The sequence below is a fragment of the Marmota marmota genome, unplaced genomic scaffold, assembly GCF_001458135.2.
Source record: "Marmota marmota marmota unplaced genomic scaffold, marMar, whole genome shotgun sequence".
In the NCBI taxonomy this organism is placed as follows: Eukaryota; Metazoa; Chordata; class Mammalia; order Rodentia; family Sciuridae; genus Marmota; species Marmota marmota.
In genome coordinates this window covers 299,866-368,897 of record NW_026000241.1, presented here as the reverse complement: position 1 = coordinate 368,897, position 69,032 = coordinate 299,866, and the positions used below count along the sequence as shown (strand labels likewise).

Here is a 69,032-nt window from a genome sequence, read left to right as displayed (position 1 = left end):
ACAGGCAGGTGGATGTGAGTGGACGTAGAGAGTTATACATGGAAGGACACAGGTGTTCTTAAATAGAACCAGATATATAACATATTTATGGCTCCTGGGTGGACTTACACACGTGTTCCTGGTTGTCCAGAAGAACATACAGACGGCCATGGAATTTACAAGGAGGTGTTGACCTGTGTGATGGGCATGACCCAGCGTGGCACACTTCTGGGTATGGGCAACATGCATGTGTGTACATGGCTGTAGAGCGTCACGTGGACGTGACTGACCAAGGATGGAGGAAAACAGACACACACATACCAGGTACACTGGGTTCTCACACTGACCCGTGAGCTCTCAGTTGTACATAGAGTACAGATGATCCCTGAATTACGGTGTTTTTTGACTTACGATTGTTCAGCTTTCGGATGGAGCAAAAAGCAATACACATTCAGTTTGATTTTTGACCGTTTCCCAGATTGGCACTGTGCAGTATGACAGTGCCATTGGCCACGCCATCAAAGGTGCACATAACAGACGTTCCACATGTGCTGCGCGGCTCAGCTGTGATATTTGGAAGGTGAGGTGTGTCCAGCGCATTTTCGACTTCTGGGTTTATTAGGATGTAACTCCATTGTAAGTCGAGGAGCCTTCATACAGGAGAACAGGATGCTGCAAACCACTAACAAGGGAGGGATCGTGGCCGTGGGTGCCCTCGTCCACTGATGCACACGGTCATTTGCCTGGATTTACATTGATGTACGCTAGGTACATGGCCACCCACCCCCTGACCCCCTGACCCCCAGGACTAATTACAGGGGCTGATGCACCAACAGGCGCCTGGCACAAGCAAGGGCCAGGTGCACGCAAGGGATCACGGTTCGCATTTTGAGGAATCACTGTTACCATCAATCGTGACGAGCTTCTGCGTGAGAGAGGTCCTGGTCCTTCACATCTGGTTTGCCTCCTGTCCCTCAGCCCTGCCTGTTCCCAGCTCTGGCCTTGTCCAGCTCTGGCCTCATAGTCTTCTCCTCCCTCCTGCTCCAGCCGGAGAGGCTCCTTCAGCCATCACCCTCTGCCCCTCTCACCGGCTGGCTCTTCCCTGACGTCTCTTTCCATTTTCAATTGCCTCCTGTTGGCCTGGGTGGGGGTGGGGGGCGGTGTCCCTAACTGGCCCAGGGACACAGGAGCTGTCAGGGAGTCTCTCAAAACCCAGTAGGTGGTGCTCCAGGGGCCCAAAGGGCCATCTTTCATTCATTCAGTTACTCCTTTATCAATTCATTTAACAAATATTTATACCACACTCTGCGTGAGACAGACACAGCACTCGCTCTTGCAAGCTGACATTTAGTAGGAAGAGACCAATTGGAAACAAACAAGAAATTACTGTCTGGTTCCAAGTGCAGGGCAAAGAATGGTGGTGGCAAGGGACGGTGTTCGTCAGCTTTCTGTTACTGTAACAAATACCTGAGACAATCAACTTATAAAGCAAAAATGCTTATTTTGGCTCCTAGTTTCAGAGGTTTCAGTCCATGGTCGGTTGGTGCTGTTGCTTTTGGGCCTGTGACAAGGGAGCACATCGTGGCAGGGAGTGGCAAAACCACCCATCCCATGACCAGGGTGTGAAAGAAAGGGCGAGGGGAGGGACTGGGGCCCCACTGTGCCCTTCAAGGTCATGTGCACATGGCCTAAGACCTCCCATGGGACCCTATCTATTAACATGTCCACCAGCGCCCACTGTGCCAAGCTGGGAACCAAGCTTTCACATGTAGGCTTTGGGGAATGTTCCAGATCTCAGCAACGGCAGGGAGTTACTTCGAATCCAAGGGCCTAGAGAATCCCCTCTGGAAGCTGGTGCAGCGTCAGCTCTTGGGTCCCTCCCCTGGCATGACCCCCCCCAGGCCTCTTGTTTCTGCACCCCTCATGTCACCTACCCACAGCTCCGGGTTTTTCAGCCCCCGATCTTCATGGACCTTCAAGTCCATGGCCCTACACCTGCCAATCACCCTGGCCTCCGTGTTCCAAGTCCATCGCCCCAGGCTGGGGAGGGGAGGTTGAGGTTTCAACTTGTACCAGGAGTGCACTCATTGTCCAGTTAGCCGAGATGGGACCCCTGGGCATTTGGAACCCCTGATTCTGGAGGTCTCTCACTCGGCAGGGGTGGACGGGTAGGAGCATTTCTTGGAAGGAGAGCTGGGAGTGGAGGTCATACAGACGCGGCCACTCATTCGTTCATTCACGCGACACAGCGATTGCCTGGAGCTGCAGGCTGTGTCGTAGGTGGCAGGACACAGATGTGACTATAATAAGCCCGCCTGAGTCCTGGGTGATATCATACTAGAGACATAACAGACGTCACAAATAAATGAGCGTGTGTGAGGGGAGCCTCGTGAGGCAGGGTCACTGGGTCAGGCTCTCTGGCCCTGGGAAGAGCTGGGAAAAGTGCAAAGGCCCTGAGGTGGGGAAGAGCCCCTTGCACTGTGGCAAGAGCTAGCCAGAGACAGGCGGGCACGAGGACGCAGGTTGGCAGGGGGCTGCAGTCAGGGCCTCACAGGCTACAGGGGGGGCTTTTGAGTGTATTCTCAATGTGGCGCGGAGCTGCGGGACGAGTTGCAGTGGGAAGGAGAGTCCGATCTGATTCCCGAGGCTTAAGACCTCTGTCAGTTACTGGGTTGGGGAATGGGACCAGCTAGGAGGTGACTGCGACAGTCCACGCGGGACCCAGCGCCGTCCAGGCCAAGAGGGAGGCAGCCAGACAGGAGGTGCGGGGCAGGTGGGAGCAAGTCTTGGAGAAGAGCCCTCGGGACTTGCCCACGGGTCTGGTCTGAGGAACTGGGAAAGAGCAGCAGGACGGGGACACAGGGACACAGGTGGCAGCTGGCAGATGGGCGGAGCCTGGGGGATGGGTAAAAGATGGGGAGCCGAGCCCCAGCAGACACAACAGGTCACCAGTCTCTAACAGCCAGGAGGAGACAGTGGCTCAGTCCCCTGTGCAGCATGGATGCCAGCTTGGGGGCTCCTCGTCGTGGGGGGGGGGGCGTGTTCTCTTGCTCACCCTGGCTTCTGACTTCCTGCCTCTGATGAACTATTATTCTCCACCTGGCACCTGTGCCCGTCTGTCTTTGCTCGGACCTTTACCAAGCCTGGGAGCTGGGCTCCTGAGGTCCCGGAGAACCTCCACTGCTGGACTGGGTCACTCAAAGTTGGTCCCGAGAGCAGCAGTGCCTCCATGCTCGTGATGGGAGGAGACGGGGTGAGCCCAGCAGACTCGGGCAGATGGGGATTCCTGTCAAATGGAGGCAAGTAGTGATCACAGATTCCCCAATAAATATGAATGGCCGCTGTAATAACAGCTTGGAAGAAAAGATCTTGGTGCCGTAGGAACTTATGATATGGAGATTTGATCTCATTTGGAAAGGCCAAGGGAGCAAGAGCTGAGATCTGATGCCAAGAGGGAAGAGTGCTCTGGGCAGAGGGAATGGCTTATGCAAAGGCCCTGGGGTGAGAGGAAGTATGAAAAGAATGACAGTCCAGAGAAGGCCCTGGAGTAAGAAGTCAGTACAGGACAACAGCAGAGGGTAAGTAAGGGCAGACCCACAGGGTCCTGTGGCTGTTAAGGAGGTTTATCTGTATCCAGAGAGTGAAAAGAGCCCTCCATGGGGCTTGGCTTGCAGGATAATGGTCACATGTACATTGTAAAAGTTCCCTGAGGTGTGCAAAAAAAGAGAGTCTGTTGAGGTAGACCAGATGGACTTTCCAAGTTTTGAAGATGGATTAGACCACTGAATGGTGATGGAGGCGTAGAACCATCTGTGACGTCTCATATCTAGGAATTGGAGTCAGCCAGGCTTGGTGAGCGAGTAGAAATAGGGCCTGAGTGTCTGACCCACTTACCTGGAAGGGATGGAGATGGAGACTCAGGAGCCACTGAATGAAACCAAGGTTCGAGAGCAGAGGTCTTGCCTTCAGAGTTGAGCCTGTTAGGATTCAGGGCTTTAGAGACGTCTGGGGGCAGGGTGCAGCTGAGGGGCCAGATGGACATGTGGACAGGGGTGGGGGGTTCTGAGAACGTGTGCAGCAGGGGGCCATGGGAGCCTCAGTGTGGGAGGAACCTTTAGAGAGAGGTGCAGGGGAGGGAGGGCCACGGCTGAGACTAGAGCAACGGTTTCCAACCAGAGGGCCGCTATTCCCCCAGGGGACCCCTGGCCCTGCCCAGAGAGCTTGCTGTCGGTGTGGAGAGGGGGATACCGCGCGCATCTAGCAGGTAGAAGTCAGAGATGCTGCTCACATCGATTGCACAGAATGGGGTTATCTGTGCTGAGACGGAGAAACCTTAGTCCATTTAATCTTTGGTAGAGGAGGACGAGTCTGCGATAGGAGGGAGCCGTGCAGGATGTGTCTCAGTCTGTTTTCTGTGGCTATAACTGAATACCTCAAGCTGGGTAATTTATAAAGAACAGATATTCATTTACTCGCGGCTCTGGGGGCTGGGAAGTCTAGAGCATGGTGCCAGCGGGGGGCCTTCCTCTGCATCCGGACGAGGTGGAGGGCACCACACGGTGGGCCAGAGCCGGCTACCCAGAGAGAGACCACCCTTATCACAAGGCCACTCTCCGTGACCCATTGATCCATGGCGGATTGATGAATCCATTAGGGCAGAGCTTCCAGGACCTAAGCACCTCTTGAAGCCACCACTTCCAAATAACACGGGCCCAGGAACTTTGGGGATGAAGTTTCCAACTCTCGGATTCCAGGAGAGGTGCCCAAACCACATGTGTCATGGTGGCCAAGGAAATGTACAGAGAAAGAGACGTCAGCGGAGCCAGGGTTCAGAAAGATGGTGAGCCACGGGCATCTCCTGGGTGTGGAAACATGGAGGCCCCTGGTGGGCTTGGCAGGAGCTGTGGGATCAGAAACCAGGGGAAGGGGTGGAGAAGCCGGTGCAGGAAGCGGGGAGATGGAGGCAGCTTAGAAAGAAGGGGAGAAGTAGAGGGTGGAAGAGGGGGTCAAGCGAGGCGGCTTGGTCTGTCTTCTTTCCTAGGAAGCACTCGAGTGACAAAGTTCCGCTTGCCAGGGGTTGAATAAGCAGGATAGAGACGAGTCGTTTGTTGGGAGTCCCAAGAAGGTGGAGGGATCCAACTAGAACTGCAGAATGAGAAAGAGCTTCTCACCCTGGAAGAAGGAGAGGACAGAATGAGACAGAAGTTGGCCACTTGTCACTAGGGAGAAGGGGGACTTCATTGTGTGGTTCTTATTTCCTCTGGGAGGTTTGGAGTGAAGCCAGGGACGGTTGGAGGAGATGGAAGGTTCTGAGCCTTTCTGTTGAGCGTGTGCTGGCCTGTGACGGTGCACGAACACACACACACACACACACACACACACACCACCCGTCACACCCATGAAGAAAGCTCCCTGCAACGCTCTGCCAGAGCGCTAAGTGTGCGGCGTGGCGACTGAGCCTGGGGACAGCCCAGATGGAGGGGTTCCAACTCCAGCATCTATGAGTAAGACCCCATGATGGGTTCTCATGAAGTCCCCAACTCCTGAAGATCAATGCCATTTAGCATAGCAAATCAAGAACCCCTTATAGTAAAGACCCATAAAATCCAACTTAATGAACTTCAGATAATGACTTTGGAAAAATAAAATCCCCTTACCCTCGTTAATCCTGGGACACACCAGTCATTTGCAACGGACACTTATCCACGAGTTCCTGAGTGTTCCGTGAGCAACGGGTGCTGTGGACGTGACCCCTTGGCTGTGAATTTCTCACTCACCTGGGAAAGTTCAGCCAGGGCCAGGTGGCCCCTGAGATAGACCAGGCTCAGCTCGGGTCCAAGGTGGTGGTACATTCGAGGCCCCGGACAATCTGAGGGCTACGATACTCCCTGGTTGGCTCTTGTCTCCTAGGGTCAAGCTGAAGCCCTGGATAGACACGGGCTGAACTTGGGTCTAGGGCTAGACCGAAAGAAGCCTGGTGCTAGGAGACCAGCCCCAAATCCAAATCCTGGGTAGATCAGGGCTACTCGGTGGACTTGAGATGGACAAGAACGAACCCAGACCCTGGGACAGACCAAAGCCGAACCCTGAGCTAGATCAGAGCAGCACAGACGTGGACAGGACAGGAAATGATTTACCTTGGGGGAGCGGAAGGGTTTGCCCTCCCCACTAGTTGAACCACTTTGCCCAAACTGTTGAGTACCTCTGGGACTAAGAACCACTGCAAATGACTTGAAATGTCCCAAGACCCAGGAGGGGAAGAGAATTTCATCTTCCCATGCCAGGTCATCCTAGGGTCGGAATTTGATCCAGCGCAACCCAGGAGCCTGGAAACAGGCTTAGCTGAGGGGGGTGGGGTGGGGGTGGGGGCGCCGTCCCTCCTCCCGTGTCCCGGTGACTACTCTGACAGGCCTGGGCTCATCACACGCAGAGATTCACACGTTCACGCTGTAGCAGATACGTGTGCAAACGTGTCCACACAGACCCATGCGCACGCCTCAAACACAAGCATTGCACACTGACATACATGCCCTCACACACATGTGCACAGACCACAAGGTGGCCCTGTAGGCACACCACCCTCAAGTCCCTGGCACACTGACAGCCTCCCACACTGGCCACTTTCACGTCTACAATGTGTGCAACTCTGGGGACACGGTGTGGCTCCAGGGCAGTGGCCCTGGGGTTGTGCGGTACAGGGCCCTGCCCTTCACGCTCAGCTGCACATCTACACGCGCAGGCTTGCACACTCAAGTTTGTACACCCATACTCAGCCCCTTTCTGCCATCGTACACTGGTTTCATGCACTCGCTGAGGCTCACGCATGTGAGCATACACATAACTGCACACTGGTGCCCGTCCTTGGTCTCTGGACACAGATGTGCTACACCTCAGTCTCACCCACTCACAGGCTCTGTGCTGGTCAGTATAGGCCACGCTCCGCTGTGTAACAAAACCATTCCCAAGTCTCTGTACCATGGAGCAGACAAATGAGATCTGACTCCTGCTGCCTGAGGGTCGTTAGGGGTCTCTACCTTGTCTGGTCACTTGGGAACCCTGCTGGTGGGGACTTTGCAATAACCCAGATGACTTCAATTATTGATGCAAGAACAGGGCAAATCACATGCCACCTCTTAAAGCTTTCTCCTGGAAGTAATTTCCACTCCTGAGGCGGCAGTCACGTGGCCACACTGGTGAAGTACAGTCCTATCATCTGCCCAGGAGAAAAGAGCTGCGAAACACCAACAGTTCCACGACTGCACTTCCACGCGCTCAAGAAAGTCACACACTCCTAGATGCACGTACACACGTGTGCACGCACACACAGTTTCTTCCCCTGCCGTCCCTCCCTGCTGACCCACACCATCCGTGAGATGAGCCACGCACACCTTCCTCCAGGGCCCCCTTGCCCTGGGAACATCAGAGGGTCCCCTGGCCTCTGCGGAGGGGGGCCCAGGGTAATTAGCTTTCCCACCTGGAGCTGGAGACAGCAGCACAAACACCTCCCCTGGCCCGGGAGTGGGCGGTGTTTTTCCACAGACGCTGGGAAGAATCATAGTGGGCGTTGGAAGGTCTCTGCGTTGGCTGAGAACCTTCCTCATCCCGCCAGCTGCAGCCTGGGAGGGAAGCCCAGCGGGGAGCAAACCCAGAGAGACCCTGGCCTCCTCCCGCGCACCCGCCCAGCACCACCAGGGACCCTCTCCGCCCCTCTCCCGGCCAGCCCTGCTCCCCCTGTGACTACTCAAATATTCCAAGGCAGGAAACTCATGAATATTTATAGGGGCCTGGCAGTGAGGGAGACGAAAAAAAAAAAAAAACATTTGGAATTTATGAACCAGGATCCATCTATAAATAACAGGCCTGTGGCTGATGGGGTTCTTCCCTCACCCACTGATTCCTTCAAGTTCAGCTGCGACCCCAACCGAGCCTCCAGAGCTACCCTTGCACACGTGCGTGCACTCACACCCAGCTAGGCACATAGACACGTGCTCACTTTTGCCTGGGCCGGCCACCGCCTCCCTTCCCCCCCCCCCACACACGGCACCCTACAAAGTGGACCTGAGCATGTGCAGGCAGCCTCCCCCTGTCTAGCCTCCCCCGTCTACCCTCCAGCAGCGACAGCCACTCTTGCTCAGAGCAGCACACACAGCGCCCAGCCGCACACGATCACACGCACCACCGTAGAGAAGCCCACGGTCCCAGCCCATGCGGCCACCTCCTGACCCATGATCTCAGCAGGACACCTTTTATGGCCTCAGTCCCATCTACATAAGAGGCACGTTGAGAGTCCTTACCTTGCAGAGCTGTAGTGCAGAGTTTTAAAAATAGCAAACGTGCTGGGTGCAGTGGCGCACACTTGTAACCCCAGCCACTCGGGAGGCTGAGGCGGGAGGATCTCAAGTTCAAGGTCAGTCTCAGAAATTTAGTGAGGCCCTAAGCACTTTAGCAAGATCTTGTCTCAATTTTTTTAAAAAAATGTGGCTCAGTGATTGAATGCCCTGGTTCCATCTCCCAAAGAAAACAAAACAAATAAGAATGTGCTGGGTAGAACATTTGCCCAGCCTGTGTGAGGGCCTGGGTTTGATCCCCAGTACCCACCCCCCACACACAGTTAAAGTAACAAGCAGCCACCAAGCACCTGCTGTGTGCAAGGTGCTCTGTTCTAGGTGAAGGTGACACACCACTCAGTAAAAACGGGTTTAAAACACCTGCCTGACATTTGAAGAGAGGAAAGACAGTTTGCAAAATGAGTGCATCAGCGATATGGCATGTGGGGAGCAGAGAAGGTGCAGGGCTTGCTGGGACCCCCGGAGTTCCGACCAGCCAGACCTGGCCTCTTGAAACAATGACATTTGAGTAAAGACTTGAAGGAACTGGAAGGACATTTCAGGTAGAGGGATCAGCCAGTGCAGAGACCTGAGGAGGAAGGTGCGTGCTTGGAGTGTGGAGGCAGGAGACAGGGAGCAGGGCTCGCGGCTCCCTTCCCCTTCTTTAGATCCTGACACGACTTCATCAGACCCACTGCCTCCCCGGAGCTCCACCTCCAGCTACCATCAACAAATGCATGTGGGAATTATGTTTCTGACATGTGAGCTTTGGGGGACATGTTCAAGCCACTTACCCCAAGTAAGGTGGGAGCCGTGGAGGGTTCTGAGCAGAGGGTGGGGCCATGATGCAGGTATTCAGGTGCCCTCTGGTGGCTGTGGGGAGAACAGCGAGGTGAGGGTGGGAACTGAGGACCAGGGCAGAGCTGGCTACTGCACCCATCCAGGTGAGAGACCACAGGGTCAGACCCTGGAGATGGCAGTTGAGAGGGGGGAGAAATGGGTATATGCTCATAGAGTAGAGGTAAGAGATATAACTGATGGATTAGTGTGAGATGAAGTATGTCTCCAAGTGACTTCACTGAAAAGGATTCACTGATTGTACAAATGTTTCTTGAGCACCTATTATGTGCCTGGCACGATTCTGATTTGAGCTCACAGTTCATGAACAGAGCAAAAAAAAAATCCCCTCCCTTGAGGAGCGGACCTATCATGGCAGAGAAAACCAAGAAGCAAAATAAGTTTCCTGTAGGCAGGAGGCGGAGCAGTTCTATGCAGAACCGTGCACATCAGGGCCAGCCCAGCCCAGAGAAGCACAGGGCTGCACCTGCGGGTGGGTGGACTGGGCAGCGTTGGGGATGCATGTCAAAGTAGGAGCTGCTCGGGTTTGCTTGATGGATTACCTATTTAGATGGAAATGACAGAACGGGTGCCCAGTGTGCATGTGAGCTTGAAGGAGCACCTGCAGAAATACCCTCTTACTGTGGTGTTCATCATTTCCCCTCTTAGGTTGAGTTCCTGAGTGGGAGACAGGGTCTGGAGCTGATGATTAATAGGGGTGAGGGAAGCGGTCCTGGAAGGGAAGGGGTGGAGCGAAGACCAGGTCCCAGGTACAGCCCAAGCTTGGCCTGGTCCCCAGGGCTGGGAACACTCTAGAACAGACATTGCATTGCCGATTTTGTTCCCATGTATCAGTAGTGGCTGCCTCTGGCAGTGGGGGACACCTCCCAAGGGTACAATGGTTCCCAAAAGCCCAGGGAAGGTCTCCAGAGGTCACAGCTGCTAGCAATGAGCCTCCGTGGTCAGCAGCTGTGGAGTGAGCGCCTCTCGGTAGCAGGGGATCCAGGCAGAACCCCAAGAGCAGCTCCAACATCCCCGGCCCCCAAAGAGAAGGGTCACGGGAGCACCAAACATTAGTGCCAATCACAGTGCGGATGTCTGACACCAGAGCCTGTTCTCAGTTCTCCCGGGATGAAAATCAGGCCAACTTGGCACTAGGACTCCCCTGACACAGCTGAGATCCTTTCCGGATTCATTAGCTGCCAGAGACTCAGCCCTTCACTTCCCAGATTTGCCCGGGAATTGCCAAAAGGGGGCCATGAGGAGGAGACGCTGCCCTCAGAGAGGTCAGGGTGACTTAATTTTCCCCGGTGCTAAAAGAAAGCACTGCTGCCACCCCCATCTTCAAGAAAATCAAGACCCAGAGAGGTTAAATCACTTGCCCAAGGTCTCACAGCCAGAAAGTGGAAAAGCCAGAACTCATCAGGCTCTGGGGTCTGTGTGCTTCAAAACCACACTCAACTGCCTTAGACCCTGTGAAACCTTCAAAACCCAGAGACCCCATGTCCACTCTGGAGGGGAGAGGAAGAAGGAAGGGCTGAGAGAACAGGACAGAAGGCACGGGGGAGGGAGGTCACATGAGACACGTGGAGAGTGCAGAGCATTCATTCGTTCATGCTCTGACGCAGGCCTGCTCTGTCCAGCATGTCCTGACACTGGGCACACCAAGGAAGATGTCTCAGCCCTGCCTTGGAGCTCAAGGTCCCTGGGCCACACAGATGCCCAGCTAGCCAAGGAGAAGAAAAGTGAAGGACTTTGTAAGGGGGGGTGGGCCGGCAACAGTGGACAACCACCCAGGAGGGGAACGGTGCTCCCGCCTGGCTTCAGAGATGGAAGGTCTTCCTCCAGGTAGCTTTGAAGGGAGCACAGAATTGGGGGAGTCCTCCTGGGGTCATGGCAGTGGGGCACCTAGAAACACCAGCATCTGTACAGCCCCGTGGCCCGGCTCTAACCCACTCTGCCTCTGAATGCAGGCAGAGAGCAGCACCGCCTCCGAGCTTTATGGAAAAAAAATGTGCGAACATTCGCTGAGCATCTGCCCTGTGCTTGGTGTTGTATTGGGCACTGGGAACATGGGAGTGACAGAGGGTGAGGCCCCTGTCCTTGTCTACTTTCCTCTAGTCATTGCATTAGTGTATTTTCATTATAACTTACCTGAGGCTGGGGAGCTTTATAAAGAAAAGAGGTTTGTGTAGCTCACGGTGCTCGAGGTTCAAGGGCGTTGTGCTGGCATTGGCTCTGTTCTAATGAGGACCTCAGAATGCACAGTGTCACAGTGGCAGGAACACATGTGAGGGGGAAAGAGCAAATCAAGAGACAGGAAATCAAGGAGAGGGACCAGCCTTTTTTTTTTTTTTTTTAAGTAACAACCCTCTGGAGAGAACTAACCAGTCTCCCTCCCTCCCCCTCCTGACACACCGGATTACCTTACTCCCTTCCGGGGCAGTGCCCCAATCACCTCTCACTAGCCCCACATCTTAGAGGTCCCACCACTTCCTAATACTGTCACTCTGGGGGCCGGGCTTCTGACAAATGAACCCTTGAGGGACAAATGACATCCATTGCCTAAGTCACACACTACACTAACCAACAAATGGTTTCTCTCATAACAAGTTCCATGCAGGGAGAGGAAGACTCAGAAGGAGACAATCAAGGAAGGCTTCCCTGAGGAGGTGACCGTTTAGCTAGACTCTTAACTATGACTAAGAATCCAGTCCTGTCACCGATCAGAGGCTTCTTATGGGGACAAAATGGGAGAGTGGACCTGACGAAATGTCTCATAAGTGGATAGGCTGATGGTCGAGACAACTTTAGAGAGAGGCAACCAGAGTTCGAGTCTTGCATGCGGGTCATTTCCTTGGAGTCCCTCCCCTGTCCTTCCTGGTTCTCCCTGTGGTGGAGGAGGTGACTTTTGGAAAACTACATTTCCCAGGCTCCTATGCGCACTGGCTCCCTGCTCTGTTCAGCCAATGAGAAGCTGCGGTGGGAGTTTGGGGGCGGAGTCGGAGAGGAGCCGGGGGATTTCTCCCGCAGTCTCTGCTCCAGGCAGTGACCTCGCCTGGGTGGCTTGCCTGCCGGGTGGCTCCAGCTTCCGGGCTCTAGTGACACCGCTCTAGTGACCCTGTCCCCTCCCTTTCCTCTGCCACCCTGGGTGGTGACAGCTGTTGCTATTGTCTGAATGGCCTCACCGTCCCGGGCTCTCTTTCAGCCTCTCCCCCTCCGAGGGACCATCTAGCGTGGCCTCGGTTCCCCTCTCAGCCTGTGGGGACACGCCGGCCTCTGTCCCTTGGCCCTTCCTCCCTGCCCTTCCCTTGGTGTCCCCGACGCCACACGGCTGTGGGAAGGCCCACTCTCTGAGCTCGTGCCCGGACCTTCACGACGGCCGGGGAGTGAGCGCTAGGTCGGCTCGGCTCGGGACGGGAACCGAGGCCACCCGTGAGGTTCCGTCACACGACTGGGACGCGGAGCCGCGAGGCCCTTCCTGCAGGCGCATGGCGTGGCCGGGCCGGGCCGGGGACGGCTGCGGAGGCTGGAGGCCCAGGCTGAATGAGCCTCCCTTGAGGGGGTGGACGCAGGTGCCCGCAGCACAATGCCGCTGATTGAAGGCCCGTCCGCGGCCGCCACCTGCCAGAACAATCCTCGGGCTCTGGCTCGGCTCGGCCCTGAGGGGAGGGGCCCGGCCTCCCCAGGGGAGCGCTGGCTGGGAACAGCTGCTCCGCGCTCAGCCGGGATCGATTTCCCTTCAAGTGGCCCATTCTCACTAACAAAGGGCTCGGTGACCCAGGTGGCTGTCCCTGCCCCCTCCCCTCCAAGCTGAGGATGTCTCTCCGCTGGAGCTGATTTTTCTCTTTGAGATTCATTTCTTTGAAAGACCTGGAAAACTCGAAAGATGGACTGAGCCGGCCCCTGGTGTGCTTGCCCGGACTCCCCCAGCAGATCTCTGCCTCCCCCGCCCACGCACAGTTATCGCCTCCACTGTGTCCATCCCCCTGTCCCCGCCAGAAAAATTCACACGATGAAGTCTTGAACCCCAGCATCCCAGAATGTGTCTATATTTAGAGATGGGGCTTTAAAGAGGTACAGCTCCCCCTCTGGACCCCAGGTTCTGTATCACAGACTCCATCAACTGCAGATCAAAAAAAAAAAAAAAATCTAGAAAGTTCCAAAAAAACAAAACTGGAATATGCTATCAGCTGGGCACTACACTGAACCCACGGACATGTAGACACACCGTGCTGTGCTGTTGGCCATTTCTTAGGTCCCCAGTCCCCTCCAGCCCTCAGTTGAGCATTGCTCAGGCCCCGACTGGTGGGAGTTCTGTCTGTAGCCAGCAATTGTGAGTCTGTAGTGAACGTGCTCACACACGCTGCTTGTCTTGTTCCCTAGACAATAGAATATAATGACTATTTTCATTGCACCTCCATTGTGTTAGGTACTATAAATTATCTAGAGATGATTTACAGGAGGAGATGTGTAGGTTTTTTTTGCAAACTCTTCCCATCCAGGACTTGAGCACCCATGGATTTTGGTATCCCAGGGGTGCCCTGGAACCAATTCCCTGTAGATACCAACAGAGGCCTGTAATCAATTTAAATGAGGTCCTTAGGGTGGCCCTGAGCCAATCCAACTGGGGTCCTTACAAGAAGAGGAGATTAGGCAGAGACACACACTGGGCGGAGACCCGGTGAAGACACAGAGAGAGGCAGCTGTCTGCGAACCCGGGAGAGGCCTCAGGAGGAACCCGGAGGCTGACATCTTGATTTCAAACTCTCCAGAACCAGGAGGCGTCCATGTAAAGCAGTGCAGCCTGCGGCCCCTCATCCTGCAGCCAAGCAGACTCTTGCACCTGCCCGTGGTGGTCTCCCGAAGACCTGGACTCCTGCCCGGGTCTCCTCATCACGGTGTGGGCAGAGTCCCCTGGGAAGCAGCTCCCTCACAGGGCGCAGTGAAGAGGATCCAGAGAAGCGGCCAGGCTCAGAGGACCTGCAGCTGGAGACTCCCCAAGCCACAGAAGCCACACTGAGGGCGATGTGCTCATCTGTTAGGTCTGTCACCATGAGGCACAGCTGTCTCTCGGTACCTGTGGGGAGGGATGGTCCCAGGACCCCCAGGACACCAAAGTCCACAGCCGCTCAAGTCCCTTATATAAAACCGTGTGGAGTTCGCACAGCGCCTATGTGTCCTCCCATGGACTTAAGTCACCTTCGGTCAGCTTCTCATACCCAAGACCGTATCTCGGACCATATCTCAGACTCAGTGGCTTAAACAACTTCACTTCTCATAACTGTGGACCCTCCGAGTCTGAAGTCAGGGTGTCGGCAGGTGGCTCCTTCCCTGGCTTGCTGACAGCTGTCTTCTCCCGTGTCTTCCCTGGACCTGCCCTTGGCAAACATCGGGGTCCTGATCACCTGTTCTTATGAGGACCCCGTTCTACTGGGTGAGGGCCCACCTTAAGGACCTCATTTTAACCCAGTGGCCTCTTTAAAGACCTTATTTCCCAATGCAGTCACATTCTGGGATTGGGACTTCAACATGTGAGTTTGGGAGGGACACAATTCAGCTCCGATCAGAGGGAGAGAAACGCAGCCACTGCCTGCCACCTGCCTGGAAGGAATGAGGGGTAAAAGTACCCCCGGGCTCGCTCTCTTCTGCCCTCCTGCTTCCTGTGGCTGTCCCCTTGGGCCACACTTTGCTGGGAGCTGGAGGGCAGGGGAGTCTGGGGGGCGTGGGGGGCGGGGGTGCTGTGGTCCTAGGCAGTGTGTGGTTTGTCTGTCCCACAAGCAAAGTTTCACGCATTGGAAGCTTGGTTCCCAGTGTGGCTGTGGGAGAAGGAGGAACCTTAAGAGGTGGTGGCTGGTGGGAGGTCCTTGGGTCATGGAGAGGGCTGCCCTTGGGACCAAGTGAAGGGAATATTGGTCTCCTGGCGTAAGTTCTTGGAGAGCAAGATATTATAGTCTGAAGATGACCCCCGGGTCTCCCCACCTACTTTCTGCCTTCCTATATAATCTCTTTCTTCTGCACCGGTTCCCATATTGTGATCTGCCATGAGGTCATCACCAGAGGCCAAAGCAATGAGGCACTTGATCTTGGACTTTCATGTTCCAAAACTCTGAGCTAAATAAACCTTTTTTCTTGATAAAGTATCAAGCCTCAGGTATTTCATTATAATACCAAAAAAGATGGAATCCTACACAGGGGTCAGGCTTCTGGAGCCCAGAGCAGATGCAGCAGTACAGAGATTGGATCTGGGATGGGGTGGGTGGAGGACAAACAGAGAATTTCAACTCACCTCCCAGCCTCCCAGTTTGACCTTTGACTCTTCACTGGACAATTCTCAGGAACCTCTGTGCCCCCTGTCTCCTCCTACTAGGGTGGAGCCTTGATGAGAACAGGGATCTCTCTCTGTCTCACCAGCAGCAGTGTTCCCAGAGCCCAGAACAGTGCCTGGTGCAGAGCAGGTGCTCAACAAACACCCATGGGAGCAGCAGATGTTCTCTGTCCGCCAGGCCTTTGCCTGTGCCATCCCCGCTGCCTGGAACCCTTTCCTCCCCACCCACAGTCTCCTGTCTGTCCATCCAGACTGTTAGCTAGCTGTTGCTTCTCCCAGGAGTTTGTCCTCACACTCTTGATATGGGCTCTCACCGGGCCCATATCTGCCCGCCGCACACCCATCACACTCTGTTCTAATTGCCTCTTCGCCGAGTCTCTGCCTGGCTCATCTGTGAACTTGGGGAGCTCACGGTCCTGTCTGCCTTGCAAGGAAAACAGCCGCAGGCGTTTCTGGAGCTCTCACTTTGAACCACGGCTTTAAACACTTGGAATATATTCGCTCACTGCATCCTCAAAACGCCAATGTCACCGTCACCTACCGCCTGTTTGAGAAATAAGGAACCCGAAGCTCAGAGACAGTAAATAACTTGCCCGATGTAACACAGCGCCAAGATGGAAATTCAGGCGATCCGGCCCGTCTTTCTGTGCTCCCAGGCAGCACACGTTTATCATTCTAATTCCACAAGCAGCCACATCACATTACAGTGCACAGTGAAGCCATTTTAATGTCTGAACATCATGACGTCGGCACTAAGTGTGCTCTTCCAGCTGGGACACGGGATAGTTCAATTACTAGCCAAAGGTCACACAGCAGAGCTGGGATTTGAACCCAGAGTCGGCTGAGCCTTTGAGACTCTGGAGTGTGTGTGCAGAGGTACAGCCAAGTGATAAAAGGTTTGGGTAACCAAATTAACCCACCTCCCCAGGGGCGCACGTGGTACCTAGCAGGAAGGAGCCCTTGGGAAGTTGGTGGCAGGCAGTGCTGGCACCTGTGCCCCATTGAGTTATTAGCTGGCGGCCTGATGCCCAGCCCCCCACCTCGGCCTCGCCATCCAGCCTCTGAGCCTCCCTGCCTCTTCCCTCCCCACACTCCCTGCCTGGGATCCTCAGAGCAAACACCTCCATTTTGTGCAGGGTGTCCCTGGCTGTCGGCACAAAATGCCTCAGCCAGCCACGGAAGATAAATTTCCCCCATGACGACCTTTTCCACGCGCCGCCGGATTGATTTCAGAAATCCATCCCCAGCCCACAGGCCCAGCCCGGGCCCCGCTGCAGGCACTGATCGCTGCAGATTTATGCCCTGGCCAGAAATTGAATTCCTGTAAGTCGAGGGAAGTGTCTGAAAAAGCTCAGCCTGCCTCATTTTTACCTCTGACAAACTTGAGGCGAGAGATTAAACCCCGGCCAGTGTCTTCCAGCTGCAGAGACCTCGGGGGCAGTGGCGGTGGCGGAGAAATGACCCCGCCGCGGGCATTTTTTCTACCATTTCCTGCCTTTGGTTGGGCTTCCCAGGGCTGAGAAATAAAAAGCCTTCAGACCTTGAGGGCTGTGTGGTTGAAGGAAATTCCCGTTTCTGACCGGGCTCATGGTAGAAAGGTGACCTGTTCTGTGCACCCAAAGACAGGATTCTGGGTCCCTGTGGCAGATAAGGAGCTGGTCAGAAGGATGGGAAATAAAGCCACTAATTTACGCCGGGGACAGCGGGGACACACCTGCAATCCCAGCTACCCGGGAGGCTGAGGCAGGAGGATCACAAGTTCCAGGCCAGCCTGAGCCATTTAGCAAGACCCTGTCTCCAGACAAAGAAGAAGGGCAGGGGGTGCAGCCTAGTGGACCCCTGAGTTCAATCCACTCATTTATCTGCATCACCAGCCACCCCCTGCCCCAGCTCCTGAGCCCAATTCAGCCCCGGTGACTTGGTCCGTGCTTATTAAGCGTCCTGGGGCTGTGACAGGGAGAACTCAGAGAGTCTGCAGAGGATTCCAGAACCCTCACTCCCACCCCCTGTCAGAGCCCCGAAAGCCAGGGAGGGAGAGACAGAGAAATCAGTGACAAGTGCAGGAAGGAAGAAACCGAGTCTTTCTGGAAGTTCTCTCGGCGGCCTTGAAAAATGAGCCGTCTGATGCAAATGTGCTGCTTGTCTTTGGTTCCAAAGCCCCTAAATATTAAAGAAATGAATCCTTGATGTCTACAAAGAAAGGATCAAAAGTGAATCTTTCTGAAAGGAGAAGAGCTTTTATGTCCCTGTGAACTTTTCTAGATCTCGCCTCTGGCAGGGATGCCCACAGAACATGGGGTGCAGCAGGATGCAGAGCTAAATGATGGCGATTCACGGATTCATTCATTGGGGAAATCTCTCTGCATTCTGGGCACTGGGCTTCCGGCTGAGGGAATGGCTGGGGGACATGGGGACCTAGTTTTTGCCCCCCTTTTCTTTTCTATGAATGGAACTGAGGACCTCATGCATACTAAGTGCCCGCTCTACCACTGAGTCACACCCCCAGTCCAGTTCCTGACCTTAAAAGCTACTGGGGAGCCGGGCGCCATGGTGCCTGCCTGTAATTGCAGCTACTCTGGAGGCTGAGGCAGGAGGAATGAACGTTGAAGGCCAGTCTGGGCAACTTAGTGAGACTCTGTCTCAAGATAAATAAAAAGGGCTGGGGGTGTAGCTCCGCGGTAAGGCATCCCTGAGTTCAGTCCTTGGTACCATTTTTAAGAAGCATTGGAGATGGGGGCTGGGGTGTGGCTCAGTGGTACTACTTGTCTAGACCACATGAGGCCCTGGGCTTAATCAGCACTGAACGAAAAAACAAAACAAAACATGTGGAGCATTCTACAAAATTCCTCAGTAGTCCTCAAAGCTGTCAAGGTCATGAAAAATAAGACTGAGAAACTGTCACCGACCGCAGGAGACTAAGGCGATACCATAACTCAAAACAGCATGGTATCCTGGATTGGATTCCAGACCAGAAAAAGGAGATGAGTGGGAAAATTCAAATGGAGTCTGCATTTAGTTAGTAGTAATGCTGCCGTCTCGGTTGTGAGGGATGTGCTGAGGTTACGTAAGATTGCCACCACAAGGGGTGGGCACGCGGGCGCTCCTGGCACCTTGTGTAATTTTCTTGTACATCTAAAGTTATTCGAAATAAAAAGTTTATTAGCCAAAAAAGAAAGAAAGGAAAAATCAGCAGAGGATCTGCAACAATTCAGGAACTGTGCCGGTTCAAAAGCTCCAAAGACCAGGTGCATCCTGTGTGCCAGGCACTGTCCCCGCTGATGTATACTAATTCATGTCACCCTTACAGCACTCTGGGAGGCCTAACCTCCCAGGATCTGGACTTTGAGATGAGGCTGTGATTTAAACACTGTTCTAGAGTGTCTGCCCAGGGTTCCTGTGCTGTATGCTTGGACCCCAGAGTTGAGGAGGTGGAGCCTTTAAGAGGAGGAGCTTAGCAGGAGGTAATTAGGTTCTGGGGGCATCACCTCCAGAAGAGACTGAGGGCAGTATCTCAGGACCCCAGTTGGTTCCTGGGAGATTGAGTTGTCTAAGAAGAGCAAGCCTGGCCCCTGAGTCCCTCTTGCCTCCCGTCTCACGGGGGATCTCACAGTTCACATGCACACCCACTGTGGGGATGCCATCTGCCAGAAGGCCCTCCCCATGGCCATGCTTAGAACTGTGAGACAGGCTGGGTGCGGTGGCACCCGCCTATAATCCCAGCGGAGGCTGGGGCAGGAGGATCCTGAGTTCAAAGCCAGCCTCAGCAACAGAGAGGCACTAAGCAACTCAGTGAGACCCTGTCTCTAAATAAAATACAGAACAGGGCTGGGGAGGTGGCTCTGTGGTTGAGTGCCCTGAGTTCAGTTCCCAGTACCCACCATCTCCCCAAACAAAAAAGAACTGCAAGAGAAATACCTCTCTTTTCTTTACGAAGAACCCAGCCTGAGGTGTTTTTTATGGCAGCAGAAAATGGACTGATACGGATAAGGAATCGGAGGCTAAGGAAGCCACAGAGAGGGGCTGGGAAGGTTGCTCAGCAGTAGAGCATGTGCTTGGCATGCGTGAGGTCCTGTGTTCAGTCCTCACCCCTCCCAAAAAGTCACAGGGAGGTTAAACCTATTGTTCAGGGTCGCACAGAAAGGAGCAGATCAAAATTTGGACCCGAGCAGCCTGTTCTGTTGGACTCTTTAACAGCCGCCTATAAATTCACAGATATTTATTGAGCAACTACTATCCCCCTTCAGGTGCTAGAGAAACTGAACTCTTACAGGCCTCTCAAGGGTTTTAATTCAGGAAATTAGTTATACAGACGGTGGAGGAAATAAGAAACTAAACCAAGGATGGAAAAGAAAATCAGAATGGCAATAACAAAGGAGAACGTCTGTACCCCTAGGAAGAAAGAAGAGGTCAAATACACAGAGCCCAACATTGGGACTCAGGTGGGACTTGAAGCCCCAGCAGAGACGCAGCCACAGTCAGAGCGCAGGAGGCACAGGAAGCAGAAAATACACAGGCTTCTCCTTTGTCCCACCCTCCGCCCTCCACGAGCGCCCCCCATTGGCTGATCCTTCCTGGAAGGCAGAGAGCACGGGACTGTGGGTAATGTAGTTTCCAGCCTTGTAGGACAGGGGTGGGAAAAGGAAAGAGCAGGTGGTAGATGGGCAGCCCTCCTCCTATGTCCTGTGCTGGATCCTTTTTTTCTATAGCAGCAGATAGAGCAGGAGAAAATTCCACCGTCAAGCAGCTTGCACTTACTTGAGTGTGTGCTTGCATGTGTGTATGTGTGTGCATGTAGGTGGCTAGAAGGGAAACAGTTTTTTATTTCCATTTTATAACTGACAGAAGTAAAGTGATCTTCTTGGGAACCTACAAAGAGGAAGGAGCAGATCCAGGACTTGAACATTCATCATGGCTCAATCTTGTCGAGTTCTTATGAGGATTCGTGAGAAATTGGCTGCAAAGCATTTAGAACAGGACATAGCTCAGGGAATGTGTGCAATAAATGGTAGCTGATATTTACTGTTGTTGTTGTTGCCACCACTGTTGTGATGCTAAAGGAGATTTTCACATCGCATAGTCACAGTACTCTGTATATGTTGGGGGCAGCAGCATTTTAGGGGAGAGCTGTTTTAGACCTTTGCCTATTGCTGTAACAAAATACCTGAGGCTGGATAATGTATGAAGAAGAGAGGCTCATTGAGCTCACAGGTCTGGAGGCTGGAAGTGCAAGATTGAGTCAGTCTGTTGGCTTGGCCTCTGGTGAGAGCCTCGTGGTGAGGCATCACAGAGTGGAAAGACAGCAGAAGAGGGTCACCATGGTGAGACAGGAAGTCTGAGCCGCCCAGGGGTTAGGCTGCTATTTTTATAACAACCCATTCTCATGGGAACTAATTCAGTCCACGAGACATGATGGCCTCAATGACCTGGTACCTCCCCCAGGCCTCACATTTAAAGGTTCCACCACCTCCCACCAGCACCAGACCAGGGACCAAGCTTCCAGCCCCACAGGCAACACTTTCCCATCATACTCAGGCTGCTGCAGGGCCCAGCCCAAGTCTAGGAGCTCCTGCCTGCTGAGGCCCTAGCAGGTTCCTCCATGATGGGGGAGAGGCAGGTGTCCTGGACAGTACAGCATGGACAGGATATGCCATCTGGGGACAGGAGAGGGGAGGCCACGGGGCAGGACTAGCGTCTGAGCTTTGTACTGGCAGCGCTGAGGGCCGCAGGGGGGTCTGAGATGGGGGAGACACATCAGAAGGCAGTTCTGGGGCTGGGGGGGGCTCAGTGGTGGGGCGCTTGCCTTGCATGCATGACCCAAAAGATGGAGTCATTCTCATTTCCCCTGTGTTCCTTCCACCTCCCACCCTCCTTCTGCAAACCTCTGGCCTCTGCCTTCATATCCACCACACGTCTGTCTCAATATGTTCATCATACAAGTCCTCGTCATTGTTCAACCCTTTGATGAGGGGAGGGCAGAGGACAGCACGTTCAGAAGACCTGGGGTGATGAAGAGCTTGGGGGAGCTGGGCACTGTAATCCCAGCTGCCCAGAAGGTGAAGCAGGAGGATTGCAAAAAAAAAAAAAAAATGGGCATTTCATGAGACTCTGTCTCAAAATAAAATCAAAAGGACTGGGGATGCCGCTCGGTGGTAGAGCATCCTTGGTTCAGTCCTTAATATCATGGAAAAGCAAAGTGTGAGGGTTTGCTGAAGAACTGAAAGGAGGCGCGTGAGACCTGGGGGCCCTGGTGTGTGTCTGTTTCCTCCCAGAAGGGTCTCCCCAAAAGAGGGGCACTTGATTGCTGGGGTGCAGGTGGATTGTGTACTTCCTCAAAGCAAGCTTGTTTGATGACTGATGGTGTCAGGATTTGCAGTCCTAATGCAGATCTCTTAAGCTGTCTTATAAACCAGGCCACACACACTGGGCGACACGCACACCCGGTGGCTTGTCTTTGTCAATTCTCTGACTCTCTCTCCACCCTGCCCCCTCTCTGCGGTGCTGGGGGTAGAACCCAGGGTCTTGTACGTACTGGACAAGTGCTCTACCACTGGGCCACACCAGCCCCAGCCCTGCCTTTATAAACTCTTGAACAGGGCAACCGTCTGTGTGCTGAGGACTCCAGGCGGGAGAGTCAGGCAAACGCAGAGTTGTGTCTCTTTCCATTTTTCCCCAGAAAACCTATTTCATTTATTTTATTTTTCATTTATATGATGCCACAGCCTTGAAGCATCTTTGAATATAAGGAGTGGCCTCAATTAGGGCTGGTGGCCGGGGAGCATATTAGAGTCTTCTGCTTGGGTGGCTTGGAGGGTGTATTGTCCAAGTTCTTTTTTTTTTTTTAAATATATTTTTTAGTTGCTGATGGACCTTTATTTTATTTATTTGTATGTGGTGCTGAGAATCAAACCCAGTTCCTCACCCAGGCTAGGTGAGCGCTCTGCCCCTGAGCCCCAGTCCAGGTTCTCTAGGGGACAGAACCGACACGTTGCACATATAGTTATGAAAGGGGCTTCACTAGATCCACTCGCAGAGCCGAGGCTGGCTGGACCCACGGTGGCCGCCGCAGGCTGGAGGGCCAGAGGAACCCTGTCCAAGGAACCCTGTCCAAGAACTCTGTCCAAGGAGCTCAGAACAAGAGGGGCCACCGAGGCAGCCCTGTCCAGAGCTGAAGGCCTGGGAGGCCCCTGGAGAGGCACAGGTGTGAGCCCACATTCACAGAGGCCGGAGTCAGTGTTCACTGACTGTGACATCCCGGAAAGGAGACGGCCCCAGTTCAAGAGGAGCGCAGCCAGCTCCTTCCTCCCCGTTCCCTCCGGGCCGGCTGAGTGGACGGTGTCACCCACATTCAGGGCGGGTCACTCAGTTCACTGACCCGAATGCCAATGGCCTCTGACCCTCCTTCCCAGACACGTCCAGAGTGGGCTTTTAGTGTTTTCCTAGGCAGCTCTCGATCCAGCCAAGGGGACAATCAAGATTAGCCATCGCGGTCTGGGGCTGTGGCTCCGTGGTGGAAGCTTGCCCAGCATGTGGGAGGCCCTAGGTTCCATCCTCAGCACCACCTAAAAAGAATTCAGTAAAATAAAGGCATCTGTCTGTCCCCAACTAAAAAAAAAAAAAAAAAAAAAAATTATAAAAAAGATTGGCCTTCGCAGAGGGTTAGCGGTTGTCTTGTGCTGCTGCCCTGGAGGCCTCTCAAGATGGGTTAATTAGGATAAATGAATGAATGAACAAATGGCTGGGCGTGTGTGTGTGTGTGTGTGTGTGTGTGCGCGCAAATAGATGAATGCATGAATTAATGAATTCGTGCCCGCACAGGTCCCCTGCCCCTGCCACCGGGTTCTCGCAGGCAAAGCCCCGGCAGCTCAGGCCCAGGGAGGCCGTGACTCTCGGCCTCCAGCCTGGCGCAGGAGAGCTGATATCTTCTTTAAGGCCTGTCAAGCTTATCACTCAGGAGGGATTTGCCCAACACCTTGAGGCTTGACAAGGGCAGCCTGCTATTATCTCAAGCCCTCCAAAGGGACGTGGCCCCGTCACGGCTCAGTCGCAGCAGACAGGCATGTCCCTGATCATTCATCACGGCCCTCTGCCATCCTGCCAGGCAGGGAGCAGCCAGGGCTGCTGCTGAGCTTGCCTGGCGCCTGTCTGCCGCCTCATCTCAGATGGTTCTTCCCTGTGAGGGACGGAGGCCAGTTTGGTGGCAGAAGGAGAAATTCGTGGTGGATCCGAGAAGATATTTGCTCTCTGTGTCCTTCCCCCCCCCCCCCCCCCCCCCCCGCCATTGTGACTCGGGCTTACAGGAGAATTGGAGGGAGGAGGTGCAGCAAGTGGGGGGACTGACTGTGAAGTCAGACCTGGGCCTGAATCCTGGCCCAAGACTGATGAATTTGACCTCTCTCTACCCTAGTTTCTTCACCCTTAAGGAGGGAAAATAACAGCAACTGCTTCACAATGTCCTTGTGAGGATTAAATCAGTCCATTCACACAAGGCGCTGGAGGAAACGTCTGATTCACAGCGAGGGCTATGGCTTAGATACTGTTTGTGCGCCCAAAGGTTCCTGTGTGGGGGCTGGGCCTTCAGTGTGGGAGGTGTTTGGAGAGCGTGGACCTTTAAGAGGCGGGGTCTAGTGGGAGGAGCTTAGGTCCGTCGGGGGTCTTGTGGGACCTCAGGCTCTCTCCCTCCTCCTGCACCTGCCCACAGCGCTGTGATGGATACCAGCTGCCTGGAGGCCCTCAACAGAGCAGGGCTGATGCGGTCACCGTGCCCTTGACCCTTCAGAACTGGAAGCTAAATAAACATCTCTCTTCAAAAGTCGTCTGCTTCAGGTATTTTGTTAAGTGAACAAATACAATAAGAAACAGGGGCATTAGGAAGTGGGCACAGGCTGCCTCGAGAGATGGTAACCCATGGCAGGAAGAGCGGAGAACTTGGCAGAAACCTTGATGCTTGAGCCCCAGGGGTGGAGAAGGGTTATTTTGGCCATGAGACGGGGCACAAGGGTCGGTGGAAGGGGGTCAGACTGCGCAGAGGCCGGAGAGGAGAAAAGCGCCGTCCATTCCAGGCAGGAACCGCAACTAGGAAGAGGGGGCGGGGCGGGTAAGCCGTCAAGATGCCTGTCAAGATGGACCGGCCCCCTCCCCCGCCCCCTGCCGGGTTGCAGCACATGTTCTGGGTCGGGACATCGGCGGGACCACCCGGGTTCGGGATGGAGCCGTGTCTCCTCTCTCCCACCACCTTGATTCCATAAAGTTACTGAAATCAGCCTTTGGAGACTTACAAGGGTAGCAATAAAAATAATAGCAGTGGCCAGGCGCGGTGGCACACGCCTGTCATCCCAGCGGCTCTGGAGGCTGAGGCAGGAGGATCGTGAGTTCAAAGCCAGCCCCAGCAAAGGCAAGGAGCTAAGCAACTCAGTGAGACCTTGTCTCTAAATAAAAAAAATCTTAAAAAAGGGCCGGGGATGTGGCTCAGTGGTTAAGTGCTCCTGAGTTCCATCCCTGGTACCTAAATAAATAAATAGCAGAGGGTCTAGGAGTGGAGCTCAGTGATAGAGCACTTGCCTACCAGGCACCAGGCCCTGGGCTTGATCCCCAGCACTGCAAAAAAATAATAATACTAGTTACAAACACTTATGTAGCACTTCCTATATGATGATGTTTGTTCTAATTGTTTGTGTATTATTAACTCATGGCATCCTCCAGCAGCCTTGTGAGGTAGGGATAACTAACACGTCCATTTCACAGATGAGGGAACTGAGGCACAGAGAGGAGAGCGTGGACCTTTAAGAGGCGGGGTCTAGTGGGAGGAGCTTATCCACATTACAGAGCCCAGGAATGGTCAAGCCACGACCCCAGGACCCTGGCTATCTTCCATCATTCAAGTAGGAGTAATAAACATCTAGGGGAAACAATGGTTTCTATCGTAAGGATGTTGTCTGGAAAGATTACGGGTGACATCACACAGAATCCTTTTTGGGAGGACCGTGGGAGAAATCCCTGCCTGTTCTCAGTACCAAAAATAGTTGAGCCTTCTCCTGAGCATCTGGTGTACTTTTGTTTCAGGACACTGGGAACCGCAGAAATGACCAGCGTTCTCTTTTCTAGTTGGCTGCTAAGGAGCTTGGAGCCAAATTTATGGCCCAACCATATGCTGATGGGTTGGGTTCTTCAGGGATGAGTTTTTCTTAGTCTCATTTCTGGCTCTGTCTTATGTCCCTACTTTTGTTTTCCTCCCCTTACTCCCCTGGAAAAAAATTAAAAAAAAAAAAAAAAAAAAAAACGGGCTTTAAAAGAATCCTAACAAGAACCATGGGTTGGCGGTGTAGTTCAGTGGCAGGGTCCGCACCCTGCAGGCCCTGGGCTCCACCCCCTTCCAAGATACATGTTCACTTTGAAGATTTGGGAAAGGAGATAGAGATGATGATAAAAATTCCTGTGAATCCCAATTTTTAAGGACTGCATAATATTCCATCCTGTGGATGCATCTTAAAATTTTAAATCCTTCCTCCTGTTGTCAGGTAATTGGAGGAAACAATTCTAGTCCTCCAGATCCAAAGAAGCACTTTAGTTAGCATCCTCAGAGCGGTCCAGTACGTGCCCCTGTGATTTCCATGGGCTGGATTCCTGGCCTTGGATTGGCTGAATAAAAGGCAAGTACAGACATCTCAAAGCCTGAGCTGTGGGTTGGCGAACGGCCTTCCAGGAGTGCCTAATCCCTGCTCTCTCGCATTTAATTGGAGCTATCGTGTGGTATTTTACAGATCCTTGTAACCCACTTAGATGCTTTTCTGGAACAAGGCAGGATACAAATAAATATATAAGCCCCAAGCCACATCTGCTTCCTGATTAAATTATCCAGTCTCAAACACCATGATATCTTCATTTTATTAAACCCTTGCTCTCTTCCTGTTGGCTAATCCCTAGCAGCCAGTGCTCAGTGAGGGTCTGTCCCCGGGATGCTGGAGTAATCCCTTCACCCTGGCAAACACTTAAAATTTTTTTTTTTAGTGCTGGGAATTGAACCTGGGGCCTCATGCAGGAGGGGCGAGCACACTCCCGCTGAGCCACACCCCAGCCCACGGGGGAGGTTTCGGAGCTCAGATACAGACAGCAGAGCTGCAGACATGATGACCCCCGGCCCAGCCAGCCTTGAGGAAAACTTCCCTGTGTGTCTCCTGCTCAGTTCACTCTGGACCAGTGACGGAGCCTGGTGCTTAATTGGGGCGGCAGCCTCAGTGAAGTATTTGAAAAATCCCAGCCAGAAGAGACGATTTGAGGAATTGCTACTTGAGTGCATAGCGTACCCTCTCAGAGCCCATTAGCAGGAATATTAGGCTGGAGGCAGAGCTCGGCAAGAGAGCAGTTGGCTTCTCCTGAGCATTTGCCAATCCGAGGTGAGGCGGCCACCCCACTGGAGAGTTCTGTACCCAGAGAACTCACGGATTCTCACACCCGCCATCGTGAGCATCTCCCCCAGGATAGACCACTTTATCCCTCCGGCTGTGACCTCTAGGAGTTCATGACTTTGGTTCTAAGCTAGACCCAGTCTAGGAGAAATGGCATTTGGACTTTCAAACACTGAGCCCTCCAGGACATTCCCATGGCTCCTAGGGACATGAACTCGACTGCATATTTGAACTTAAACCTGCCGGGCAAAACTCGGGATCTTAGCATGCTGAGACTTGGCAGCCAAACCCCAGGCATTTAATTATACTGCTGCAGAGAACACTCCTGCGAAGTGCGTCCAACGCAGACAATTATTTTAGGAAAGCCACGGAGGCCTTCTCTTCGTGCCACTTAAATCTCGCTTCTCTTTTACAATTCAATATTTCATATGTTGAGAGAAAATGCCTTGTTTGCTTCAAAGGACATGTTAGGAAATGTAGGAAGGAGATGTTAATTATGTTGAGCTGGGCTGCTTTGTTTCTGCACAAATGAGAATCTTTGGCGGGGTTCTGACTTAATTGCTTGGGGATTGGAGCCAGGGGAGGATGTGCAGGGATGCTTGGGCTCCTGTTCATTGTTTTGCTTTGTGTTGTCTTTAAAGAACTGGATTTGTCTTGAAAAGAGATGAAACTAATGCTGCATTCTTCTAGAACAAAGGGAAAGCCTTGCTGGGGTCATCCTTCTTGTCTTGGGCTTCGCAGGGGAGGACTGGGTACAGACGCAGTCAGCCCTCTCTATCCCTGGGTTCTCCCTCCGCCAATTCAATCATCCGCAGATTGAAAATATTGGAGAGGAACTGCTATGTACCGGACATGCACAAACTTTTCCTTCTTATTGTCCCCTAAACAGTACCGTGTAACAACTATTTCAAAGCATTTATGTTGTATTAGGTATTATAAGTCATCTAGAGAGGATTTAAAGTTTACAGGAGGATGTGCAGAGCTTCTGTGTAAATACTGTGACCTTTAAAATGAGGGACTTGAGAATCCTCAGCTCTTGGTATCTGCGGGGGTCCTGGAACCATCCCTCGCGGATCCCAAGGGATGACTGTGTTTGCCTAGGCGGAGATCCCGGGAGGAACCAGTGGGGACGCAGGGAAGGGAGGGAGGAGATGAGGGAGATTCACGCAGAGCCAGTTAATGAGCAGGTCGCACCCCGGGCCACTGGAGCACAGTGCCTGTGGCTCTCCTGGGAGACTTCGTAGGACCTCAAAGTTCTCCCAAGGAAGAGGCAAGAGGATTGAATTATCACTAGCACCTTTGAGTCATTGTTGACAATGCTGGGGGGAGGCCCTGCCTGTCTGTCCAGTGCAAAGGCTGAATGCACACTGACCACCAAAGGAGGCCCTTGGCGGTGGGGAAACCTGGGCACTTCCACACTGAGCCAGTGTAGACTCCACCCAGCTCAGACCTGGCGCAAAGAAGGCTGGGAAGAAGAGTTACCCCAATGGAGGGCATGTGGTCACCTAAAGGAGGGGTTCCCAGCCGGGCATGTTGGCACACATCTGTAATCCCAGAGGCTTGGGAGGCTGAGGCAGGAGGATCACTAGTTCAAAGCCAGCCTCCGCAAAAGTGAGGCCTAAGCAACTCAGTGAGCCCCTGTCTCTAAATCAAATACAAAATAGGGCTGGGGATGGGGCTCAGTGGCCGAGTACCCCTGAGTTCAATCCCTAGTACCCCAGCAAAAAAGAAGGGGTTCTCCTAATTTCAGCAGAGTATATGTAAGATACAAATAATGACTCATTACAATCGTTTTGGATGGTGTTTATGAATGGTTTGTTTTCCTTATAAATTAGTGGAGGAGTCAAGCTCATCTGTACAATTATATCATTAGCTCACATTCCAATAAGCTTTTTAAAAAAAGACTTTATTGAGCGGGGGAGGACAAGGTGGGGCAATGTTGGAGTCTCGGCGATTATTCCTGACTCCCAGGCGGGCTTGATCTAGCTCGTGGGATGGCCTCAGCTGGGGGATCAGAACGCGGTGGAAATGATCCATTTTTGTGGCGCTTTGTTTCTCTGTAAAACATTTGCAGTTTTATCAGAATTCTCTCGCGCTCATAAGAATGCATTCCAGAGAGGACTGGAATTTTCTATTTGCCATCTCTATGGCCACTACTCATCATCACTTGCCTGGACACATGCAGTCACCTCTGCTGAGCCTCCCTCCTTTGTATCCCCCAACCCCAGCAACAGCTGGAGGTCACTGTGAGCACCCAAGTCAGGGCGCACCCCTCCTTGACTCAGAACCCTCCATGGCTCCCGCATCATCCAGAGAAGCCAAAATCCTTGCTGCAGGCTGTGGGGCTGCGCTGTCCCCAGCCCTCCTCTCCTGGACGACCCCGAGGACCCCCTTGCTCCTGCCTCAGGTCCTGCCTCAGGCCTTCCTCCTTACTCTCCCCCCTGCCTGGAACACCCCTCCCTACACAGCCCTGTGCTCCTCTCTCTCCTCCTTCAGGTCTTAACTCCAAGGACACCCAACTTCGCAACCTGGGGCCTCCCCTGCGTCTCCCTATCCATCATCCTTGGATCCCTCCTCTCTGATACTCATCATTTAAAAATAGTTGATGTTTACTTATTTATGTCCATCCCCCCTTTAATAAAAGCACCCAGATCAGCTCCTGTGTGTGTGTGTGTGCACACGAGCGCACGTGTTTTGTTCACTGCTGCGTGTGTCTTCGGCATCTGAGGTAGAGATGTCACAGTAGGAACATGCTGATGATTTGTTGAACAAATGAGATCACTGTACCCTATTAAAAAGAAAGGGATCTGCTTGGGACCAAATCCACTATGTCTGAGGATGTTCCGGGGACCTGACTTGGGGTCTCGGCTCCATCCAGTGAGTTCAGCTGACCCTTGGTGTCTGCTGCACCTTGTGGGTCCACTGAATTGACCAAACACGGACTGAAAATATTTTTTAAAAATTATTTATGGGGACTGGGGTTGTGGCTCAGTGGTAGAGCACTTGCCCAGCGTGCATGAGGCCCTGGGTTCAAGCTCCAGCACCACATAAAAAAACTAAATAAACAAAATAAAGGTACTGTGTCCATCTACAACTAAAAATATTTTAAAATATATTATTTATGTCCTGAGCATGCATAGACATTTTTCTTGCCATTGTTCCCTAGACAATACCATATAACAACTATGTACATAGCCTTTGCGTTATATTCGGTGTTATAAGGCATCTGGAGGTGATTGGAAGTCCACAGGGCGATGTTCTAGGTTCTGTTCTATGCAAGTACTCCACCGGTTTCTATGGGCACGTGAGTCCCTGCAGATGCTGGTGTCTACAAGGCATCCCGGAACAAGTCTTCAGAGATACCAAGCAGAGACAGTACTCACTGCCTTTTAACAGCGTTCCTTAGGCTCCTTCAGATATTATTCAGGATTTGGGGGTGTCCAAAATGTCCCTTTCTCTCTCCGCTTCTTCTAGTTTCCTCAATCCTGAAATTCATTTCAAATGTTTGTTCCTGGGGACGCTTCCTCTAAGACCCCAACCCTGAGGAAGAAAGACCCCTTGCTACTCCTTGCTACTCATTTCTTCAAAACATTCTCTTCAAAGCATCACACGGGTTCTAGAAGCATCATTAGGATTCCACGTCTGATGTCTGTCCTCGCTGCTGGCTCTGTGGGCAATGATGGGTGCTCCCTCCTCCCCTCTCCTCCTTGCTCCTTTCCCAGACCCCATGCCTGGCACAGAAGAAGCTCTTACTAGATATTTCCTAATAAGTTTGGAAATTTTGGCTTGAGTTCCCTGATGGACCTTAGCACGGCCAAGACTCTGATAAACCTTACAATAAAAACTTATTTCGCCCAGCAATGCATGAAATTAACCTCAGAGCGCCCTTTCCCGGCGCACCTGGTAAGATTGCCAGTGTTCCAAGGAGCATGGTTTGGAAAACAGTCATAATTGATCTCCAACATAAACGGATCCTTCATTTAAGAGACAGCTGAAGGTGATGGCTTTCATCCAAGAACCTGAAATGTCTCTGTGAGCATTTTATCTCACTTTGGCTATGATTTTGCCTGGATTTCTCCAGGTGCGGTGGGGTGGGACAGCAAGGTTCATGTGTCCAGAGCCCACGCATCACCAAGGGCTGGAGGAGCAGAGAGGGAGGCCCACACCTAGCAGGTCTATGTTCTAATGGAGGTTATGGAGGTGGCGTGTGTGTGAGGGAATGCGTTCCCGGCTTGGGGAGGAGCTCAAATTCCACAATTCCTTGCTTTGTTCCTTAATCCTGCCCTACGTGGGTCTTGTCATCTATAAGTGGGGCTCCTTGAGGAATGACTGCGGTCACACTACAGCCCACACTCAATACATGGTCCCGCCCATTCCAGGCATCCAGCAAAGGGCATCTGTCATTTCCAGGGACCCCTCTTTCTCTCCCAGCAAGATCGAGGGGGGTCCCCCATTGGGCTCCGGCTCTGACCTCAACCTCTGGTAGACTCTCTTCCAGAGTCCAGAAGAGGGCTGGCAACTGTACACCTCGGCCCAGGCCCCTGACGGCAAATGCATCTGCACAGCTGTGATCCCGGCTCAGAGCACCTGCTCCCGTGATGGCCGGAGCCAGGAGCTGCGGCAGCTTATGGAGAAGGTAGGAAACTCCAGGTGCCACTGGGGAAGACGGTGGTGCTAGGGACCGAATCCAGGACCTCACACACGCTAGGCAAATGCTTTACCACCAAGCCACATCCCTAGTCCCGATGGATATTTTAATTCAACATCTGCTACCGCTTCCTGGGGAGAGAAGCCAAGAGCCTGTAGTCAGGGAGAGGAAAATCTCAGGGGCAGGACCTGAGTCTTGTCCGCGAGCCCAGGCCCCACTGCACACGCTCCGTACAGCCTTTAGTGCACCTGCTGATGGCGTTCTGGGCCTCTCGGGGACCTCCCCCCACTCCTAGAAGAAATCTCCTGTAAAGACTTCTTCTCCCTCTGATCGTGGTTGATGTAAAGAGGTCCCATCAATCCATCCCCGAGGTATTTCAGTGCCCTTTGGAGACTGACGGCCATTACCCACCTGAACTGCCCGTTGGTCACTTGATGCCAGTGATGGAAAGGACCAGGGCTCTCCCAATGCTCCTTCGATAGAGGAAGCTGAGGCTTGGCAGAGAGCAGTGTCCAGGGTGTCCTCCACCTGTTGCTCTTCCTACCCCGACACCGGTCTGCCTTCCCCACCTGTTTGAGACGTCCATGTGGTGCCCTCTGATTGTTGATAATGGCTGTAAAAATGTCTGTGGCCCCCAGGGGGCTGGTGTGCTGCTGAGTTTCTGAGAACTTCCAGGGGCCCTGTGAGCGGTCACACAGGACAGTCTGCATTCCTCCAAGGGACCAGTGGTGTCTGAGTTTACCTTAGCCAGTGGGGTTCAGTTTGGCCGTGGGGTTCAGTTTAAGAAGGTGGAATTTACTTTAGGCAGGTGGGGCTCACCTTAAGCAGGTGGGGTTCACTTCAGCCAGGTGGAGGGGGAGCTGGAGGACCCTCAGGCTGAATCAGAAGAGGCCAAGGCAAGGGAATTTTAATTTAATCATCCAGCCAAAAGTTTTTATTTAGCATCTACTTTGGGGCCAGAACTGGTCACTGGGGATTTAGTTAGCCAAGGACAAGCTAGACACTGACTCTACCTCTGAGGATCCCATCTGAGGAGGCAGATGTATAAGAATGTTCCAGATAGCTGGGAAGAAAATCCCTGGGCAAGGGGAGTGTGAGCAAGCCAAGAAGGTCAGGGAGACTGCTGGGAAGTGATGCTGAAGTTCACACCTGAGGGATGAGCAGGAGCCAGTCTTGGGAAGATGAGGGGAACAGTGGTGGGATCAGCATGTGCAAAGGCCCTGAGGTGGGGAGGAACTTAGAGCCTCTGACAACGGGAGGTTAGAATGGAATCATCCAGGAGGGAAAGCAGGTAAGGGAGCAGGACCAGCCTTCACAGGATCTGTAGGGGAGGAAGTTCACCTGATTTCTTTTTGGAAAGCTCTCTCTGGCCGCTATGGGGTGAACTTATGACAGGGGGTAAGGGTAGAAGCAGGAGAACAGGGAGCAGGTGGGAGGTGGTGGGAGCCAGGGGATGAGGGGGGCAAGGAGTGGACATGCAATTGGGAGGTTGCTAGTAAGATGCCAGGAGAAGGTTGGTTGGGTGTTTGTGTGGCCTCTGGCCCTGCCAGGTCTTTTCTGTGACGTCTCTGGGTTACCGGGTGGCAGGAATTTTGGCCTCCAGAATTGTCCCCACTCCTAGGTCCAGAATGTGTCCCAGTCCATGGAGGTCCTTGAGTTACGGACGTTCCGCGATCTGCAGTACGTCCGCAGCATGGAGACCCTCATGCGCAGCCTGGACGCGAGGCTCCGGGCAGCCGATGGGTCCGTCTCGGCCAAGAGCTTCCAGGTGGGTCCTTCTGGGCTCAGGCCAGATATGGAGGGAGTGATTGCGATTGGTCTCAGTAGATCCAAGGGCAAGGTCATGTCTGGGAAGAAACAAGGGCTGGCTGGGCTCTGGGTCCAGTATGGGTCAAACGTCAAGGGCCAGGGTACACCAAAGACAACGGGTCTGTGGTGAGGACTGGCGACCATTCTACCTTGGCGGCAGGAGCTGAAGGACAGGATGACAGAGCTACTGCCCCTGAGCTCCGTCCTGGAGCAGTATAAAGCGGACACGCGGACCATCGTGCGCCTGCGCGAGGAGGTGCGGAATCTCTCCGGCAGCCTGGCGGCCATCCAGGAGGAGATGGGCGCCTACGGGTACGAGGACCTTCAGCAGCGCGTGATGGCTCTGGAGGCCCGGCTCCATGCCTGCGCCCAGAAACTGGGTACGCCTTGACCATTGACCCTGACCCCTGACCTCCATGTCCCCCACCCCAATACCACCTGTGCTCCGAATGTGGGCACTTTTCAACCTCTGACTTCTAAACCTCAACATTTGATTTCTCTATCCAAGGCCAAACCTGGGTCCAGAAACTGGAAATGATCTTGAATGATCTTGACCCTTGACTTCCCACCCTGCACCCCCAACCGTGCTCTACACTGGGACCAGATTTCTGCCCCTTCTCGCATCCCTGGTCCTTGCCCTTCCCAGTCTGAGCCTTGCCCTCCTCCCTTGGGCTCTTCCCATTCCTACCTCATTCCCTCTGTTCCTGTCCCCAGGCTGTGGGAAGCTGACTGGTGTCAGTAACCCCATCACTGTCCGGGCTATGGGGTCCCGCTTTGGCTCGTGGATGACTGACACGATGGCTCCCAGTGCCGATAGCCGGGTGAGTGACAGTGCCCAACCCAGGGACCAGCTTCTGGGAGGGACATGGTCCGTGACTGCCCACAGGTACCCAGGGACTCCACACCAATGACTCTTGTAACCAAAGTGTCCTAAGGGATCCTCAGCATCCTTAGACCTTCCCTTGACTGTCTAGTGACAAGCAAGTGACCAAGGACCCTCTAGCTCTGTAAATCTAAGATGGCGTCAATGTTACTAGGTGATATAATGTTATGGAGCCACTATTGTATATGTGTCATTGACCAAAATGTCATATGTAGCATAAGACTGTATGGCTACAGTGACCCATGCCTTTCCTGCTCAGTGACATTTGGACTTCCAGTGGCCTCCTTGGTCATGACTGCCCATCACTTTGACCCACAAGAACCAGGAACAAACTGCCCAGGGACTATCCTGCACAGTGACCTTCCTAGTGACTGATATAGGTCACTGAACAGCCACTAAGTATCATAGACCACAGGTAGTAATAAGCCTGTGATCATTGGTCTCCCAGGGATTATGGAGGTTCAACCAATTGGTTGGCTTGGAAATCAGGCTTGGATCGCGTTCCCCTCCTGCCATTTCTCAGCTAGGGAATCTTAGGCAGCATCCTTAATGTCTGACTCTGATTTCCTTATCTTCAAAATTATTATAATTTCAGAATTAAAGTTCTTAAGATTCTTAGCACAATACTAATTAATATGACAACAAGGACAATGAAGACAATGTTGGCAATGAAGACAATGTTGGCGATGAGGAGGACATGCCTAGTTATCTTATTACAGGGGTTACCCATGGGCAAAGAATTCAAGGGACCCTCAGTGACCACTAGCCACCAGTGTCCAGTGATCAGTGAATTCCTAGGCTAGGAAGTCCCCAGGGAGTGCAATTTCCCTAATCCTTTGGGATCAAGCACCACCCACCTAGTGTCTGTTACTCATAGTCACTGGGTCGTGAGTGGTCAGTAGAAAGCCCACGACTGACCATGTAGGTGGCATTGGTCTTTGATGACCATCGTTGAGTCCTGAATGGTTGCTGGGACCCTTGGGTCATTGACGCTGGTCCCTCCAGTGACCAGAGGCTACTCTCATAGGTCTGGTACATGGACGGCTATTACAAGGGCCGGCGGGTGCTGGAGTTCCGCACTCTGGGCGATTTCATCAAAGGCCAGAACTTTATCCAGCACCTGCTGCCCCAGCCATGGGCGGGCACGGGCCACGTGGTGTACAATGGCTCCCTGTTCTATAACAAGTACCAGAGTAACGTGGTGGTCAAGTACCACTTTCGCTCGCGCTCCGTGCTGGTGCAGAGGAGTCTCCCTGGGGCTGGCTACAACAACACCTTCCCCTACTCCTGGGGTGGCTTCTCCGACATGGACTTCATGGTGGACGAGAGCGGGCTCTGGGCCGTGTACACCACCAACCAGAACGCGGGCAACATTGTGGTCAGCCGGCTGGACCCGCACACCCTGGAGGTCATGCGGTCCTGGGACACTGGCTACCCCAAGCGCAGTGCTGGGGAGGCCTTCATGATCTGTGGCGTGCTCTATGTGACCAACTCCCACCTGGCCGGGGCCAAGGTCTACTTCGCCTACTTCACCAACACGTCCAGTTATGAGTACACGGACGTCCCCTTCCACAACCAGTACTCCCACATCTCCATGCTGGATTACAACCCCCGGGAGCGGGCCCTGTACACCTGGAACAATGGCCACCAGGTGCTCTACAATGTCACTCTCTTCCATGTCATCAGCACCGCTGGGGATCCCTAGGTGCCTCCGCGGCTCAGGCTGCCCCACGTGGGCTGCTGGGGCCCTTCCCACTCTGCCTGTGTCCCTTCAAGTTTCTGTCTCTGTGGTGCCCTCTCCCCACCTTTCTGCACACCCAGCTTTCATTCTCTGCCCTGAATTCCTATCAATGCCTCTTCTCCATTTTCTCTTCTCCTTTATTGATCTCTGCTTTTGATACTCCACTTCTTGGTCTTTCTGCCTTTTATTGATGTCCCTCCGTCTCTTTCTTTTCATTGATCTGACCCCCCAGTTCTCTTTCTGTCTCTGTCTCTCTTTCTCCCCCTCCCCTCCTGCTCTTTGCCCCCCACCCCCGCTCTTCATCCTCACTCCCAACCCCCAGCCCCTGGAGTTGAGTGCATGGATCTTTTTTTTATTTACACTTTTTTCTTTCTGGGTTGCTGGAATAAACGGGACCTTTGACATTTGACGCTTTGGTTGCTCTGTGTGTCCATTGGTGGCTGAGTTGGAGGTGAAGCCTGAGCTTGCAGCCCCATCCCCACTGAGCCCCTGTCCCATTCAACCAGGGGCAAGCAAGTCCAGCCTGGAGCCCCCCTTCGCCAGGGTGAGCCCTTTGGGGAGACGAATGAGGAGATCTGATCCAAGGTGTTTCAATCAAAAGCAATTCGTTTAAAAGCAATTTCATCAAAACAACTGAGAATCCTCTAACAAGGATGGAAATTGGCCTCAAACAAATATTCCCTGTCGCTGGCTTTTCACTCATTGATCCATCCAGTGCTTCGCTGAGCTGTCTGGCAATGTTTTAATGGGTTTTAAACAATTTGGCTACTTTTAAGAATCTGGGTATGAGAGGTTAGGGCCCTGCCAAATTTATCCCCTTTCTTCTCTTTCAGCTTTGTAATTTGAAAAATTGTTTCTAAACAAGTCACCCCAGGTGGGCTTGCTCTGGTGGTCTGGCCGTCAGTGGAACCCAGCACATTCCATGCCTGGGGCCTATGTGCAGGAAGGGGCTGGGCCAGGGTGCTTCCTAACATGGGGACCAGACTCGTGGCCAGGCAGACAGGAGGAATCAGAGGAGGAAAGAGGTGCAGGGTCAGGAAGAGGCTGGCAAAGTAAGAGGCCAGATGCTCTGGAGCCTTAGAAACCTAGCTAAAGGTAGGGCTGAGGGGCTGGAGGTGTCACAGAAGGGGGGAGAACAAAACCGAGTGCTTTTCAATACCTCGTCTGGTGAGCTATGTGAGGCAGGCTGAAGGGATGAAGCTGGGGACCAGGGAGGTGTCAAAAGTTGAGGGGCAAGCGGGTAGGACTGCAAGAGGGGTGGGAGAGTCATCCCTAGGGCTGTTTTTTTCTGGAATGGAGGTGAGAGGATGGTTCAGGGCTGCCCCCACCCTCCACGTTAGCCCCTCAGGTGGTCGACCCCATGTGAACCCAGAGCAGAAAAATCTTGCAAAGGGCCCCACTGGCCCAGAACCCACTCCTCTGCGGCCACAGGAAGGTGGTGGCGCTCCTCCCAAAGGCTTATGTCCCCATCTCTAATTAATGGCCTTCCTGATTAAATCATCTCCGCTTTGCGCTGGCATCTCCGGGAACTTGGACACGGGGGCCATATTGGGAATGAACCCCATGAATAATAAATGGGGCTGCCTAATGCACTCATTTAAAACCAATTTTTAAAGAAATTCTCCAGAAGAACAATTAATTTCCATTTAAATGAACAAGTGTGACATCAGAAAAGGACGGGTTCCTGGGTTAACACCTGAAGCAGCACTTTGATCCATACCAACTGAAAAAACAAACAAAAACGTCACAGGTCTGGGATGCTCGGAACACCTGTACCACCCCCCACACACACTTACATTTATCTGGAGGCAGATTTCCAAAGTGAGGGGACATGGTTTATCCATCTGATACTGAACCCTCCAGAGTAGGGTCATGACTGGAGGATGCTGATTCAGCCTTTGTCCAGAATATGCTGAGACACAGAGATCCACTTCTCACACCAAGAACAGAGCTGATGGGACCCGTCAGTCACATCTGTACCTCAAGTCTCCAGAGCCCGGGCACCTGGCACACAACTGCCACTCTCTCTCCCGCACACAGGCTTGGCAATCCTTCTACTTTCACGTTTGGGGTTTTGTTCCAACCAAGGGTGAGCAAGGGGAGAACACCGCCCCTCGAGGCCAGAACCTGAGGCCAGAACCGTCTGTGTCTACCTGTCTTAGGTAATGTTAATTCTGTAATGTCCCGGTCATTATAGACAGGGACCTGGCTACATCCAGGAAGTTGTAATAACCCTGTTTGCCCTGAGGTGACCACCTCTAGCCCTGCCCAGTAGCCAGAGGCCAGGACTGATGCACATGGCAGAGTGGAACCAGCTCTCTGGGTCAGGGCCTGGCCTGGGAGGGGGTGGGGCTTTCAGTGGCTGAGCTCTTGCTTATCTCCAGCACTGGGAAGGAAAAAAAAAATCAGAGGAGACTACACTGTCACCATCCTAAAGGCTTGGGATTTACAGCTCCAATTCTGGGCAAGAGGGGTGGGTGAGAATGTGGAGCAGGTGAGGGAAGCACAGCTACTTAATAATGAATCACCAAGACAGTGAGTGGGCTCCGGGGGCAGATTTGTCTAATAGCAATGTTCTTTGAGTTTTGGCCACTGCATGGATAGACAGGGAAGGGGAAGGACGAGGTCCAGGGTCTCTCAGCATGGCACAGGACACACACGCACACACACACTTTGTGGATGTCCAAAGTGACAGTGCCATAAACACTATTTCTGGCCTCACACAGGATAACGGTATGCCCCTCCTTGGCAGCATTTCAGACTCAGCAGGAGCCCGAGGGAGATCCTTCCCTGGGCTCTTGTGTCACAAATCAGAACACAGGGCTATTCTTCCCTTGGAGCAGCACTCAGCAAAACCTGCTCCCCAACCCCTCACTTCCAATCATCCCCAGGGGCTCCCCTGGACCAGGAGCAGTGCAATCGCCTCCCCAACCCCACCCAACTGTTGCTGCAGACAGCAGGGCTACTGCCTGCCTGCCTCACAGCCCCCATGATGGAACATTCTGCAAGGAGGTGTAGCCAACCAAGCCAGCTCTCCTCAGCCCAGCAGAGCTGGGAAGAAACTCATTAAACCTTCCTAATGACAAACGCTCCAGCAGGCGGCTGGTGGGGAGAGCGATTGCTCCAGAAACCAGCCAGATGGGAGCAGGCTCAGGTGATTGTTTATGAGTCTCAGCCCTGGAGTTGGGGGTGGGGGCTCCCTTGGGATTCAGCCTTATTTTGCAGGTCCCCAACCTTTGCCAGCTTGGCCACCCTCACAATCCAGGCTGGTCCCACCAAATGAGGGGGCCGTGGGTGGGCAGAACTTCTACATCTAAATGACTCTCAATAACCCCTGTCCCAGGCCATTGCAGAGGCAGCTGCGGAGGTGAAAGTGGACAGGCAGGCCACACTCGCAGCTATCCACCCTGGCAGGGGCCCTACCCAGAGGTGGAGGAAGAGGGTCCACCTCCCCCTGCCCCAGGCATCCTCTCAGCCGCACTCTGCTCCCCACTCTGTTCCTCTGCTCAGCCCCTTCTGCCAGGATCCCTGCTGACAGCGGCACCTGGTATTAGCCCACTTCCAGGGGGCTTATGTTACCATGGTAACAGCAGCTACAGAGGGTGCTGGGTCTGGCGGCTGGACCCAGGAACAAACTGTTGGAAGTGCTCCAGGTGACAGGGATACAGGCATCAGGATGCAGGGTGTGATTTGTTCTAATCTGACAGTGGCTTGTGTGTATGAGGGTGGGGAACGGGTGAAGAGCACCCAGCACCGAGGGGCCTCAGCCTGGCTCCCCCAGGAACACTGGCAGGTCCACTGGCTCCATTCCCAACCCGCTGAATGGAGGCCCTCAGGTGAGTGAGGTGGGGCCCCTGCATCCTGGGACAGGCCCTGGGGAGGGCATGGCACACCCTGCATGGACTGGGGCTGGAAGGTGCCCCACGGCCCTGGTAGTCCTGTAACTGGGGAGAACGCCGACAGGACCACCCCGGTACAGAAAAAGGGAAGAAATGAGACACAGGACGGCAGAGCAGTGGTTCCAGGTTTAATGGGGAAGCAAGGGGTGCTGCACTGCCGCCCAAAGGGCCCGCAGCTGGGCGGCTGGCACGGAGCATTTGCTTTTTGCAACTAAACAGAGGAATGGGGCAAACCGAGAACCCAACAACTCAGGCCTTGCTGCCTGCCTGCCTCTGGGACCTGGGGGACAGGTCACCCCCCACTCCCCTGGGTCTGGGAGCCTCCCGACCCCCATTGCCCTTTGAAGTCAGTTACTTCAGGGGAGTCTGGCGGGGAGAGCCCCACCTGCACGTAGAACAGGGAGCGGAAGCCCAGAGCTCCCAATCTTGAAGAGCCCCCCTTCAGCCATTTTGGAAACAATAAATACTGTGTGACGGTAGCAGGGAGGAGCACTCACTGGCCAGCGGGCAGCAGGGGAGCTGGTGGGTCCCGCGGCCCTGCCCCACCCTGCAGGCCAGCCTGGGCCGCCCACACTCCTCACTCCGTGCGTAGGATGATATGGATACCAGAATCCGTGAATACGGGCCCGCTCATCTCCCCTGTCCGCAGCGCAAATGAGGCGTCTTCAAATGGCTTCTGCATCTGACCTAGGAACCACGAGGGACATGGACAGGAAGGGGTCAGCGAGTCAGTGCAGGGCCAGAAGGAGGCAGGTGAGTCGAGCCACAGCAGATGCGGCTCCCGCCTGTACCCACCCCTATTCATCCATCACTGAGTTTATGGCCTGTCACAGAGCAGAGCTGCAGCCTAGCCGGAGGTGGCAAGGCCATTAGGAGGCCCTGGGAAGCCCGAGGACAGCATGAGGGATGGCAGGCAGAGCCGCTGCCACCATTATGCATTTAGAGGCGCATTTTGGTGATGAACTCCTCTCCCTGGGCCTGGCTCCCCACACGGGCACATCATCTGTCCCACAGGCCTCCTGGGGTGGGTGAGGGCGGGACTCCCCCTCTTTGGCAGGGGTCTGAATACCATAGCCCACCCCGGGCCTGTAGACCCTGAGGACTGAGGAAGGCCGGCAGAGAGGAATAAAGGGGGAGAGGAGAAAGGAGGTGGTGGGAAGAGGCAGCCAGGCCACCGTGGCTCCCTGATTTCCTTTGTCCTGGACAGATGGGCCCAAACTCAGGGCTGCTGACCTGCCCCCTCCCCCGGCCCTGGTTTCCCCACTTATGAGACTGGAAAGGAGATTCTGGGGGACTCAGCTCAATAGACCTGACAAAAGGGAATGCTAACAACAGGATGGAACCAACCTTTATGGGCCCTGATGGGGACAACTGTGCAAAGACGCACAGACCCTGGGAAGGAATGACATCAGAAAGAAGGCTGTGCTGCCCCTACTCTCTCCTGGCTGCCAGCTCCCCAGGCAGGGCAGCCGCAACAACCTGAGGAAGGGACTGTGCTGCCACCTGGTGGGCTGGGAAGCCCTGTGTGACAAGGGCCACACTCCTGAAAACCCACAGGCTCCTCCCAGCCTCTACTGCCCTCCTGGCTGCAGGTGGTCCTTGCCTAGGGTAGGGTGGTGCCCTTTCCTTGCCCACCTCTGCTGAAGGCACCCAGGTCTCCCCTGGCCTTGGCCGAGCTGCAGTCGCTGAACTGTGAGGCCAGAGACTCAAAGTCTTCCTCTCCCGACTTGATCTTCTGGATGTAGCCTGCGGGGACAGGAAAAAGAGCCCCACATCAGGGGCAGAGCAGAAGGCCATCCCCAAGGGGGATGTAAGCCCTCCTCTGACCACTGTGCACACTCCTCACAGACATTGCAGGCCACAAGCACACCCCTACACTCACGCAGTCTTCTGTTCGTGCACTGCACGAGTCCATGAAGAGGTGCCTTCCACATGCATGCACAGGGACACAACCAACCCTGTCACTCATTTGCATGTACCTGTGCCTGTGATCCTACAGTGATACTGATGGCCAAGCCAGTCTCCCCCTGTCCCCTCCCTCTCCTTCTCTCACACACACACACCGACCTCCTTCCATCCCCCAACACACAATATTTAAGAGGAAAATCTACCTCTAAGTTACAACAGGGAGTAAGAACAGGAGATGGGAGACCGAAGGGATGGCGGACCCCACAGCAGGAGGCTCACCCAGCCCCAGGATAGTCTGAGAAGGTTTAGGACAGGCAGGAGGCCAGGGTACAAGCCCAGGTCTGCCACAGAGGCCAGCCAAGCCCTCACCCGTGGGCCTCAGTTCTCGGGACAGGGGAGACAAGCCCTGAGATCACTGGAGCATTGAGAACCCAAGGGGACTCCAAGGGATGCTGTGTCAGCCCTGTGCACGGGGGTCCCATAGGCAAGAGACACGGCTCTTCTCCAGCTGCCCTGACAGGTGTCTGGCAGAGCCCCAGATGTGCAGTCCAAACCAGCCCCACTGGACCACAATTCTCCTGGAGAGAGAGGAAGCCAGGGGCAAGGGAGGAAGGAAAAGGACCCCAGCAGAGGGGAGTGAGAGGGCAGTGCCAAGAATCTGGGTGACTCAGGTTTTGGAGCAGAACGTGTAAGATCTGAACACGTGTGCACAAATGTATGTGTGTGTGCGCGCACTAGGGGTGAGGATGTGCAGTGTAAGTATGCAGCATGTGTCAGAGTGTACTGGTGTCCAGGCACAGGTGTAACCGTGTGTGCGCACACGCATATGTGCGCCAGGTAGGGAGGAGCTGCCTGTCATCTTCCTGAGTCCAGGAAGTCCCTGAGGTGGCCAGGAGTCTATGACACAGATACAGGACAGTCTATCCTGTCCTCCCTTCATGACCCTCCAGCTTGACAAGCAGCCTTGGCACATGTGAGCATTCTGGCCATCTCCTTCCCAAGTTCCCAGGGCAATGGCCCCAGACCCTGGAGCAGCCCTTGGTGATCTTGGACCCTGTACCACTTTCCTGCCTGGCCCAGCAGTTGCTCTGTGGAGTGCACCAGGGACTATACCCACCCCACCCATCTGGCTGGGCAACTGGACACCAGCCCACAGCTGCCATTGTCTCAAGATGTGAGGGTCACCCAACACATTTTTGCCTTTGCAAAATCACCAACACTTCCACCAATTAATTCCACCGACCTACACAAAGCCAAAATGCCTGTCAGCCAGCCTGGAGTAACCACCTCTGACACACCCACCTGGTGCTGGCTTGAGCCCCATGGGGATCTTGCTGGATCTGCCTCAGGATCCTGTGGGATGCGAATGCCACCCTAATAAACACGACTGGCACCAAAGTGGAAACCGTGTGACTGAGAGAGCATGAATGTTGTTCTTGTCTGGCAAAACACGTCATGGCAGTGACTTCCACATTGATCTGAACACTGCCAGAGCATACAACTCAACTGCACCTGCATCATCACCTGCACCTGTCTTCCAGACTGCCAATCTTGCCAGCGTGCTACTGTGACACACAGCACAGTACCAGGCAATGAGTGAGATGCTGACAAAGTTACTTGCTGTCACCATTCTTCCTTCTATGTGAGTTGCATGTCACAGGGACAAAGTTGCCTCTACTCCTCTCTGCTCTGCCCATCCCTGGAGGCGCTGCCTGATGCCTGTCAGACAAGCACGTTGGCCATACAAGGTTCCTCCCTGCTCCCTGTTTGGGCTTCATGGAATACCCAGGTCTGGCTGGAAACCACCCTCCTAGGCTACCAAGGGGGCCCCTTGTGCCAATGCATCCATCAGCAACTCTGAGCTGAACCAGACATCCCTAGTCACCCTCCTCTCCTCTTCTTCCTGGCCTTCTGAGTGTACCCCAGCCTTAGCCGTACAGCACCAGGTTTCCCCACCTCTCGTTCTGAGTGGACCACAGTCAGCCAGTCAAGGAATCCTGATGCACAGTGCCCCTGTGGGTACCTGCCTGCCTCCTGGCAGCAGAACTGCATGCAGGAGCCCAGCACCCACAGAGCTAAGCCCACAGCCCTCCCTGTACAAGTGTCACCTTGCTGCACCCCCCAGCAGCTGGGGCCACAGGGATCCCTAAGACTGGACTGCCTAGGGCTTTCTCAAACACATTCAGTGTGTAAGCCATTTCCACTTAAAAATGAATAAGAGCCACGCTTTGACCTCACAGTTCACATCACCCAGATCAACCTGACAAACCAGCTCTCTCAGAATATGTTCTGTTTTGATGGAGCCTCACACAAATTTTTAAAAAAACCTTTTTCATCCTGAGTTTTCCTTCTTTTGACAATGACCTGAAAGTGGTCGGTTCCATGTGTCCCCTCAGCAGCTCAGTCTACACATGCCTCTACCACGATGGTGTCACTCCTACTCCTGCCCCACCCCACTGCCTCCACCTCCAGGCCTTTTTTTAGTTCTGCTGGGCACCAGCCTATGTCTTCCGGTCTTTCCTGCAAGCCTTCCCAAAGCCCCTACTGCGTGAGGTGCCCTCTGTGGATGCTGCCTTTACCACTGTCCTGTCTGTGTGTGTGTCGAGGACAGGGGCTGGGTCGACTTTGTTCATCATTATCCCTGCCGGCACCCAGCAGTGTGCCCAAAACAGGTATTCCCAGGTGCCCAAGGAATTCATGAATTAACAAGACAGAAAAGGCCACAGGGAAGGAGGGAAAAGGGAACCATCACTGGAATCTCCTGACTTTTGTACCTGAACCTCAGGTGTCAATGCGGAGGCCAGACTTCCTGGGCCTCCTCCAGGAGCAGGCCCTGCCTCACTGATTGCAACTACACCCGTCTCAACATGGTGCCTGACTCAAATCTGATTAATAGGGCTCCAGCCAGGGAGGGCTCTCGCTGAGAACTACCCAGACCCAGGGCAGACTCTCCAGGAACAGGGGCCTTCTCCCTGCTTCAGGGTGTTCAGGAGTCCCTGAAATTGCATGCAAAACATAAGAAGACACATCTCCGCTGGCAGCTCTAGGCTGGCCTGCTCACAGCATATCCCTGAGACCTAGAAGGACTCCAACTGCTGGGTTCAAATCCCAGCTCTGCTGCTTCTGAGCTCTGCATGTCTGGTAGGTCTGCCTCTGAATCTCACACTCACTGGCCTATAAAATGGGATAATAAGAGCTTCCACCTTGGGGGGCTGTTCTGAGGAGTAAATGACCACTGGAGCAATGGCTGGTTCAGAGAAAGTCATTCACAGATAGGAGCTGAATGTCTGTGTCCCCAAATGCATAAAATGAAGCCCTAGCCTCCAGTGTGATTGTGTTGGGAGGCAGGGGCCTCTAACAGAATAATTAGCGTTCTTATAAGAATAGACACTGACAGGTGTAGTGGCATGTGCCTGTAGTCCCATCTATGTGGGAAGATCACTTGAGCCCAGGAGTTCCACACCAGCCTCAGCAAGGTAGCAAGACTTCCTCTCAAAAGAAAAAAAAAAGACTCTTCTTTCTTTCTCTCTCTCTCTCTCTGCACTAGCACTAAGGAAAGGTCATGTGAGGACTCATCAAGAAGATAGCTGCCGGGGGCTGGGGCTGGGGCTGGGGCTGGGGCTGGAGCTCAGCAGTAGCACGCTCGCCTAGCACGTGTGAGGCCCTGGGTTCGATCCACAGCACCACATAAAAATAAATAAATAAAGTACAGGTATTGAAAAAAAAAAGAAGATGACAGATGTCCGCAAGCCAAGAGAGGCCTTGCTAAAAACCAAGCTTCCATCAGGCTGGAACCCGATCTGGGCCTTCTGCTCTCCAGACTGTCAGAGAATAAATTTCTATTGTTGAAGCCACCCAGTCTAGTCTCTTGTTATGGCAACCTAAGTTGATATGCCATAGATACTTAAGAGAGAGTGAATGAACAAATGGGGTGACCCCCTGAACCTAAAAAGATTTAGAGACAAACTTCCCACGTTCCCACCACATCCTATAGGCTCCTTCCAGTCCAAGAACCTTAGGGGAAAGGGTCTGCTCAGGGAAACAGGTGACAGGATTAGGTCTGCTGTCCCAGAAGACCAAGGATCCAGCAGGTGGGATCGCCTGAGACTAATAGGCTGGAAGGATGCCACTGACCCCAGGGAACACCAAGCCACAGAAGCTCACTGACCCTTGAGCCTTGGAAAGGGTACGTGAGAAGGAGTGCTCCTCGTTCTCTGAGCCTCGGGTCCTGGGCAAGCAGGAGGGTCTTGGAACAATGGGGAACAGAAAATGAGGACCTGTCCATGGTCTGGCCTCCTCAGACAAGGACACCAACAATGACACCCGGCTGGGCCTTGGATTCCTGACAGTCTCTGGCTGTAGCCCAACAGTTACAGGAGAACCAATGCTGGGAAAAGTAGCCTCAGCAGAAATGTAGAGGCACTGGTTCTGCTGTGGGCAGTCTGTCCTCAGGGTGGAGAGGAAACACCAGCTCTAAATGGGCACCGATGACACTCACTTAGCCTGCGAGATGGGGCGGGCACTGCCCAAATCATCATCTCCTGATCACCTGGAACAAGCCCAGGATGGGGAAGAACATTCATTTTCCTGGGACAGAAAACAAGGCCTGGATGCCCAACACTTGCTGACACGACACAGAAGCGTCTGGTTCCCCAGTGCACTCTGGCTAGGGCCTTTTCACCGACCCTCCAGCTGACCACCAAGGGTCTTGTCTCAGTCCGAGAAGACAGTGAAGCAAGGCTAGGAGAAGGAGGTCATGGTCCAAGGTCAGTGGAGGGTCTCTGGCTGAGCCACTAGGCCTCCTGCATCCCTGCTCAAAGCTCTTTCCAGGGGCTTCAGGACAGCAACAGGGGCTGCCCATGAACACAGAACTTGTCCTGGCCTGAGCTTCCCCACAGCATGTGCCGAACGACTGGGATCAAGAGAGAGCCCATAACTACTGGATTTTCATGGCCACCCTGGCCCTGTTCTACAGGTCAGCAAATGAGGCTCTCATAATGAAGACACTTGCTCTGTTCCACAGGCTGGCCTGGAACCAGACCTGCAAGGGTGGGTCCTACAGTCCTGACCTTAAATCACCTTCTCCTGAACACCTAATCCCTGCCCACCTATCCATCACCAAGTCCTCCTAATTCTGTCTCCTAAACATCTCTAGAATTTGCTCCCCCTCACTTCTAATCCCACCCCACCCCCAAGTTCAAATCACATTGTCTCTAGCTGCAATTACTCCCACAGCTTCCATGGGGCCCTCCTGAACAGACAAGCATGGAATTCCTGCTGACATTCCCAACTGAGTCCGTGTCTACTTAAAGTTAGGCCAAGGGCCCAACTGCTTGGTATCTTCAGACATCCCGCAGGACCCCCACCAACCACAAGGGAAGACACTCTCACCTGCCATGCCCACACCTGTGCCCTCTTACCATCCCCACCTGCCTCAGACCTCTCTCACTGGGATCACCTCACACATCTGTCTCCAGCCTGGCTCCTCTGCTGAACCCCAGGCCCTTTCCCAGTCTCTTCCTTAGCCCCAAAGATTTAATGAGTTCCTCCCACACTGGGCCTCTTCCCAAGTGCCCTCTACTGGAGATGGTACCTCTGTCATTCCATCTCCAAACGTCCATCTCCTCTTGGTCACTTATGGAGTGCAGGGGCCTCAGAACAGGGAACGCTAGTGCTGGGACGACTTAAGAGGTCATCCTATAATTTCTTCTAGCCACTTCCTCCTAGTCCCCTGGGGTAGCCAGACCCCCCTCAAAACTCAGCCTGGGTTCTGAGCCTTCTGGCTTCCTGACCCTTCACATTCCAGCCACACAGATCTTTCCTGAAGGCACAGCACCAGGGCCCCTCTCCTGGTTCCACATGACCTGTGCTTCCTGCTGCCTCCAGGATGGATCCAAACTCTTCCCCTCACTCAGGACCCTCCTCCCCTAGCTGGGTCCTGCCCCTGAAGGGTTTCATGCCCCTCTAGTCCCCCTGTACAATTTTCCCCAGATTTCTGGCTACACCCTAGCCCCCTCCATTATTTCTGCCCTGTCCTCTGCCAGGAATCCTCCTTGCTTGCCACTGGCCCACATGGTTCAAAGAGCTGTGTCTGTCTGACAGAACTTCCTTTTACATCCCCACCCAAGATGGTTACCACCAGGACACGTAGCTTCTGAACGCCTAAAGTGAAGCTGATGAGAATGAGAAAACATTTTAAATTTTATTTCATTTTAATTAAACAGAAATAGCTGTATATAGTAGCGGTTGCCACACTGAGAGCTCCAGTCCAAGGTTCTGCCAACTATGGCCCACAGGCCAAATCCTGCCTGGTTTGGTAAATGAGGCTTTCCCAGCACACAGCCACAGCCATGTGTTTACATATTGTCCACAGCTACTATGGAGTTTCAAGGCAGAGCTGGCAAAAACTGCATGGCCCACAAAACCTTAACTACACACCATCTTTGCCAACCTTGCTTACAGATTACAGTGGTGACACAGATCAGGGTTGGGTACAACTTCCTCCCCAGGTCAGAGTAAACCCACCAACTCTGAATGCTTGTTCTACACTAGGCATTCACTTACATCATCTGAGTTAATCTCAGCAACCCTGCAGGGCAGGAAGCTGAGATCCCCATTTTATAAGGTGGAAAAACTGAGACTCGGTCAGCCAACTCACACAGTCAAGGTCACACAGCTAATAATGGAAGAGATTAGATCTGTAATCAAGGTTTGAATCTGTGGCCAGTGCTTTTGAATGACTAGGCTTAGTTGCTGGGTGCAGGAAGGTGTCAGGGACCAGAACCTTTATAGACTAGGGAAAAGGAACCCTAGGGTTAGAAAGGAAAAAAAAAAAAAAAAACAATCAAAACAACAACCAAAAAACCTGACTCCCTCCCTAATCTCAGGGGAAACAGGATTACCTTTTCCCCCCATTCTAGGGGTATGTCTTTGCACACATACCCACCACAGGAACTAAATAATTCAGACTTGGGGATGGCACCAGAAGATCTAAGAAATGACTATCTCCCAAATTAACAACGGAAGTACAACAGAGAACATGTGGAACGTAGCTTTTGATTAACCTCTTTAAAAACACCCTGTTTCCCCTGAGGGGCAAAATCACAACCCCTGGACAGGAGTCCCCAGTGTTTCTCTTCTCAAGGCACTGCTGCTATCTAAACCCAGATGTGCCAGCCCAAAGGCTGGTCCTCTGCCCCTATCCCAAGGCTCGCCTTCAAATGCCACAGAGCAGAGAGAGGTAGTCATTTGAACCAAGCTTATGTCACATACAGGCACTTCTGTGTAGGCCAAGGTTATACCCGACAGCGGAGCCAGGTTGGAGTGGAAGGTCTGATGTGATCTGAGAGGACTCCCTCCCAAGAAAGACCCTGCCCCAGCCCAGCTCACCGTTGATCAGTTCCAGGGCCTCCTCCTTGGTCCTGGTGATCTTCTCCTGCCGCCAGGACGAGGGCCGCCTTGACTGACTATGCTTAACCAGCAGGTGTGAGCAGCGGACCCTGGCAGGCTCCCCCTGCCCATTTTTGCTGCCACTGCTGCTGTTGCCACTGGGTCGCTCCCATTGGCTGGCGTTAGTGATGTGATTGAAGTAGTATACCCGGCCTGGAGGGGAGGACAGGAAGGAACTCAGCTGGGGCTATGATCACAGGATATCACCCTGGGTCCCTGACCAGAAACCAGGACAAGGACTGGCTTATGTGATGCCTTCACACAGCAAACCCACTGTGTGCCAACATGTGCCACAGGCTCTGAAGATGTAAACCAATATGGCAGGACCAACATGTTAACTCCCACAGAGATAACACTGTATGTGGGGCCAAACAAGCATTAAAGAAGCAAGACAAAATAATCAGCCAATGACAACTTCAGGAAGGAAAACAACCCAGAATAACAAAAGAAGGGAAGGAGAGATTAGGGAGAACTTTCCATCAGCAGCCAAAACACCTGAGTTTAAATCTGGCTCAGCCACTACCCGCTGCATGATCTATCTTCCCTGGGCATCAGTTTTCCCACCTGTAAAATGAAGAGCACCTGCCTACAGTGCTGACTGAGTAAGTTCAACATCTGTAAATTGCCTAGGAGAGTCTGGCATATATTAAGAGTATAACAGCTTTTATTTTCTCCATTGCACAGATGACAAAACTGAGGCCTCACCCTCTGCATCTCTGGTAACAGGTAATGTTTCCTGCACATTTATTCTGCTCTAGACACACAGAGAGGAGATAGGATTTGAACTCAGGTGTACCACACCCAAAAGCTCTGCTTTTAACTCCCTACCCAATGTCCTATGATGCAAGCTAGGAAACAGCATTATTGGGGACCAGATGTTATGCAGGTGTTGAGGAGCATGAAAGAATGAAGACTGCAAGTAAAAAGCTTAAAGGAAGGACCCAGTAGACTCTGGGTATCACTCCAAGGGCCAAGAATTTGCCTGGGCTACATAGTGGACTTAGCACTGTGAAGGGCAGGATCATCCATCAAGAAGGCTGTAAGGGTTGCACTGAGCAGAAATGCATGAATGGGACCAGAAGCAGGGTGTAGTGGCACAAGCCTGTAATTCCAGTGACTCAGGAGGCTGAGGCAGGAAGATCACAAGTTCGAGGCCAGCTTTAGCAACCGAGTAAGACCCTGTCTCAAAAAAGAAAAAATATGGGGTGAAGCTCAGTGATAAAGCACCCCTGGGTTCAATCCTCAGTACTGCAGGAAAAAAAGAATAGACCCAGAGCTGGGCACAGTAGCAGGTTTATGCTGGAGGTTGCAGTCACACATCAGCTGCAGCAGGCTTGGCAAGACCATGGATTCTGGGGGTAAATCCAGTGGAGCCACTGACTGAAACCTTAGCAATGCCTCAGTTTTCTCATCTGCGAAATGGGATCAAGAGAATAAGGACATCAAAACTCATGGAATTACTGTGAGAAGTCAATGTATGCAAAATTTTCACCAGAGTACCTGGTGTTCAATAAATAAGAATTATTATTGTGACTATGATTACTATGGGCTCTGGAGGAAGCAAAGTGATCCTGGACCTACCCAGAGATGCTGGACCAGCTTTTGCAGCTTTGGCAGTGAAGCAAGAGGTGGGCTTTGGAGGCAGACTGACTGGGGTAGAACCAGCCCCCAATCCTTAAAATGCATGATTTTGGACCTGTTCCTTAAGTGTCCTAGGCTCAGTTTCCTCTCTTTTAAAATGGGAGTAATAACTACCCATCTCTCAGAATTATGGCAATTCAGAGAACTTAAATACTTAAAGCACTAGACACGATGCTTGGCGCTCAGATGCATGCCCAATTATCAACACTATTATTGTGGCAAACCCCACAATATCAGCCATCCTCAGATCATCACTGGCCGACATTGCAGATTCAGCAGTAGGGGTAGATGGTAGGGGCGTTAGCAGGAGTAAGTTGTGGATTTGCGGCATGGCAAGATCCTGAGGCCACGCCCTTTGCACGGTATTGGGGTGTCTTCCTCCCAAAGGTACGGTGCCCCCAGATCCAGTGGGTTGAAGAGACTTTCCCCGAGAGCGTCAGGTGCATCAGGCCGAAACGCATCAGCCGGGCCGGCAGGACCACGGCAATTGCCTGGGAAGTGCCATGGGATCCCAGGTCCCTCACTCGCCCCGCCCTCTGCCTCGGTTTCCTCGGGTCCTAGCTCCTAGGACTCACAGCCCGCACAGGGCGGGTTGGGGCCGTTACCCGGGGGACGGTGTGAGGGGACAAGATCCCACGGAAGGAAGGTGGCGCCGCCGCGTCCGAGGGAGAAGCTCGAGCCCTGCTTCCGCGGGCTCGCGCGACCCCGCCCCAGCCCCGACCCCCGCGGCACCTGAGCTGCGGCTCATGCGCTTCTCCCAGCCGGGCGGCAGCTTCTCCTCGTCCGCCATCTTCCCTCCTGCCGCAGCGCCTGCTCCGCCTCCGTTGCACCGCCTGTCGCCCGCGCCCGCCCACTGCTGCTGCCTATTGGTTCTACGCGCTCCGCACCGGTGCCTGGCTGCGACACACATTGGACATTCCAACCGTCCCGGCTAGCTCTCTGGCTTCCTATTGGGCAGAAGTGAGGGTAGGCGTACTCACCTACGATTTATCTGGGCCCCGCCTCCTCCCTCCTAAGTGGTGGGGAAGGGACACGAACCCGCCCTTTTCAACGCCCTTCGGTAAGCACCAAAAAAGTCCCGACCCGTTCTTGGCGCTCTTCGCCGCGGAGCCCACCCGGGAAAGATACACCTTACTGATTGGCTACTGCAGCAGCAGTTCCCTCCTTCATGAACAGTTTCCGGAAGCCCGCCAGCCCCCCAGGCGGAAGCGTCCGGCTGGTGTGGAGATAACTGGGGAACCCACTAAGTACTTGGAAGGAGACTGCCTTTGCTGTTGCCATAACAACGCAGTTGGGCTGGGGTTGTAGCTCGGTGGTAGAGCATTTGCCTAGCACGTGTGAGGCCCTGGGTTCGATCCCCAGCACCACATAAAACTAAATAAACAAAATAAAGGTATTGCATCCATCTACAACTAAAAAATAAAAAATTAAAAATTAAAAAAAAAACAAAAAACAACGCAGTTGCCTTGGCGACGAGTTGCTAGATGCCTAATTTTTGCTCCTCCTTCCTCCCTCTTCCCACCTGACTTTTCCAGATGTCCAAAAGGAACCTAGCCCTTTTTTAGTTTTTATAAGGCTATTTCCCAATGCTACCGACCCAAACATTTCCATGCCTTTTGTAACCTACTTACTTCAACTTACTCCTTCTTAATCTGGCTCCTACCTCCATCCTGGGTGACTAGTGGGTGATAGCACTGCCACTCAGATGAGGGCATAGGAGCAGGTGTGGGTGGGAAGAGGATGAGCTGTTTGAGCACATATATAATAAAATCCTGGACTGGGATATAGCTCAGTGGTAAAATGCTTGCCTAGCTTGCAGGATGTCCTAGGTCCAATTCCCAGTTGGCCAAAAGAATGATAAATAAATTTTAGTTGGTATTTGCTGGGTGAAAAAAAGTACAGCATAGCAACCGTAGTATGTATGAAAACATACCACCACCACCAAAAAAAAAAAAAAAAATCAAAAAAGAAAACTAAGAATGAATAAATAGATCACTTATGAAAAGTCACCAATTATAAAGCAGAAAAAAGCAAGCAGCTGAACAGCATTATTAAGAGTATAATCATCTCAGTTGTGTAAGAACTATAAGCTTATAACAGAAAATTTCTGGATTAATTAAAACATTGACTGCTGGTGGTGATTTGGTGAAGGAGGAAATGGGGGACTTAATTTTCACATAATCCTTTGGTTTTATATAAGTGTATCAACATAACAATCTTTTCTTTTTTTAATGTCTATTTTTTAGTTGTAGTTAGACACAATACGTTTATTTTATTTATTTTTATGTGGTGCTGATGATCGAACCCAGGGCCTTGGACATGCTAGGTGAGTGCTCTACCGCTGAGCCACAACCCCAGCCCCACAATCTTTTCTTTTTAAAGACAACTTTAGACTTAGGGCAGAGTTGCAAAAGTAGTGTGTCATAGGGCTGGGTGTATGGCTCAGTGATAGAGCACTGTCTAGAATGTGAGGTCCTGGGTTCTTTCTCCAGCACTGGTGGGGGGGTGCGGGGCGGGAGAAGATTCATACATAATGATAGAACAGAGGTTCTCAAACAGGATGTTTTGTTCCTCAAGGAACATTTGCCAATATTTTCTTTTTATTTACCACTTCTTTAATATTTTGCCAATATCTTAAGACACTTTCAATTGTCACAAAAACAGGGAGGGCTGGGTTGGATACCTAGCATCAAAAAAAGAAACAAATAAAGATCCCCCTCTACTACCTATTTATATAAGTAAAACAATAAATAAATAAAACCAAGCAAAGAAAAATACTAATTAAAAAGATTGGGACAGAGAATTTAAATGGAAAGATATCTACATAAGCATACAAAATAAGCAAGCTGCTACATGGTAATGCCTATTGCAGAATGTATAATTATTCTATTGTATGAAAACTTTACGTTGCTATTTCATAAAATTCCTAGATTCATTCAGATATGTAATGATTTCCAGAGGCAGGAGGGATGGAATTAAGAAATAAGAAAACAAATTCTTTTTTTTTTTTTTTTTAGAATTTTAATATTTATTTTTTAGTTTTCGGCGGACACAACATCTTTGTTTGTATGTGGTGCTGAGGATCGAATCCTGGCCGCACGCATGCCAGGCAAGCACACTACCGCTTGAGCCACATCCCCAGCCCAGAAAACAAATTCTTGTTTTGAGTTTTTCTTATGAGCATATAATATTAGTCTTTTTTTTTTTTTTTTCTTCCATGCTGGGGAGCAAACCTAGGGCCCTGTGCACACCTAAGCATGCACTCTACCAGTGAACTACATTCCAAGCTCATAGCCGAATCATCTTCTGAAAACAAAATTTAAGATTATATAAATTCATTAAAAAAGGCCTGTCCTCAGGAGAATGGGGTAAGGAGAATGGTTTTACTATTAGCTTATATATTTATAAGCTGATTTGAAATTAAAGAACACCTTGTTAGATCTGTCATGTAATTTTTAAAAATATAAAATATTTAAAATATTTTTGTGGGGTTGGGGATGTGGCTCAAGCAATAGCACGCTCGCCTGGCATGCGTGTGGCCTGGGTTCGATCTTCAGCACCACATACAAACAAAGATGTTGTGTCCGCCGAAAAAACTAAGAAATAAATATTAAAAAAATTCTCTCTCAAAAAAAAATATTTTTGTTTTGAGCTGGATTCGGTGGCATCTGCCTATATAATCCCAGCAGCTCAGAGGCTGAGGTAGGATTGCAAGTTCAAAGCCAGCCTCAGGAACTTAGCAAGACCCTCAGCAACTTAGTGAGACCCTGTCTCAAAACAAAAAATAAAAGGGGCTGGGGATGTGGCTCAGTGGTTAAGCTTTTTTTTTTGGGGGGGGGGTGGTGGTACTGGAGACTGAATCCAGGGCTCTGTACCACTGAGCTATACTCCCAGACCTTTTTTTTTTTTTTTTTAATATTTTTTAGTTGTTGATGGACCTTTATTTATTTGTATATGGTGCTGAGAATCGAACCCAGTGCCTCACACATGCTAGGCAAGCACTCTTCCACTGAGCTACAACCCCAGCCCCCCAGACCTTTTTAATATTTATTATTTATTTTTAATTGTAGTTGAACACAATACCTTTATTTTATTTATTTATTTTTATATGGTGCTGAGGATAGAATGTAGGGCCTCGCACATGCTAGGCGAGTGCTCTACCGCTGAACCACAATCACAGCCCTCTCCCCAAGCCTTTTTATATTTTATTTATAGACAGGGCTTTACTGAGTTGCTCAGGGCCTTGCTAAATGGCTGAGGCTGGTTTTAAACTTCAGTCCTCATGTCTCAACATTCTAAGCTGCTGGGATATGGGCTCCCACCACTGCACCCAGCCCTTTTTATTTTGAGACAGGGTCTCACTACATTGCACAGGCTAGCCTCAACTTGCAATCTTTCTGCCTCAGCCTCCCAAGGCACTGGGATTATAGACATGTACCACCGGGCCCCTTTCAGAGAAGAAACCTGAGGATCAGAGCTATAACATCTGAATTGTTAAACCCTGTGCCACACTGCCTTGTTTTGTCCACTATGATCTCATTTTTGTCTTTAAAAGAATTGCCAGGAATTATGAATGCTTACACATGCTAATCTCATCGCTTTACAACATACCAGTGAAGTAGATATGAAATAATTCCAGTTTAGGAATAGGGATAGGGAAAAGAAGGCCATCTGTTTTCTATTGCTGTAACTGAACACCAGAGGCTGGGTAATCTGTAAACTAACAGTTTATTCAGCTCTTGGTTTTGTTGTGAGGACCAGGGTTGAGGGGCCTTTTACGGGGTTCTGTAGAGTCTCCAGATAACAAGGAGTCAAAAGAGTTTTTGCAACAGACCCACTCTTGACATAACCCATTAATCCATGAATAGATTAATTAATCCAGGAAAACAGCCCTAATGATCTAATCACTTCTTAAATATCTCAGCTTATAATACATTGAAATGGAGATTAAATTTCAACATAAGTTTTGGTGGGGACATTCAAACCATAGCAAAGGCTTAGAGGGAGGTTAAGTAACTTGCCCAGGGTTATCAGGTTGTTGGTGGCGGAGCTGATATTCCACCCATGGTTTGTCTGAATCTAGAGCCTGTATTACTAACATTACTACTAAATCTGACCTTATGTGGGAGCTCTATGGTCTATTAGGGTAACAAGACTCCCAGGGCCTCTTGCCTGCAGAGAACCACAATAAACCCCATAGCTCAGGGCTCCTAGTCAGCTCTGTCATTGATCCAGTCATTCCTAAGCTCTCATTAAGCAGCCATGTATTAACAGTAACGGACAGACGAAATCATAAGATAGCTCTCAAACATAGACGGCAACAAAGCAGTATCTAAGTCTTTATTAATGTGAGTTTTTAAAAACAAATATCCATACCAGTGTGAGAGGTGAGCTTGGGACAAGAGGCTAAGTCAGGGGGGAAGGAATTCTGCTCTATTGGTAATAAAGCTCCAGGTTCATCCCATCATGGATTTCATCTGAAGTAAAGTGTTAAGGAGTCTTCACTGGGTGTTCCATCACCATCCCTCATCTACTCACAGCTAGATCCAGGTGCCCTAAAGACTCAGTACAAGGCTAAGGAAGTCATTTTGGACTGGGTTAATTTTGACTGAGGGGAAAAAAAACAATGAAAACTTTTTTTTTTTTTTTAAAGAAAGTTCAGAGAACCACAGTAAACTCCACAGCTCAAGGCTCCCACTCTGCATAACAGACTTGCCTGAGTTTCACGCCTCCTGACCTCCTATCTAACAGGTGGAGCTCAGTAATATGTTGAACTTGAGTGACAAAGTCCTTCTAAGCCAAGTCAAACGAATTCACCAATAAACCACCCTCCTCCCCAATGAAATAATTCCGTAACAACTATTTTCTCAGTGCTTACCATGTACCATATTCTAAGTTAATACCTATGAGCTTAATATCAAACGTGCTTCAATACAGAACCAAGAAAACCAGGAATGGGTATGTAGACTCTTCCTCAAGAAGTCACACAAAGGATACAGTCCCCAAGAGACACGTGGTCCTTAAAAATCGTGTACCTATGGAAATAGAGACCTTTCAGAAAAAAGCCTAGAAAACTCTTCCCCCTAGAGGCAGGCTGAGCCCAGCGCTCCCCCACCCAAACCCTTCTGGCCTAGTCCCCAGTCCAGCCGGCAGCCCCACCACTGCACTCACCACTTCTTAAGAACAATCTTGTTCCAACGGGTGCCAGTTTGAGCCGCGATCAGTTTCTTAAGGTCCCCGATGGTGTCATCGGTGCTGGACGCAGCGAAGTTAAGGCAAATGGAAGGGAGAGGTAGAACGAGGAAGATGACATTCTAGGGCTGAGTGCATTACACTCTGCCGGGAGCCCATCCGCCCGCTCTCCTGGGTTTAACCAGAACCACCCGACAACACAGACCGGGCTGCCTGCCTCACGCTAAGCACCCCCAGCGAGCACTGCCTCTCGGGCCGTCGGTGGATACTTGCACTTTACGCGGACTTTCTTCCCCAGACGGTCGTTGCAAACAACCTCGATCATCCTGACCGGAGCTACGCGGGGTGGGAGGGAGGACAGCGGTCAGGACTTCTGGGGCCTCCCAGGTCCCAGAAGTCCCATCGTACAAATCTCCTAGGTCCCAGCCCTAAGACCCCGGCCTGGGTCTTCTGCTCACCTCCTCTAACCCCCAGACCTGAGTCCTCTTGGGCCCCAAGTACCGCGTCCCAGGACCCGGGATCCCAGACAGCAGCGCTTCCGCCACTTCACGTAGCCTGAAGGCCAGGCCCCAAGGCTCCCGGATTCACCTCCCATCGACTCGCGGACCCTCGGCGGCGACTGCCGGCCGCTGCCCGCGACTCAGGGCTTCTCACTTGACCCGCTCACCTGGAGTCGCCTCGAACCTGAAGACGCCACAACCTCTCCGCTCGAGCGCGGAAGCCCAGCCGAAGTCGACGCTGGGAACCGGAAGCGGAAGTGCGAGACCGCAAGCGCCCTCCCTTGTGTTCCGGGTACCTGTTAGAGCTGGGTCGGGTTCTTCAGGGTTCCGGGCCCGTTTGGGTCCTGCGGTTCATCCCCGCGGCTTTAGGGTTCAGAAACTGGGTAGTCGGAAGCCTGAGGTAGGAACAGGGTAGCGGTGGGCACGGAGCCGGGGACGAGCTTACCGGAGTCAGAGGTCAGGGGCCGACGCCCAGCCCGTAGGAAGCCGTTGTTTAAAGCCCTTTCGCTGTGGGTAGACCCAGTCAGCTGGTGGAAACTCCAGAGGGTCCCCCGGCGGCCTCTGGATGACCTCCAGTGCCTGAGCGCGAGGAAGCCTCGCTACAGCGTTAGGGCCACCGGGCAGAGGGTGCCCAGCCCGGCAGTCGTCCTGTCCCCGCCCCCGCATTCAGAACTCATAACCTCTTGCTCACCCCCCACCTCTGTTCGTCGCGACTGCTCCGCGGAGTCACGGGTCACAGACTCCATCCCACAAGCGAAGCCCCATCCTGGAATGGAGACCCTGTCGCGCACTAGCAATGCCTACTAGGAAGCTGAAAACCACACAATCGTAAAATCTTTTGCTTTTGTGTTTTCCAGGAGCATTTTGTGTCTTATTCAAGGGTCATGAGGGCTGGTGGGACAGGACCCCCACCCCCCAAATTCAACCAGCTTCTGCCAGTGGACCTGATAGATAATTCCTTTTCAGCAGACAAAATTCTGAGCCTAAATTGATTCATTCTGAGAGGAAGCCACCGCTTTTCAACCTACCCAATCCACCTTCTCAAACTAGAATGTGAGATTAGGTAGAAGCTGAGAGGCCATCCTATGGAAACTGCAGATTCTATGTGCTCTGGTTTGGATATGATTAGAGAGTGTCTTCCAAGGATTGTTGGAAATTTGGTCCCCGGTGTGGTGATGTTGGGAAGTGGTGGAACCTTTAAAAGGTGGAGCCCAGTGGGAGGTGATTAGGTTATTGGAGGTAGTAATGCTAGTCTAGAAGAGTATGTTAGTTCCCTTCAGAGTGGACTGTTATGAAAGAGTGAGCCTATCCAGGTATGTTGAGACATTCTTATAATCCCAACTACTTGAGAGGCCAAGACAGAAGGATCACAAATTCAAGGCCAGCCTGGGCAATTTAGTGAGGCCCTGCCTCAAAGTAAAGAAGGCTGAGGCTAGTGGCAGTGGCTCTTGGCTGTAATCCCAGCAACTCAGGAGGCTGAGGCAGGAGGATCAAAAGTTCGAGGCCAGCCTCAGCACCTTAAGCAACTTAGTAAGACTGTCTCAAAATTAAAAGAACTAGGGATATAGCTCAGTGGTAAACTGCCCCTGGATTCCAGCCCTAGTATGAAAAAAAAAAAAAAGTGGGGGGAGGACTAGTGGTAGAGCACTTGCCTAGCATGGATAAGGCCTTGGGTTCAATCCCCAGTACCACCAAGGAAATAAAACCAATGAACAAAAAACAACCCGCAATGTGATAGCATCATTCATATATATATATATATATATATATATATATATATATATATATAAATAAAATACAGGCATGGTAGTACATACCTCCACACTGCTTGGGAGGCCAGGTTGGGAAGATCACTTAAGCCCTGGAGTTTGAGATAAGTCTGGGCAATTTAACAACCCCCCTTCCTCCCCCAAAAAAAGAGTTTGTAGAAGAATGGATAGATTAAGAGAAACTGGAAGTTTGAGGGTAAGATAAGGGGATTGATACATCTGGAGAAGTTTGAAAGCAACGCGTCTTTGTGTTCACATAGAAATACTGGGTTACACAGGTCTTTGACAGTCCTTATCACTAGATGGTGGAATTGCTGAGAGTCTGATTTTCTTTTTAATACTTTTTGGTGTTTTACAGATTTTTAACATGAACACATTTTATTTTATTTTTTTAAAAATATTTATTTATTTTAGTTTTCGGCGGACACAACATCTTTGTATGTGGTGCTGAGGATCGAACCCGGGCCGCACGCATGCCAGGCGAGCACGCTACCGCCGGAGCCACATCCCCAGCCCTTTATTTTAGTTTATAAGAGTAAATTTTTCTATGTGTTTATTTTGAAGATCACTCAAAGGGTTTGGGATATAGCGTCAGTGGCAAAGTGCTTGCCTATCAGACATGAGGCCCTGGATTCAATCCCCAACACCACACACACACAAAAAGAATACAGCTCACTGAAGCTGTTGTCATGCTGAGCTGTGGGCTGGGGCAATAGTAAGTGGGGACTGCTGCGATGAGAGGAGGAACATCAAGCCTGGGATTGATGAGGGCTTGGGCTCCATGGGGACAGGTGAGGGTCTACTGGGGGACTAGGCCATCCTGGGGAGTGGGTGTGGGCAATGGGAAGTCCCTGAATGAGACTGCCACAACTGCAGAACTCCTTCCCTGGACCCAAGTGGTAAGTGTCTCTTTGGGAGACAGTGTGTCTCCTAGTGTGACTCCTCCCCAAATCTTGGTAATGCTAATTCTGGGCTGCCTGTGCAGGGACCTGGCTGCAACTGCCCTTTGAGGCAACCCCATCGTGCTGTCTGTCAGAGCTACTCCTTTTGGGGGAGTTGGATATTTCTCAGAAGGTGGAGACTGGCTCATGACCCAGGGAGCAAGTTGGGCAGGCCCCTGATACCCTTGTTTCCTCGTTTCTGATCCAGAAGGAAGTTATACATGTGTTTCTTTACATGACCTACCTTCCTCCCCTTCATCCCCATGTGCTGGTGGTCCAGTAGATGGTTTTTAGGACCCCCTATACCTGAGCCAGGGGCATAGTTGCTTGGGTTCTGCCAAACAAAAAGGCAATGCCCCACCCACAATTCACCAGAAGTAAAATAATCTTAGGGATGAAGAAGGTCCCTTTCCCAAACATCTGAGTATCTCTGCAAGTCTTAATGATACAGCAGTGAACAAAATCAATGCCATAGTTAGGATTTTTTATTCTTTGCTTTTTTTGGGGGGGGGGATACTGGGGATTGAATTCAGGGACACTCAGCCATTGAGCCACATTTCTAGCCCTATTTTGTATTTTATTTAGAGACAGGATCTCTCTGAGTTGCTTAGCGCCTCGCTTTTCCTGAGTCTGGCTTTGAACTTGAGATCCTTTCTCTGCCGCTGGGATTATTGGCAAGTGCCACTGTGCCTGGCTTTTGGCTTTTTTTTTTTTTTTTTTTTTTTTTAAAGCAGTGCTGGGGAATTACCACCACAGAGTACTGTGATAATGGCAGAGGCTCAGCACCAGAAGGTTCTGGCCCTGCAGTTCTAGCAAGTGATTCGACCTCTAAGCTTCAGCTTCCACCTGGTAGTATCAACCACCATGGTTATGGAAATAAAGTGAGCTGATACTGGTAAAAACACTCAAACAGAATGAGCACTCAGCAGAAAAGTACAGCTATTTTGTACTTTTATTACTTTTTCTTAACCAATAAGCTAAGCAAAGGAGTTGTAATTTTCAGTGTTCCAGGTCCAGAGAAGAGCCTCAAGCTTTTTAGTTAGCAATGCTTTTGGCTTCAACTAACAGAAAGCTTACAGTTGCTTAAACTGATTATTTTTCTCATAACAAAAATTTTGGAAATAGGGAGCACCTGAAGCAGCAACTCAGGGATATCTGAGGTTTTCTTTGTGTATTTCTTTTGGTCTTTCCCTCCACAATCACAAGAATGATTGCCAAAACATGAAGTATTTTATCTGTACTCTTGTTTGAAGAAAAATATCAAAGGGGTTTGTAGTATAAATACACATTTGTGGGCTGGGGCTGTAGCTCAGAGGCAGAGTGCTTGCCTAGCATGCGAGAGGCACTGGGTTCTATCCTTAGCACCACATAAAAAATAAATAAAATAAAGACATGCTTTCCATCTACAACTACAAATTTTTTTTTAAAAAAAATACACATTTGGAACTTTTTTTTTTTTAATATTTATTTTTTAGTTATTGGCGGATACAACATCTTTGTTTTGTATGTGGTGCTGAGGATCGAACCCGGGCCGCACACATGCCAGGCAAGTGCGCTACATCCCCAGCCTGAGCCACATCCCCAGCCCCTGGAACTTATTTTTTTTAAGGTATTACTTGCACAAGGTAGAAAATGTGAGCAGCATAAAAGGCAATACAGCAGCACATGGTCCCCTAACCCTCCCACAGCAAATGCCATTAAAATTTTGTTTCCTAAAAACAGTCTCTGCATCCTCAAATGTGTGATCGGGAGCCTCCTAAGAAAATGATAAATCTTTCAGACACCATAATACATTTCAATAAGAAATAGACTTTGTATTTTCAAGCACTGTACAACATTTCAGATTATGTCAGAGGTTTGATAAACAACTTGTTTTCCACACAGGGCTTTTTTTCCTTTTCTTTTCTTTTTTCTTTTTTTTGGTCACAGTGGGGATTAAACCCAAGGTTTTGCAAGTGCTAGACATGTGCTGTACCCCTGAGTCACATGAGCAGCCAAGCCCCCTTACAGGCCTTTATGTATAAAGTAAAAGACATAATAGTTTGCATTTTATTGAAAGAATGTGAATCCATGTGTGTGTATATCAAACTATACACACTGCTTTTGTTTTTATTATTATTTTTATTTGTGTTACTGGGAATTGAACTCAGGGCCTTGCCCATACTAAGCACTCAGCTACACCCCTAGTCACTCCAGTTTTTAATTTAATTTTATTTTTCTAGTACTGGGGATCAAACCCAGGGGCCCTCTACCACTGGGCTAAATCCCCAATCCTTTTTAGTTTTGTTTTGAGACAAGGTCTCACTAAGTTGCCCAGTATGGCTCTGAACTTGTGTCTCCCTGTCTCAGCCTCTTGAATTGCTGGGATTATAGTAGTGCACACCTTGTGCCTGGCTGAAAAGGTCCATTTCTAACATAATGACAGCACTGTTATTGATCTTGGACATTTTGAGAACCACCACAGTAAGTTACAATCTCTTTAGGGCAGGGACTATATTATTTCCCACTGTATTCAGAGTTAACATCACTAACCTTGCAACACAGTAAGTCCCTGAGAGGCTACAGGAATGATGGCAATCTTAGGTTCTGGTAGTTCTCCAGCATCATATCACTATACATAACATCATGTACAGGTTTCTCTGAATTAGATCCAGGAAACTCCACTCCTTCTGCATGAAGTCCACAGCCACAACATCAAAGCTGTGAGCATCTTCACCAACATTTACAGGAGAACGAGGAAGTGGGACCCAATGCCTACACAGGGTCTCAAGTTCTTCAATTATCTACAATCTCCCTTATCTGAATTCAAAAACTTTTTTTTTAAGAGAGAGATAATTTTTTAATATTTATTTTTTAGTTTTCGGTGGACACAACATCTTTATTTTAATGTGGTGCTGAGGATCGAACCCAGCGCCCCGCGCGCATGCCAGGCGAGCGCGTTACCGCTTGAGCCACATCTCCAGCCCTAAATTCACACACTCTTTATCTAACTTCGCACATTCTTTTATTTATTTTAAAAAAATTTTTTTAGAGAATTTTTTTTAATATTTATTTTTTTTTTAGTTTCCTGCCGCAGTCCGGCTGCAGCAAACTAACCGGGGGGTGACGAACAACTTGTGTACATTGATACAGCAGGAGTGGAAGCCGTTTATTGCAGGACAAGAGCAGTATTTATACATTCCACACAGCTTATCTAATTAGCATAAACTAGATACATCAGTCAACCAATAAGGAATCTCCACACTTAATGGCTTGCTGGTGTTACTTCACAAACCACTCCCTCTGGCATTTTGCCAGGCGCCATCCAGACTTGTTTACAGACCCTAACATTTCTCTGGCAAAATGCCAGGCACCATCCTGACTTGTTTACAGACTCTAACAATTCCCCCTTTTGTTTAATTTAAATAACGACCATAGTGGTTTTTACACAAACACCATAAATAACCTGCTACAAACAGAAAGGGAGGATACAAAATGCCACAATACCAAGCCAATTGATGGCTCCATGAAAGAAGCCCTTGGAAAAATTATACCAGCAATGACACCGTTAGCAAAGATACAGTTTGTTGTCTCAGTCCAGATAAAGCAGTGTCTCAATAGCTTAACTCACAGTCCAGGTAAGTTCTGCAGGCAGCTAGCTTAAGCCACAGTCCAGGTAAGTTCTGCAGGCAGCTAGCTTAAGTCACAGTCCAGGTAAGTTCTGCAGGCAGCTAGCTTAAGTCACAGTCCAGGTAAGTTCTGCAGGCAGCTAGCTTAAGTCACAGTCCAGGTAAGTTCTGCAGGCAGCTAGCTTAAGTCACAGTCCAGGTAAGTTCTGCAGGCAGCTAGCTTAAGTCACAGTCCAGGTAAGTTCTGCAGGCAGCTAGCTTAAGTCACAGTCCAGGTAAGTTCTGCAGGCAGCTAGCTTAAGTCACAGTCCAGGTAAGTTCTGCAGGCAGCTAGCTTAAGTCACAGTCCAGGTAAGTTCTGCAGGCAGCTAGCCTAAGCTGTAGTAGCAGAAACAGCAACAGCTCCGAAGTCTCGTCCGTTTCTCAGCCGAAGTTTCGTCCGGTTCTCAGCAACACTGGAAATTCTTCCACCTTCGTCTTCACCGGCACTGGGAGGAAGGCAGGAACTCCGGATGGCTAAAGAAAATCCTGTAGCATTCTACTAAGAAAACAACCTTCTGAACAATTTAGTACATTATCTCAAGGTTTTTTTGCATTTGAAATAAGCATTAATAGTGCTCATTACTCATCAGCTTCCAGGTGTGGGAGAACCATTGTAGCTTAGTTATTGGCATTGAAAATGACCAAACATCAGGGACACCAGTAGCGTCTTCTGCTGGCTGTAGTGCCTGGGCAGCCCCAGATGGCCCTGGGGAGTGTCCCGGACTCAAACTGCTACTGGGCACAGGGAGCAAGAGCTTGCAAGACTGTGCCTCCGGGTCAGGTCTAGATTTGGGCTCTCAGCAGTGGAAGAGCCGGCTGCTGCCGCTTGGAAAGTACTTGCTGCACTGTGACCCGCTCGTGCACTTGGCAGCCGCCACACCAATTCACGCACCCTGCAATAACGAAAAGAATTTAGTAGTAGCCTTTTGCAATTCCTTTCTTGATAATCCTTCTTCCTCTGAACTTTTTTCTTCTTTCTGACTAGAGTTCCTGGGCTTCCATCAACACATGCCCTAACTATTCTTGGTTCCACTGGGGTGCCTCTTTCCCTTAGTAATTTACTTCTCACCCCTTCCATATTTTCATCACAAAGACAATACAACATTTCAAGACAAAACAAGACACAAACATACTGTATCAATCTTCTCCATTTTCTCGAAATGGTCATTTTTCCTCTCGCCCTATCTGCCTAGGGACAAGCAGATTTGCTCCCGTCCTATCTATGGACGGGCAGCTTTTTTTTTCGTCACTTACCCCCTTACCCCCGAGTGTCCCGGGGCTCCCTGTAACGGGCCACCATCTACCGCAGTACGGCTGCAGCAGAATAATGGGGGGGGGGGCGGCAAATAACTTGTGTACATTGATACAGCAGGAGTGGAAGCCCTTTATTGCAGGACAGGAGCAGTATTTATACATTCCACACAGCTTATCTAATTAGCATAAACTAGATACATCAGTCAACCAATAAGGAATCTCCACACTTAATGGCTCACTGGTGTTGCTTCACAAACCACTCCCTCTGGCATTTTGCCAGGCGCCGTCCAGATTTGTTTACAGACCCTAACATTTTTCTGGCAAAATGCCAGGCGCCATCCTGACTTGTTTACAGATTCTAACAGTTTCCAGCGGACACAACATCTTTGTTTGTATGTGGTACTGAGGATCGAACCTGGGCTGCAGGCATGGCAGGCGAGCGCGCTACCACTTGAGCCACATCCCCATCCCAACTTCGCACATTCTTAATTTTACCAAGTCATGTGGCACTTCTTGAATATAAATTTATCTCATCATAACGAGGCTAGCAAAATCTTGTCTCATTTCCCTTTGAGTTCACTGCTGAGGACATTCCAATATTGGGAATTGAACCTAGAGCCTCGCGTATGCCAGGCGGGCGTGCTGCTACTGAACTTCATCTCCTGACACGGAGATTTTTTTTTAGACACGGTCTCCGTTGCCCAGGGTGGCCTTGAACTTCCAATTCCCCTGCCTCAGCCGTCCAGGTCCCTAGGATCAGCTGCGTGGACCACCGCCTCAGGCTTCAGGCTGCATTAAGTGAAGAAGCACAGACACCTCAGCCAGTTACTCCGCTTGTGGCCACACCCCGTCGCCTCGCCCGATCCCTGCCCCGCCCTCCAGGCTGGGTCCTGGTCCTTGTTCCCGCCCACCAACCACACCTTCTGGCTTGAGCTTCGTTCCGGGTCCCACCCTTGGGCCTGGGCCCGTCCCAACCCGGTGCCGTCTTCCAGGCTTCTTCGTGAGATCTTTTTCCCTGGACTGAACCCAGGGACTTGCGCTTGCTGGGCTACATTCCTAGCCCCAAGCTTGGTCCCTGTCCCCTTCCGAACCAGGCTTTCTGGGCTAGGTCCACGCCTGGGGACACGCTCTCCCGCCCACTCCCCGCCTTTATTCCCAGCCCAGCCTTCGTCCTGGCCACGCCCCCCGGTTGGTTCCCGCCCAAACCACGCCTTCCGGGCTTGGTCCTCGTCCCAGCCCCGCCCCTGGGCCTCACCCAGCCCCTGCCACACCGCCCAGGCTGGGTCTTAGTCTCTAGCCCGCCCCCGGGCAGGTCTGGTCTCGAGGTGGTCCCGTCCTGGAACCTGACCACATCCTTGCGAGAGGAAAGCGGGAGGTCCCGCCGGTGCTGGAAGTCCGGCTGCCTCCCCTCCCGCCGCCTAGGCATTCCCGAGGGAATCCCGACTTCGCTTTGACCGGAAGCGGAAGTACGTGGCGGCGGGATCATGGTAACTCTTACTGACCTGCCGGATTCGGTGCTGCTGGAAATCTTCTCTTACCTCCCGGTCCGGGACCGGATCCGCATCTCCAGGTGCGGCCCCTCTCCTCGGGGGAAAGAGCCGGGCAGGGGGCGCACCCGGAGATGCGGCTCCGGCCCCAGTAGGGCCGGGGTCGTTCTAACGGCGGGTCCCCTCCCCCAGGGTCTGTCACCGCTGGAAGAGGCTGGTGGACGACCGGTGGCTGTGGCGACATGTCGACTTGACGCTCTACACGGTACGCGGGGTCGGTGGCGCGGGCCAGGGCTTCGTCTGGATTGGTTGGACCCGAGGACCAGCCTTCCCACCCTGGGACGGTGTGTCAGGAACTGCAAGAACTGGCCCTTGGTCAGCGCAGGCCTGGGATTTCCAGTCAGGCAGTGTGGGCCCGTCTCAGGGCCTCAGTGTCCCCGTCCTAGATCCTTGCGGGACCGGCGCGCGTGCTGAGTCCACGCGAGGCCCGTGGTCAGTCCCAGCCCCGAAAAGAAAAGCTCGGTCGTGGGGCCGCGGTGCGGAGAAGGGGCTTGCAGCAGTGCCTGGCCCTCCTCGGCACCCAGGAAATGCTGGTCTGTGATGACATTGTCAGACGCTGATACCAGTTTTTTGTAGCGAAATTATTTTCCCGAGTCAACTGATTTTCTGAATAAAATTCCTGAGTAGTGCGACCAAACCATTTCCACTTTCTCTCATTTGCATTTTATTTTCTTTGTGTTTATTATGAAATATTTCAACTATCCAGAAGTGTATGGAGGGTGATATTACAACCATGTCTTTACCACCTAATTTTTTTTTTTTTTGGCTATACTGGGGACGGAACCCAGGGCTTGCTTGTGTTAGGTGACCACTCTAGCACTAAGCTGTATCCGCCACCCTGTTTCTTTTCTTCTCTCATTGTTTTTTCTTTTCCCCCTCGGTCCGACTGAGGATTGAACCCAGGACCCCTCTACCACTGAGTTACTCTCCCGGCTCTTCTTATTTTTTGTTTTGACATAGGTTCTGGATAAGTTGCTGAGGCTGGCTTGGAATTTGTGATCCTTTTGCTTCAGCCTCCAGTCGCTGGGATTACAGGCCTGTGCTGCCGATTTCCGTGGTCTTTTTAACTTTTTATTTTTGAGAAAGGATCTCACCAAGTTACCCATGCTGCGCTGGGACTTTCAATTCTATTCGCTCAGCCTCCCAAGTAGTGAGGATTGCAGATGTGTGCCACTGTGGGGCAGATCTAACCTAAACTTTGTTTTATTTACTGCACATCATACGTGTGACAGACACCTGTGTGTATATGTAAACAATATACGTGTACACAGTAAAACATTTATAGGTCTACTTGTTGTCTTATCCTTTTCATAAGTAGCCAGTATTATAAAGAAGATTTGTAACCTTACTTTCACATCATTTCATACATGTGTTCATAAGCAGTATATAGTATAGTGAATGAATTTCTGAACAATTTCCTATTTAAATAATGCTGTTTTTTTAGCACATAGAAATCAAGTTCATTCCTTTTAACTTATGTATCCATTTTCCTGTTAATAGATGTTTAGATTATTTCCAATAATCTAAATAGTTAAAATCAGTTTCTCAAACTTTATGTATATGAATCACTTGGGGTTCTTATTAAAATGGTTAATGGGGTCCTAACCTCTCCATTTCTACTCCAGGTATTGTCCTCATTCTGGAAATCTTCTCTTACCTCCCGGTCCGGGACCTGATCCGCATCTCCAGGTGCGGCCCCTCTCCTCGGGGGAAGACACTTTGGTTAACAAGAATAGCCTTGTGATTGTCTTCTTCTTTTTCTTTTTTTTCCCCCCCACCAGGGATTGAACCCATTGAGCAACATCCAGCCCTTTTAAAAAAATTTTTATTTAGAGACAGAGTCTCACTAAGTTGCTTAGAGCCTCACTAAGTTGCTGAGGCTGGCTTTGAACTTGTGATCCACCTGCCTCAGCCTTCCAAGCTGCTGGGATTATAAGCATGTGCCACTGCGCCCAGTGATTGTCTTCTTTTGTCCAGGTGAACTTACACTGAAACCTGGAAGTGCACTTTCTGAGGAGTAAGATCATTTAGACTTTACCATATTCAGTTCTTAATCCAACATTTCAAAATCAGAAAGCTTGCAAAGTGAAGCCAGGCTTGTTCAAGCACACCTGTGGAATCAGCTACTCAAGAGGCTGAGGTTAGAGGATTACTTGAGTCCACAAGTTTGAGATCAGCCTGGGCAACATAGCAAGATCTCATCTTTAAAAACAGTAATGCCGGGGCAGTGTTGCACACCTGTAATCACTGAGGCAGGAGGATTGTGAGTTCAAAGCCAGCCTCAGCAGCTTGGCGAGGCATTAAGCAACTCAGTGAGACCCTGTCTCT

The 69,032-nt window shown here is 51.5% G+C and overlaps 4 protein-coding genes and 1 long non-coding RNA gene across 7 annotated transcripts in view; 2 read left to right on the top strand and 3 right to left on the bottom strand.

Annotated features, from left to right (window-relative positions):
• Positions 1-10,954: 10,954 nt before the first annotated feature.
• LOC125613695 lies at positions 10,955-31,535 on the bottom strand. The gene is made up of 4 exons (XR_007344237.1): positions 31,362-31,535; positions 20,626-20,632; positions 11,131-11,140; positions 10,955-10,964 (listed from the first exon to the last, which is right to left on the bottom strand). It is a non-coding gene; the product is annotated as an uncharacterized LOC125613695 (long non-coding RNA).
• On the top strand, positions 30,878-36,363 carry Olfm2 (olfactomedin 2). Its single transcript, XM_015489589.2, has 5 exons — positions 30,878-31,509; positions 33,143-33,289; positions 33,491-33,710; positions 34,045-34,151; positions 35,241-36,363. The coding sequence occupies exons 1-5, from the start codon at positions 31,501-31,503 to the stop codon at positions 35,916-35,918; spliced, it is 1,161 nt and encodes a 386-aa protein (XP_015345075.2). The 5' UTR covers positions 30,878-31,500; the 3' UTR covers positions 35,919-36,363.
• Positions 36,364-39,968: 3,605 nt separating this feature from the next.
• On the bottom strand, positions 39,969-51,734 carry Pin1 (peptidylprolyl cis/trans isomerase, NIMA-interacting 1). 2 transcript variants are annotated; one of them, XM_015488979.2, is made up of 4 exons: positions 51,584-51,734; positions 49,151-49,363; positions 41,489-41,599; positions 39,969-40,540 (listed from the first exon to the last, which is right to left on the bottom strand). In XM_015488979.2, exons 1-4 carry the CDS (start codon positions 51,639-51,641, stop codon positions 40,431-40,433), a joined length of 492 nt encoding a protein of 163 aa, XP_015344465.2. In that variant the 5' UTR covers positions 51,642-51,734; the 3' UTR covers positions 39,969-40,430. The 2 variants fall into 2 exon arrangements, with proteins under 2 accessions (XP_015344465.2, XP_048650654.1); XM_048794697.1 differs by lacking the exon at positions 51,584-51,734 and adding an exon at positions 49,706-49,994.
• Positions 51,735-56,177: 4,443 nt separating this feature from the next.
• On the bottom strand, positions 56,178-57,867 carry Ubl5 (ubiquitin like 5). Its single transcript, XM_015488978.2, has 5 exons — positions 57,711-57,867; positions 57,313-57,379; positions 57,023-57,106; positions 56,849-56,886; positions 56,178-56,328 (listed from the first exon to the last, which is right to left on the bottom strand). Exons 2-5 carry the CDS (start codon positions 57,366-57,368, stop codon positions 56,285-56,287), a joined length of 222 nt encoding a protein of 73 aa, XP_015344464.1. The 5' UTR covers positions 57,369-57,379; positions 57,711-57,867; the 3' UTR covers positions 56,178-56,284.
• An 8,583-nt stretch (positions 57,868-66,450) lies between these two features.
• Positions 66,451-69,032, top strand: part of Fbxl12 (F-box and leucine rich repeat protein 12) — a 9,741-nt gene continuing 7,159 nt past the window's right edge. Inside the window, exons 1-3 of one of the 2 annotated variants that reach the window (XM_048794698.1) lie at positions 66,667-66,727; positions 66,837-66,909; positions 68,330-68,393. Coding sequence is in view for 1 of the 2 variants with exons in the window: in XM_015488974.2 (XP_015344460.1) it covers positions 66,642-66,727; positions 66,837-66,909 (159 nt within the window). In the remaining variant the exon portion in view is untranslated. Of the gene's footprint in view, positions 66,728-66,836; positions 66,910-68,329; positions 68,394-69,032 lie in introns of both variants that reach the window. The other variant, XM_015488974.2, reaches the window with a different exon arrangement.

What these genes read in the sequence shown, in the direction of transcription:
- Pin1 (XM_015488979.2), bottom strand. Translation starts at nt 51,641, where the DNA reads ATGGCGGACGAGGAGAAGCTGCCGCCCGGCTGGGAGAAGCGCATGAGC. An exon ending in GGCCCTGGAACTGATCAACG is followed by an intron (nt 41,600 to 49,150) that starts GTGAGCTGGGCT and finishes CTGTCCCCGCAG; the next exon opens with GCTACATCCAGAAGATCAAG. An exon ending in CCTGGGTGCCTTCAGCAGAG is followed by an intron (nt 40,541 to 41,488) that starts GTGGGCAAGGAA and finishes CGTGGTTCCTAG; the next exon opens with GTCAGATGCAGAAGCCATTT.
- Olfm2 (XM_015489589.2), top strand. An exon ending in TCTCGGCCAAGAGCTTCCAG is followed by an intron (nt 33,290 to 33,490) that starts GTGGGTCCTTCT and finishes CCTTGGCGGCAG; the next exon opens with GAGCTGAAGGACAGGATGAC. An exon ending in CTCCCAGTGCCGATAGCCGG is followed by an intron (nt 34,152 to 35,240) that starts GTGAGTGACAGT and finishes CTACTCTCATAG; the next exon opens with GTCTGGTACATGGACGGCTA.
- Ubl5 (XM_015488978.2), bottom strand. Translation starts at nt 57,368, where the DNA reads ATGATCGAGGTTGTTTGCAACGACCGTCTGGGGAAGAAAGTCCGCGTA. An exon ending in AAAGTCCGCGTAAAGTGCAA is followed by an intron (nt 57,107 to 57,312) that starts GTATCCACCGAC and finishes CGCTGCGTCCAG; the next exon opens with CACCGATGACACCATCGGGG. An exon ending in CCACGTGTCTCTTGGGGACT is followed by an intron (nt 56,329 to 56,848) that starts GTATCCTTTGTG and finishes ACTTTACTTCAG; the next exon opens with ATGAAATCCATGATGGGATG.